Below are 72,089 nucleotides of genomic sequence, written 5' to 3' on the forward strand. Positions count from 1 at the left end.
GTCCACGTTGCAGTAACCCCCCGGCTTGGGGTTCTTTTGGATGACTGCGACTGTTCAGCCAAACTGACGATCCCAAGCTGTGTGTGGAAACATGGGCTCCCAGCTGTGACTCAGGAGGCACAGCTGAGAGCAAATGTTGCCTGTGAGGGAGGCTGTGGTGTTAGCAGGGTCACAGGGACGCCTCTTACTCAACCCTCCGTCCTTCCTCAGAGGTGTCAAGGCGGCTGTCCCTGTGGCCAGGCAAGGAGAGTCTAAGACTTCTTTTGGGGGGGTCCCAGTGTCTTGCAGTGTGGAGTGGCTGTCCAGACTCTCCATGCTGGGGTCCACAAAACTTTCCAGGCTGGGAGTTTTCTGCGTGCCTCCCTCACCAGCCTGTCTCACTACACCTAGGCCCGGCAGGCCTGTCAGCCTAGGAGGAAGTGTTTGTCAGAGGGACCAGTAAGGCTGAGGCCCTTGGCACTGGTGCCCAGTAAAAAGCCACAGACACAGGTCAGTGCGAGGGCTTCCTCTCTGGAGCCTTAATCTGACCAAGTATCTCAGCACAGAATGTTCTGGTTGGTGTTTCTTTAACATAAATCTTTATTCCAATTGAAGTAGCTTTGATAGGAAAAACAGGCCACATTTCATCATGCTTTCACCCTAATCAAATGTCTCTCGTGCCAAAGCTCTCTGTGTTTCTAATTTGCCCTATTTGGATTGGGTTGGGGGTGGGGTGGGCTGAGTTACAGAGGAATAAGTACTGTGTTTCCCTGAAAATAAAACATAGCCGGACCATCAGCTCTAATGCGTCTTTTGGAGCAAAAATTAATATAAGACCCGGTATTATATTATATTATATTATATTATATTATATTATATTATATTATATTATATTATATTATATTATATTATATTATACCTGGTCTTATATTAAAATAAGATCAGATCTTATATTAATTTTTGCTCCAAAAGACGCATTAGAGCTGATGGTCTAGCTAGGTCTTATTTTGGGGGAAACATGGTATGACCATTTGCTTTTTTTATCAAAGGGACAATTTGGGCATGCTCTCAGAAAAACTAGGGTAGGCCTTTCACCCTGGTGAGAAAGCAAAATTTCCATTTCCATGTAAGTGCTCTGTCTGGAGGCTAGGGGGAAATTGTGCCCTTCAGGGAAAATACAAAACAAACAACAAAAGGTGCAGGGGAAGGTGATAGCTTGAGTGGAACCCTGCTCCTGACTGTATCCTCTCTGTGTCACCTCCATTTCTCTCTAAGACAAGATGCTCTTTGTATAGTCATTGTTGGTGAGCATATCCTCCCCCCTCTTTCTCCCCCCAAAAAAAAAGAAGACTGCCCAGGGTGCTGGATATCTTGGAGGCAGGGGGAGGATGGTAAGGGTGAGATGACACACCTTCCTCTTTCTCCTCCTCCCCTGCCTCTCTCTCTCTCTCTCTCTCTCTGTCTCTCTCTGTCTCTCTCTGTCTCTCTCTGTCTCTCTCCCTCTCTCTCTCTCTCCCTCCCTCCCTCCCTCCCTCCCTCTCCTTCTCCTGTTTGGTTCCCCTGTCAGGGAGGATCCAAAAGCCATTGTTCCCTTCTGGCTTGACCCACCTTGCCTGATTTATTTGTGTTGGTTTTCACTCCATTTATCTTTGCCTTTCTCCCCCCACCATCTTCCCTGAGGGGCCCACGACCTGTCCACCTGTCCACCTTTGGTCACCTGTTGGAAATCCCCCAATTAGAATAAGCAGTGTTTCAAAAGTCCTTTCCAGGCAGGTCTCTGGCTGCCCTGAGTATAGGCCGATGCTGGGCCATTGGAAGTTGCTGTGGGGCTGTGAGTGGTAGCAGGTGTATTGGAGGCCCTAATATTTCCTCAGGTAATCAAGTCTTTCTGCAGGAAGCCACTGGAGGACCAGCCATTAGTGCCCAGGCAATCTTACCATGAAATCAGATAGACCGTGACAGGCCTCAGACATTCTTTTGTTACGGTTCTGCCAGACAGCTTTTCAACCACAAACAGGTCTCCCCCTAGAAGACAGTCAGGCTCACAGGTCCTTGCTCCTTGGTTTCCTCCCTGCAGAGTGAGTGGGTCCCTCCAGGATGGAGTCTTCTGATGAGACCCCACAAACTTACAGAGTGGAACAATCAAGGCTCACAGATCCAGGCTGTGGGTGGGGGGCTGGGGGTGGGGGGCAGGGAACCCAAGGCTTGGGTAGGTTGGGCTGTAGAATGCAGAGCAAAGTTGCCACCCAGCAGGCGTCCCCTCCTAATCAGCCCGCTTAGGCTAATACCTGAAACCAGTTAGCCTTCCCGGAAGTGGCAGTGCTGGCTGGGTGGGCAGGGGGTTACAGGCCCCACAGAGAGGGAGCCAGGTGGGTACTGTAGACAATTCACCCCGTGTTGTCCCCAGATGGTCACCCTGGGGAAAATGACCCGAGTGCCGGTACACAGGATGCTTCCAAAAATTTAATAAATAATGATTTTTTAAAACTGTATAAACTATAAATTACCATGCAGTCCTTATAATTTAAAATAATTTACAGGTTGAGGTAGGGAGGGGCCCAGGAGCGTGTGGAGGGGCGCTGGGGATGGGGGGGCGGGCGTGCGGTCAGACTCTCCTCCCCGTCTTCCTGCTGAGCACACACACACAGGCCGTGTCTATCCGGATAAACCGCCAGGCAGCCTGCTTGTCGTCCATGGTCAGCGCCTTGACGAAGGTGTGAGTCGTGGTACAATACGAGTTCCAGTGCTTCGCGTCGATGCCCCGGCACCCGCTGTCCACGGGATTGGGGTCCCGGCACTTGGTCTCAAAAAAGTACTGTTTGAACACGCTATTGTTGATGTTCACCTCGCCCAAGACCATCACCTCCTTGCCTTTGATGTCCGTGGCCGTGGTCTTGTCCCCCACCCACACGCTGATGCTGTCACACACGGAGAACTCCCCCTTGTGGAAGACGGGGTGCGACGTAGACCGCTTGTTCCTGTGAGTCCTGTTGAAGGAGGCGGTGCCACTGGCCTCCAAATCCAGGGGCTGTGCGTCTGCCGTGACCGGAGGGGGCTGAGTGCTGAACAGCACGCGGGGGGAACGCAGGCGCCGCTTTTTAAAAAGTTTGGGGTCCACAGTGATATTGCGGGTCTGCCCTGCCACCCTGGCAGCTATCGCCCCGGCTGGGACGCTGTGGGCTCGGCGGAGGGCTGTGTCAAGGGAATGCTGGAGGCTAGTCCAGTGGGCTTGGGGGATGGCGCGTCCTGCTGGGACATGGCTCTCTGCGCGCGGTTCTGCCTGGGTGCCGATGCCGATCAGAAGAGCTGTAATCAGAGTGTAGAACAACATGGACATTACGCTATGCACCTGAAATGAAACAGAAACGAGGGTTATTCACGGAGGGCTGTGTGGTACGGAGGGCAGGTTCTGGGGACTCAGCATCGACCTTCCAAGAGGACCACAAGGAGGCCGCACCTGGTCGTCTCCAGCCAAGGCGACCCTGGAATTTACCATTCGAACCCGGACACTTTGGGGAGTGGAAAGGGGTGCTAGCAACAATGACATGGGGACTGGGGACGAAAGGCGTCAACAGGGCCATCCCATCTAAGGGGTGGGCTTTTCCAGGAAGGGGACAGAGCCCCCGAAAGTCTGCCCTGTGGCCTGGTATGAACTTGGGACATCACTTCCAGAATCCTTGGAGTTCTCTGCCTGCCAGCTTGAGCAGCAGTGAGCATGTGTGTGCATCGGAGAGGCAGGTGGGGTGTGTCGGCCACTTCTCCCCACCACTGCGTCCTGCCCAATGGCTGGAGTCCCCGGGAAAGCAGTGGGAAGAGCTGCCTGGGACTTGTCTGGAAGCCTTAGCATGGACATGCCCTCTTCAGACAGCAGGCCTGCCTCAGCTCTGACATCCGGTGACTGAACCCTTGTTACGAATCCATGAAGCATCTTGTTTGGCCCAAAAGTGTCCAGTTCCAGGACCATCTTGATTAGTCAGCCGCCCTCACATATAAACATAACAGTGATAACCTGTCCTCTTTGTGTGACATTTTAAAACATTCCAAACGTGTTCATTTCTAGCTTCTCATTGGTCTGTGAGTTAGGTTAGGGTTTATCATCTCTCATATACAAGGAAAGTGATCCACAGAAAATTGACTAATAGGCTTAACATCTCTAGCAAACACTAGAGCAGAGAAAGAATCCAAACCTGACCCTTTACTGGGGGGTCCACCCTTCCATCCTTTCCTCCCTCCCTCACTCTGTCTTTCATTCCTGAACATGTCTTTTCTTTTTATTATTTATTTTTATGTGAGTATAAACCAAATGGCATAGATCTATAATACCTGTCCCCCAAGAGGCAGTACAAGCCCCTCTTGAGCATGTGACAGGGTTCCACACTGCATATAGCTGCCCACCAGTGGCCAGCCGCTGGCTCAACTCACTGTGGAACTAGCTCTGTCCTTGAGCTCACTTCTGGTGAGCTCCTATTCACACTCATAGATGGATATCAAATGTCACCTCCTCTGTGGAGCTTTCCCGGATCTTCTTGTAGGGTTAGGGGCATCCCCTATAGACGGTGTTCAAACTTCCAGTTCTGTCCCTTCTGCCATCTCTCCCCACCCCCACTCCCACAGGTCATTCTGCTCCCTGCCCACTTGTCCAGCCTGGCACAGATACCAACTTCTTTTTGAGGCCTTCTCAGACAACCCCAATCAAAAATGATCTCTTTCCATTCTCAACTTCAGAAGTAAGCGTGTGTGTGTGTGTGTGTGTGTGTGTGTGTGTCCCCGCCTACTAAATCAATGTAATGAAAAGAACTCGGCATTAGATTTGGGGTTAGAAAACTTTGCTTGGATTCCTAGATCGGCTACTTGTTAGCAAAGGGAAGTCACTTAAGTCTTTCTTTCCTCCTTGATCAAAACGGGGCAATAAACATCATTTCACCAGGTTGCTGATGGGATTAAATAGGCGCCCACAAAATCTGTTAATCCTGAGTCATTGCTGTCATCAAAGGCTTTGGTCTTCTTCAGTTATTATGGCTTATTCACTCCCCAAGCACACTCCAGCCACGTCTTTTCACAGCACCTTGTTTTGCCTCTGTCAGGCTTCTTTCAAAGCATAACGATTTGAGCCTGTCTTTCCACTGACTGTGAAGTCTTGGAGGGCAGAGCTGTGTCACAGCAGCTAGTCACTCCATCCCTGGGCATGCACCTCCCTTGTCTCAGGTATGTAACCCTGTCACCCTCCTAGTGTCATGGATAATTGTTTCCATGCCTGTCTCCCTGAGAGCTTTGCAAGCTGTGCCGTTTGCATTTAAATATTTCCGGGGCCAGGTGCAGTGCCTGGCATGTGGTAGTAGGTCCTCAACAACTCCGAGGAGAGTGGATGGCAGGGTGAACGGGGATGGCCAGGGAGGCTCTCCATCTGCCCTCTTGCCACCACAGTGCATGGCTTCTTGTGGATGTCGTGCCTAGGGCCAAACACTGCATTCCGAATATTTTAAAGTGACACATTCTTCTCAGTACTGTGCTTTTCTGCAGCTGGAAATAGACAGCTCTTTGGTGAGATACCAAGAATAAAACCGCCACATTCTTTTTTCTCTCTGGTTACTTTGAAAATGTTTGTGTTTGTTCCAATTCTTCAGGCCACACAGAGCAGGCGGTGGCACATCTGGGCTTTTGACCACCACTGGATCTGTCGGCTGATGGCCTTGCAAACAAATGTCCAGCCAACTGTCACTTGTAAGAGAGAGTGACACACACAACTGTCACAACTGTAACAGAGAACTTGTTATAAAGTGGGCCGTGAATTCAAGCCCTTTGCTTTTGCTCCTTGTTTCATTTCTTGCTGCTTCTCGGTGTCTCTTATCAGGTAGATGAAGGGAGAAGAAATGAAACTGATACTCATCCCTTTGTATCCAAATTAGCAACACTTAGAATTCGGATAGAGAAATACATTTTAAAAAGACTAAAATGCAGGGTTTTGGGGGGAATACGGGCCAGATTGCTCCCTGTTCCCCATTTCCACAGGTCCCCACCTCATTCTAAAGTCTCCCCTTTGGTGAGTGCGTCCTCTTCTACGGACACTGACATTTCTGGGCAGTTGAGGCCAGTACCAGGATCTCCAGCCCAACTGCTCTTTTGAAAGCCAGTTCTGAAAGTCCAACTGCCTGATGGGCAACTCTCCATGGATTCTGACATTTTAAAAGCAAGACATGGGAAACAAAAATCTTCATACTCACAATCCTCATCAGTATCACCATATCCCTTTTCCTCTTCCTCGCTCAAAAGCAGCAGCCCATTTGGGGGCCACTTACTGATTTACGAGGCAGTTCCACAGCTCCTCTCTCTGTGCACATTTCTCCCCATCTCCCTAGATGCGTTTCTCCATATTTTCCTTTTTCCTGTTACTGGGACCACGACTGCTTCATTCACCAGCTCCAGACCTCAGCTCAGCACTGGACCCCGCTCTTTCATCCATACCCCCCGCCCGCCATCTAGCCCTTTAGGCTGTGGCTCAACAGCGTCTCTTGAAACTGTAACTTCCATTCTCACCTCCATGCCGGCAGTTCAAATCATGCAACAGTTTCCCACGTGATGTCCTGGACCATCATCTCTCTGCTTCCAGTGCCTTCCATCCCAGGCTGCCCACTGGACTTCTTAGAGCACAGCTATGATCACATCACCCCACTTATAGGACCCAGTGATGAGCTGGCTGTCCAGTGAGTCAACAGGCCCTGCCCACCGTCTGCTCTCCTTGTATATTTTGCTTTTTAGAATTCACAGGCTCACTCTATCCTTCCCAGCCCACCTCTGGCTCTGGTTCAGACTCTTCTGTGCTAGGGGCATCGTCCCCCTGGCCCTCCATGGGCCTTTTCTGCTCTCCACCTCTGCAGGTTGGAGCCCTTCCTGTTCTCTTTCAACACACAACGGAAATGCCAGTTCCACGGGGGAGCTTTTCCTATTTCCAAAGAGACAAACTCTCTCCCCTCCCCATCTCTAAAAGCATTTCCCTCAGGCTCTCTTAGTATAGTTGTGTCCTCCTCTGATCCTCCCTTCTTGAGGGCAAGCTCCCTGAAGGCAGAAAAGCCTCCTTCGTCTTTGTTGGGTCCAGGTGACCTAGCACTCGCAGGTAACCCCACCTCTAAGAATCAGTGAATGTGTGGACAAGTCTCCTTCCTTCTGTGCTCCTTAATTTCTCCAGCCGAGCGGTAACATTTAAGGTATCTTCCAACGCTGACCTTCTATGAGTTTAAGAAATTACAGGCATACCTCGGAGATATTGTGGCTTTGGTTACAGACCATCGCAAAAAAATGAGTCACATGAATTTTTTTGGTTTCCCAGTGCATGTAAGTTTTGTTTACACTATGCTGTAGTCTATTAAATGTGCAATAGCATTATATAAAAAAATGTATATTCCTTAATTAAAAATGCTTTATTGCTAAAAATGTTAACCATCATCTGAGCCTTTAGCGAGTCGTAATATTTTGCTGGTGGAGGGTCCTGCCTCAATGCTGATGAAAATGCAATAATTGCGAAGCAAAATAGAACAAAGAGTGATAAAACGAGGTAAATCTGCATAACGTTTTCTACTCTGCCCAGCAGTCTGATGGTTTTACTGACTGTCTTCACACAGCTCTTAAAGTCTAATGCTACTTCTCAGTTCACTGTCAGGACAGAACACATGGCGCCCGGCGGCATTTAATCACTAAGTGGAGATTTGCGTCATGGACGATTGTTTTCATGAAGATTTGAAAACGTTGCAAGTACAGCTCTCATTTGGGTTTCAGATGAAAAGGTGTTATTTAAAAAAATATTTTACTTATAATACGGTGTCCCTATCATCTTTTTAAATTAAAAAAAAAAATCTTTCTTTTTAAAATCCACCAGTACATAGAAAAAGAAAACAACGAGTGTGTTTTCTCTTCTAGTGATATAACGCACAACACACAGTTTACAAATGAACAGTCTTTCCTTGGCCAAAGTGAACCCGGGGAGGACTTTCATTTAGTTATTTTTAAAAACAACCTTTGAAGCCTTATCTCCTGAAGAGGTGACTGTCCTTGTGGAGGCTTCACTAAGCAAAGCCCTGTGAACTGAACAATTAGCTGGGGAGGACGCAACTAGCGTTTCTTCTTTCACAGGAAGAAACACGGTCGTGTAACGTGTGAGTGGTCCGTCATTGTCCTGCTCCTACCAGCGTGGATGACAAATGACTAAGACTGGGGTAACCCGTCAGGTGCCTTTTATCCAGCCGCTAACAGTCTCCCCAGGTCTCTCACCGTCTCCCAGGCCGGTGGTACACACTGTGAATCTCCAGTCGTAATTCCACACACGCCAGTAATAAGAGAAATTTCCTGCACCAGGTGAATGATCGTTACACAGATTCTGGTCTCCTCTGAATAGGTGATGACGCTGCTGGACAGAGCTAAGCAACTGGCCCACATTGTCCCGGGAGGGCTGATGGCACAGGGAGGCTGGGCAACCTGCCTTTGGAGGTGTGTCGTAGAGGGGAGTAAGATCTTTCCTCCCTTCGAGGGAGTGGTACCAAGGGCTCTCAGTGACTGTCCGGCTAGAGATGGGATCAGTGAACCAGGGTCACTCAGGGTTAGCGAGAGAGGAAATTCTTGTGGTTGAGGAAATCCAGCCTTTCCTCCTCTTCCATCGCACTCGCCACATTAGGAGAGCGGTCAAGGGTCATCTCTTGTTTTACACTTGGCCTCCGCTCTAAACGTAAACTGGCTGCTGTCTTCCGTTGTAAAGACGCCTCCACTCTCAGTTGTGGAGTGTGAGAGGGAGGCTGTGGCTTCTCAGCTCCCCGGGGAAGGAGCCCTGAGGCTGCAGCGGAGAAAGGCAGAGACGGCATCGAAACCAGCGCCTCTGCGAGCATTTCCCAGGGGTCAGCACGGACTGGAAGAGATGTCAGAGGTGCAGCGCATCGTGCGCACCTGGAGAGCCTGTTAAACCAGATTGCCCTCCCTGAGCATCTGATTCAGTAAGTCTGGGGTCGGGCCTGAGAATCTGCATTTCTCTTAAGTTCCCACGTGACACCGATGCTGCTGGTCTGGGGACCCCATTTTGGGAACCGCTAGCCTAGTCCTCCAATCCTTGAACTTTACAGAGGAGAGAAATGGGCCTTGAGAGGCTAAGGGACCCGGGGTGATGCAGCTAATGAGTGGTGGGCTGAGCACCTTCGCGGGGACAGAGGCCAGAGACCCCCCTCCCCACAGACATACACATTGTAACTGGTGGGTCCTGGGCTGTGTTTACTCAAAATGAAAATTCCATGCAACAGACTGTACGTCTTACCATCCTTAGGCCACAAATACAGACACCGGGGACCATTTGGCTATTTAATTATTTTTAAATCTAGTTTGTCAGGTTTCTGGGCCTCACGTAGACTTGATCCGAAAAGAACTTAAAATGCCCACGATGGCAATAGGCAGCCAGAAAGCACGAGCAGGGGCGGGCACCTGAGGATTCATTGGTTTACTCCCTGGCAGAATGGAACAAACTCCACGGGTCCTCATTTTTTGAGACCCGTCTTAAAAATGAATGAGGGGAGGTCATAATTCTCATCTATTGGGCATAACGGTCTCGTTAACACATCACAACAAGTCTGGGAGGTAGGCCTTATGGTTCCCATTGTACAGAGGAGGAAACAGAGCTGCAGTAAGGTAAATGCCTCGAGGCGGGCGTATGCCTGGAGGAAGGGGAGCTCAGAGCCGGGCCCTGTCTCCAGATCGGGAGCTCTCCCCACCCTCCATTCCACGGCCACAAGCATAGACGTGATCAGGGACGTCCCGTCTCACAAGGCTGCCCACTCAGCAGACCCGGAGTTGTGTGGAAGCTCTGACTGACTGTCTGTTCAAGGCCCTGTGTTCCGTGACTTTCGAGGTGGGCGACTCAGTCTCCTAGTAGCTGTGGGGCCAGCCTGAGAGCAGAAGGACTTCCTCTCGCTGACGAGCTAGGAGAATCACCTGTGCTGGATCACTAGGAGCCACCCCGGCCCCCATGGATGCCCCGTCCTCAGCCTGGGGCTCATGTCCACCTGTCCTGGCAGCTCCGGAGCCAGGAACCTTGAGGAGACACATGCTCTCAGGTGCTCACCTCGGTGTGGCCAGGACGGAAAGCTGCTTCCTTGGAAAAGCCGTTATTGGGCCCGGACGCTGAGCTGAGCTTGGGTCCAGCATGCCATCCAGCCGCCTGGACTGCACCACCACGGGCCAGGACTCTGTGAGAGGAGAGAGCTGGCATTAGGTGGGCACTTCACCACATTCTCTAGCAGACAGGAGAGGCGGGATGTGCCGACAGGACAAACCCCATTTTCCTGAGTTCTGGGATTTTACCAGCATCAGGGCCCAGCCACCGAAACTGCCCAGGCCCTGAGCTTACACAGACCTTCCGGTGGCATCTGCCTTTCACTGTTACGACAAAGCTCTTGGTTTCTGCCTGGACACAGTCTGTGGCTAATCACATGCCACAGTCTCACACCAGAGTCCTGCTCCAACAGACCCCTAATCTAGCAACAAAACGGAAATCATTGTGTACATTACACACACGCAGATGTAGCAGACTCAACTCTGGACCACCCTAAGATAACATTATACAGAAGAACAAGTCCTGACAATTGGGAGTAAGCTGGTGTTTTGATGAGAATCCAGATGAGTAATGATGGCAAATAAGACAACCTGACCTCTTGACAGACGACAGAGAGCTCTTACAGAGCTAGCACGGGAATCTTGAGAACCATATTAAAGGTCAATTTTCAGGAATCAGAAGCTATGGGGATCAGACAAAGAGAAAAAAATTCTACTCAGTTTTAGGTTGTAGTTCCTAGAAGCAGTGGAAGATTTTTGTTCTCTCACTTGTATAAACCTCGTGTGTGTGTGTGTGTGTGTATGTTATTCACTTATTTAGCAATATTTCCTGAGCACCCACTATGTGCCAAGTACTGTTTTCAGTGTTGAGACCATAGCAGTGACTAAGACAGACAGGTCTCAGTTCTCATGGAGCTTATAGTCTTGTAGAAATAAAAAAAATATTGTCAGACTCTTCATATGCCGTGAAGGAAATAAGTGGGGGATGATGACAGAGGGTGACTGCAGGGTGTAGTGAGGCCCTACGGTGTACAGAATGCTCTGTGAAGAAGAGTTCTCTGAGGAAGGGGCCTGCAAGTTGAGATCTGAAGGATGAGCAGGAACGAGAGAGAGAGAGAGCATTCCAGGAATGGTAAGTGCAAAGGCCCTGAGGCAGAAACGAGTCAAAATTACTGAGCATGTAGGGAAGAGTCCTAGGAAATAAGTTGGAGAGGTCGAAGGAGCCCGGTCTGCAGGGACATAGCTGGGAGCTGTGGTTTCCTCCTAAAGGCAAAGTGTTTTAAACAGGAGAGTGATGTGACATTTTTAAGGAATGAATGAATGAATGAATGAATGAATGAATGAACTATTATGTCTTTTGTAGAACTTGTAGTAGAGTGGGGTAGCACCACCCTTGCCCCCAAAACAAGTTATGGAATGACATCGTTATCCTTCCTTCTATATTCTCTTTCTAGCCCTATAAACGCTTTTCCCCATCATGTCTGTTTCCAGTGTGGACCCTCACCAATTATCTTCCTTCCACCCCCTCTTATTTTGTGCCACAGAAACAAATGTCAATGAAGCTACCGTGGCCCCATGTCCCTCACATAGAGGAGCTGGAGGCAGAAAGGGCCCCCAGAGCTGTCCTACTGCTGGAAATCATAAAATTAAGAACTGAGGTGTTTCCATCCTTCTTCCTTACCCACTCTGCTCGAAATATCCTTTCTGCTTCAGAAGTACCAGCAAAACCTTCCAATACGCTATTGGGGTTCAGGCCAGCGATGAAAACTTACTCAAACACCCTAAAATAGATTAGATTCTATGGCAAAGCACATTTTCATTCCCTCTCAGGGTTGGGTTTAGTACAGAAGAGGAAGGCCTGTCCCCCAGGGTAAGAAGTGGGCATCCTGGGGTCTGGTTCCATCACGCGTGGGGAAGAGGATCTGATCTCGTCCACAAACTCTTCATCTAGGTGTTTGACCAAACCTGACTGATCGCTAGGCTGGAACCCACAGCGCTGAATCCTGGTCCAGTTCACTCTCAGTCTTGGGTAAATCACTCCATATCTTTAAGCATTTCTGAGCTTCCTTCTTCACAAGATGAGGAACTGGCCCCGGCAATAGCTAAGGTCCCCCTCCAGCTCCGATCGTCTGTGACTACGAGCATTTAATGTTTTCCAGCCCACATCCCTGCTGGGTCCGTAAGAAATACTTTCCCCCATCCAAACACTGGAATTCATTTATTTCATTAATAGAGCACTAAACTTGCAGGCGCTGCGCCAGCCACTGTGTTAGGTGCCAGGGACATGAAGAATAAGACATAATAACACAACTGCCAGGAGCAAATAACCTAGAGGTGAGGAAAGACAAGCCCAGGAACAAGCACTGAAAGCACCACATGATAAGTATAATGCGTATTGAACATGATATGGAAACTTAGCGGAATGAGGAATTAGTTTCATCTGGCCAGTCTGGCCAGAGACCTACGTTCACAGAGGAAGTGACAGCTAAGCAGGGTTCTGAAGGATGAATAGGAGTTCATCAGGGAAGAAGGGAAGGAAAGGCATTCCGGAGCCCCGGAGTTCACGAACTGGCAAGAGATCCCACATGGCTTAGTGGGTCTGGAGAGGTGAGAGGAGTATGTGATGGGCCTTGTATAGCAGCAGGTGCCTAGGAGTTTGCACCTGCTCACTGCTGGGACCCCGCCGGCTGACATACCTTCTTAGATGACACCAAAAGCCTCCAATTTTAATCTACGGAACAACCAGAGAAGTAAGAGTGACTCTCTCTGGAAATATTCTGGATATTCCACAGTAAGCCAGGATGGCCTCCAATGTAGATGATTAGAAGGAGAAGTTCAATCTAAATAAAAAAAACTCCACAACCTGTAGGCAGACCTGCCTTCTTGGGGATCGACTCTAGACCAACCACTAAAGGTTCTCTGCCCCGTACCTGCAACCTCTGGCTCAAGCCACCTTGGTGCAAGCCCGGGTCCCCTGCCAACCACATCTAGATGCCTGATTGCTATATTGAAGACCCTGTCTAGTATCTCCTGTGCCTTTGGCCTTCTCTTGTTCAGTGTAGCTACAGGTAGCTTGCTGCTGGAGAGAGCAATTCATGGTCTAGAATACTGATACACTAAACGCGTTTCACAGATATTGCTGTCATTGTTTTTAGACTCACGCTAGTAAAGGTTGGGGCTCTAAAATTAAATCTGACCTAAATGTTACCAATTTCTAATGCAAAAATATTAGGAACAAAGAACCAAAATGCATACCTATTTTTATAATCCTGTTTGTTCTCATGGGGTAATCACTTCATCAGAAGCCTCTCGCAATTTTATACATGGAAATAAATCACAGCCCATCTCAGGACCACATTCTAGTCCTTGTAGGGCACGAAAAAATGCTATTGAAGTGTGGTGTGCCTCTTCTGCACCCAGACAGCCCTGGCCTGTCCTGGGTCTCGTATTTTAAAGCAGCGATTCTCAAAATATGAGCCTTAATGGTCTCTATCAGCAATTGCTTAGAACTTGTTAGAAATGCAAATCCTTAGGCTTTACCACAGACCTAGCAATAGGTGCTGAGTGACACCCAACATCGTGTGTTTTAATATTCCCTGCAGGTGACTCTGATGCATCCCTAAGCCTGAGAACCACTGCTTTAGAGGGTTTCACTCTGACCCTCCTCAACTGCACCCGCCCCATGGGATCTTGGGCCAAGGGGGAGCGCCAACCCGGAGCCAATCTACTGCTGTGGAGTGTCTGCTAGAGCGTGAGTTTCCACGTGACAGTCAACATTATGTCGAGACCATGCTCTCAGAACCCATGACCAACCAGCCTTGAGTCAGCTGGAGCGAGAGGTTCTTCTGCAGACAGCCTGAAGGTAAGACTGGTTGTATGGCCCGTTCGATAAACACTTGCCTTCGTGTCCCCTTGACTTTCTTAAGGTCTCAATGAGATTTTGGTCAATTGCAGCCAAGAAGCTTTGATTAATGGCAAATCGTTCAAATTCGAATCAATATGTAGTTTAAGAAACAGCCTGTGTTGAAAGTTCCTCATGAGTGAAGGCATCTCGCTAACTTCGGTCAGCATCCTTCAAAGCCCTCCCTGCTGCATCCCACCTCCTACCTCCTGGCTCCCACTTTCTGCTGCCCTCCCCCACCCCAAATCCTGTACTGTGGACACACCCTAGAATTACCTGGGGAGCTTTACTAGCTCCTGATACCTGTCCCACCTCCAGAGATTCTGATTTAGCTGGTCTGAAGTGCCGCCTGAGTCTCAGTATTTTATAAAGCTCCCACGGAAAAGCCTGGGCTGAGAACCACGGCTGTACAGGATGAAGGGGACACTTGACATTGGCTTTGATGAGCTAGGAACTAAGAAAAATTGTCAAGAAATTAATGTATCTCAGAAAATGTAAGGTGCAGGTGTGGCCACATTAGAGGTAAGAAGAGGGTATAGCTTGCAGACTCTCTGGGGGACATTGTTCCTATGTCCCCTACCCCCCCACCCCCCCCATTGTCTAGATATAAATGACATGTGTGAATTGGAAGGTTTTCTCTTTACCCCTGGCACGCCACTTAAGATGTTCTTTGGCGTTGGAGCTATGGTAAGCTTATGATTAAGCCCAAGGGTAACTGGCTGACGTGTTTCACACCAAAGATTTGGTGATGCTTGACCAAAAAGATGTCTTTGACAACTCCTCACATGAGCTTGGAAGCAATGGCTAATCCCAAGGGCAGCTTACACCCCATCAAAGATGTTAGAGCAGTCGGCGTGAACCGCTGCCTCCCTTCTCCTAGCTTCCACCCGCTAGCGTTCTGCGAGTTGGGAAAACTCACTCAATATGGTTGCTGAGGGCCTAATCTAATGGTTGGTGCTGCTGCTGTGGTTTTCACTGCTGTAACCGGTCCCCTTAATTCTCTCTTCCCTCCATTGGTTCTTACTCTGGGCCTGTACACAAAGAGAAAATTTGGAGTCTTTTGCGTGGCAAGTTTGTTTTCCTAATTTTTAGCCTAATCAGAAGTTTTCTATTATGAATTATGACTGTGAGGTTTGCTGACTAGGAGCTCTTTTTTTGGGGAAAAGAAATTCAATTTTGGCCATTTCAAGATGATTTGATGTGTTTTAACTGTTTCGTGGTTTTGGCACATCCAATAGGAAAATAGTGCATCTGGCATGAAGGACGTAGGAAGACGCTAAGGTTCAGCTAAACCGCTCTTCTTTTTGACGGAAAGTTTCAATGCTGACAATTCGAAAGTGCCTTGCCATGTTTCCTATGAGAAATGTTTCCTAAAGAGAAATGGTCCTGTGTCTCCTTTGGAGATTCTGGGGTAAATCACAAAACGCTTCGTAGCGTTTCCTGGGAGGGTGAGGCAGCTCAAGGAAGAGACCATTGTGGTTGATTGACCTTGAGCTTCAGAAGCAAAGAGCATTTGCTATGAACGTCCGTGACTTTCTGGTATGTGTGGTGGGCCACAGTCTGTGTGGTATTTACCTGACTGGATTCATGAGTTGTGTGATGCCAACACCACAGAGGGGTCTTCAGAGCGTGGGTAATTCCGACAACACAGCAGCCTTCTGTTACAGAACGGAGGGCAGTATATTTTTGCAAGGATATACGGCTAAATAGCTGTCCCTGTAGTATATCCCACCAGCTTGGGAAATACTAGGGATATATCTATAATCTGCATTTGAGTGCCAAAAACAATCTACTAGTTTTTGAAACTTTTCTGCGACCCTAAGAAAACATCTCCTTGGTTCCAACTGGCAGCTCCTTAAACCACAAGAAAAAGAACCATTTCAGCTCTGCTTTAGGCTTCTGCCTGCCTGTTCTTCCCATATTTGGGACTAAGAGCAGACAGAAGTATTGTGGGGAAAAGGGGAACTCTCAGGTTGGTTGGAGGCAAAGTTTATATCCAATAATGCCATCGCGGCCTCCGGCCCACTGCAGACCTTGGGTGACCACCTGGGATGGGATAAGTACGTGAATGAAAACAAAACGCTGCCAGTGAATGCAAACTAAGATCCAACCTCTTTATTCTATTTGCTTTATGGGATTAAATGTCCTCAGCTCTTCTCGAGCTAACCTTTTCCTCTCAGTGTGTGGTATGTTTTCCAAGTAACGGGTCAAGCAATGTTACGACATATAAGTCTATAATGCAATTCAGATGTAACTTCAGAAATTCAGACAAGCTAAAGATCCATAGCCCTGAAAAAGACCAGGAAAAATCGTGGCTTAACAGACGTACAGTGTTCTGGGGCTTTTTAAAATGGCAGGCAGTTCATCCTTCAATGAAAGAGGAAGAAGGGACAAGTTATGGGACTCGAATGTAAGGATCCCAGTAAAAGGCCACCCTTACTTGTTAAAATGTCAATGAGACAAAGCCATTTCTGTAGGAGCAGCTGGACTTCAGTTTCACGGCAAAAAAACCGCTGCATCTCAACCAGCCTGCATCCAAGAAAACATAGATCACCAGTACCGTGTTTCCCCGAAAATAAGACCTAACCAGAAAATAAGCCCTAGCATGATTTTTCAGGAGGACATCCCCTGAACATAAGCCCTAATGTGTCTTTTGGAGCAAAACTTGATATAAGACCCGGTTTTATTTTCAGGGAAACACAGTAGCTAGCACCAGCCACCCAGGGGAAACTGAGTCCCAAGGACACATCAGATGCCTTCTCATTCCACACCACTCTGGAGTGACAGCTGCCACGATATCTCCAGCTCCCTTGTTCTTCTGGGCTGACATTTCCTGGCTTGTCTGCTGCCTTCACACCCACAAAATCTGACTCAAAGCATGAAAGAGATAACTCAGCCCAGCTTTGCTCAGGCATGTAGCACAGGCAAATTCTAGGTAACCCGAGGCTAAGATACGAGTTGGAAAAAAAAGACTTTACTTCTGTGTGTGTTTGTCAGGGGGCTTTGTGCTGTTTTAGCTACTTCCTGTGTATGGCTTTAACTATCCCAGCCCCAAATGGGCTCCTACCGCACAGTAACACATATGCCTGATGGGGAATGTCGGAATGTCATCGAGATGGTTAAATATAATGGAGGGTTATGTGATGGGAATTTTTAAGCTTATTTTAAGAAGTTTCATCTAGCTCTTTCATTATCTCAGGAGGAAAGGTCAGGGGAGATGAAAACCTGCAATCCCTCCTAAAGTCACTTGAGTCTCATATGATATTTCAGTACATTCCCCATCTTCTAGTGTTTCTCCTTTTAGGTTTTACTTGACCATGACATCATGAACAAAAGAAAAACTCTGCACTGGGGAAATGCACTCCAGAGCTAACAAGAGGCCCACAGAGTACATCTGTCCCCAGGGACCCAGAACACTGTGGGTAATTAGACATTCAGAGCTGAGGGCAGACAGTTTTCCCCCCCTTAATCACCACACACACACACACACACACACACACACACACACACACACACACACACGGGGAAGGGGGTAGGACGGGGAGATACCAGTCACTCATCTTGCTTCTTCTAAAGATGTAAGTGTGGATGTTCTAAGTTAGAGAAATAGAAACTAATTAATTTTAGAATCTCAGATTTTATTTTACATAATTATAGACAATTGGAGCCGTAAAGAAAGGGCCACTGATGACTGTGCAGTCCCGCTGCTTCCCTTGACAGGGGGGCCAACTGAGGCCATGAGGCCTGGGGCCGGTGGCATGTCAGCCTCAGCAGTTATCAGCTGGGCAACCTTATCAGCGAGTGACGTAACCCTTCCGTGCCTCAGTGTCTCCCCTCAAAAATCGGAATAATTACAATATACCTTCCACATTGGTTTGTTGAGAGGATGAAAAAGAATAAGCATTTAGCCCAGTGCCTGGCAACTAGTAGGTGCTGCATAAATATTGGCAATTCTTATTAATATCATTAAAGACATCCAGCTATCATCAGGCCGCGAGGTATTGGCAGGCTGGGTGCAGAACAGAAAGCAATGCATCGTGGCCATCCCACGTTCCCGTCTGGCTGTCTCTGCAGGAAGGAATCCTGCTTTGCGTCCCAGTCATGGTTGGAATGGCTGGCTCTGCACATGCTCAGCGGCCCCCTCTGAGCAAGTGTAGGACAGTCAGTCTGCAGCTGCGGGATGATTATCTACAATCATTCGCCAGCCGTGATGCTGAGTAAGGAACTGAAACATTTGTTTTTGAAATGATCCACTTCCTTCAGGCATGTCGCAGTCAGAGGGAGGGAGCTGCTCCCGCTGAGACTCTAGTTTGGGGAGCCCAGTGCCCTTTGGGTATCACAAAAACTTGCCAGACCCTGTGGAGTTAATAGAAACTTGGCTTAGGTTCATCGCTACCTTACAAGGACTATACAACAGGAAGGTATCCTTGTGGTCAAATTTAGGCTTGGGGATCCAGGGATTTGGGACACATTTAAGCATCTGCAGGATGGTTACTTTCTCGAGGTCTCAGGTGTTTTTCTATCCATGGGACTGTCCCACGTTGGTCACTTCATGAATAGTTACTGAAGAACATTGAAAATTTTCCACACAGCCACGCCAGTGTATTCAAAGCAAATCATTACTCCATATTATATTGGGAAATGACAAGTGGTCCCGATGTATGTTCCTGGATAACTGGGTGAGTCCCCCTGTCACTTTGGCAAAGTGGCGTTTTAAGGACGAGAATACCTCCCCGTTGGTGAGCTGACAGGTACACTGCGGGGGAACACAGTGTCTCTGCTCTCAGGCGAGGCGCTTTCATCACAAGCGCCTTCATCACAAGCGCTACAAAGCACACACAGGTGTGCAAGACCAGCTCCTCATTTCCAGCTTGCTTATTTTTCTTGTCTAAAATTTCTGTGGAGAAAGCTGTGCTCCAACCCAGCCGCTGGTAACGTTGTGCAATCCACTGGGATGGCAATCACCTCATTGTTTAGCTACAACCCATGAAAAGATGAAAAAAGGAAAGAAAAAAGCAGAGCACACACATACAGGACGAGGGTGGAGGCGGCGTGATGATAATGAGAACCATTTGTTAGTATTTCACTCCTTTCTTTGTGAATTAGCCGAGTTGCTGGCACCAGGCCTCTGTCTGTGAAGGGAGCTGCACCCCCCAGGCTTTCCAGGGACTCATTCTGCCATGTCACCCTTTGTCCCCAGGAAGGAGGGTGCTTGAGTGACTGCCCCAGCTCCCTCTGGGCCACAGGCACCAGGCCTGTCTCCAATGCTCACCTTCTGTCCCACCCAGGACATGTACCCATCCAGTATGATTATGCATTGACCTTGGTTCTTTTTAAAGTCTGCCTAACCAGACTTTGGTTTACTTTGTGTAAGAAGGGCTCTCCTTTTTCCCTGCAGTGTGTCCATGCCTTGCAGCCCCAGCTTTCTTTTTAACTGTTTCTACTTTTCTTTCTTTGCACAGACCTGATTTCCATATTCCCAAAATATAGATTCAAACATTGTTTAGGATAAAAAATTTAAAAGAGAAACGAAAAAAGTTCAACAAACAAACCCCCCCAAATTCACAACCAGTAGCACAGTATATGTTTGCCTAAGCACGTTTGTTTTGCTTGCATTGTCCCTGAGAGAAGAGTCACCTCAAAGTGACAGGCAAGAGCAGCAGTACCACATGCTCTGTGCATAGTACCTAATCGCCCCTCCTCTCTCTGCCCGCTTCTCAAATCTATCGCAGCATTTACACAAGTCAGGTCTCCTATTCAGATCTCTGCAGCATGGCAGCACTACCCCTGCTCAGCACCTCCATCCCATCATGGCCTCCACCATTACTATCATGGCCTCCACCATGACCATCACGGCCTCCGCCATCACCATCATGGCCTACACCATCACCATCACGGCCTCCACCACCACCATCATCACCACTACCTGGTCCATCACCATCATCACCACCATCATCTCCTCCAACACTTCCCACCACCATCCTATCACCACCCATTACCACTCCCACCATCAATACCACCATCACCACCACCGCCACCACCAAAGTATTGAAGAACTTCCTGGAGTCAGGGAAGACTGACCACTGTCCCCCAAAGCCTCCTCTTAGGCTGTCAATGGAATCAGCAAAACCATAAGAGAGCCAAGCCTGGGGGTCATTTAATGTCTTCCAGAATAGTTAAATGAATTATTTAGGTCCACGTAACTCCCAACTGAGCGGGGTCTATTCACCACTATATAAAGGAATGTGATAGTCTTGCTTTCCTGTATATCCCATTGTACTATTTTCCAGCACCCATTCTGGAAGCTATTTTGGTTTGTTTTTTTAATTTTCTTTCTCCTGAGATTTCTGTTGTTGTTGTTGTTAACTTTGTATTTCCAATAATGTACATGACATAATTCAGTTCAGACTTTGATAAAATTATCTCAGAAGGGGAATATCTATGACTATCACGAAGATATTATGTGTAGACACACACACACACACACACACACACACACTCTCACTCACTCACACACTCCAAACGGTAAACAAGGAATTGTATACCTTGGTCCTCCAAAACGAGGCAGGTTCTTACATTTGCCTGATGTGATGTATTAAGAAGTGCACAGTTTTTGCTGACCATTTTTGAGGTTTTCTATGTTTCAGCCCTGAAAATAAGTGGACTTTGTGCTTAGGCCCCTGCAGAGAGGGGAAGCTCTCCCTGACCCCTCCCCTCAGCTTCCAGAAGGAGGCACTCCTCTGACTAGACTGACTCCAGGGCAGTGATTGGCTCCCGCCTGTAGGAGGGGAGTTCCCTGGGAGTTAAAGGTCAGGCTCCCCAGTAGGCTCTCTCCCTGGTCCTTCTGTCCAATGAGGAGTAAGGTCCTAGCAGCTGTCCCAGGAGGAGATCTGGCCAGATCTTTTGCCTACTTCTTTCTCAGTCACTTGTTCAGACTGAGTAAGAAGCATCTTCTTTCTGAGCCATGAGGGTGAGTGTGCCCACATTGGAGGTTTGAGTTTGGGCTTGGGGGGAAAAAATGGGGGTAGGATAGAAATCCCCCAAAGAAGGGTCTCCCTAAAGCTATCTGAGAGGTGGTGCTAAGGATAGAATTATCTATATTTTAGGTGTAACGTTAAATGTAATGTAATATGATGTATTAAAATATATAAGGTACTTCACTAGCACCAACTGTAGATTAGAAGTAAATACAACTACTACCACTAAGAATACCATTTATTGTGTATTATGTGCCAGACACTATACTAAGGGATTTCTATATATTCTCTTTTAAAATACTTATTAAAAAATCTTCTGAGGTCAGTATTATCCCCATTTTCCAGATAAGGAAACTTCAACTCAGCATGAAGTGGGGAAGTACAAGGTCACACTGCTTAGGGGATGGGATGATGGACAAGCAAAGAAGAGCCCCGGTCTCTCGCTCTGCGGCCCACTCCTCTTCACCTCACTCTAGATTGCTCCCAAATCTGACCGTGCAAAGGAGCAATCGCTCTGTCTTCTGTGTTTTGCATTGAGGTCCGTTTCTGCTTCTATGAATAATGTATCGGTTAGGATTCTGCCTATTTTCTATTCTTGAATTTACCTAATTTCTTTTTAAAGCCCAGTGCTGATTTTCTACTTATAAACCACCTTGACTTCTCCACTTGTCTGTCATGAGACTCTCCTTGTTTACACCCTTGAGGGAACCCACAGACCATGCTTCCCCTCACTGAAATACTCTAACCACCAAGAAACAGATTCTGGAAGGACCCACTCTCCTCTAAGAAGTGTAGGCACAGCAGACAGCTGCTTAGAATGTGCAGTTGTTTCTTACTGAGCAATTTGTAGACATTGGAATGTGGCTATTCCATGTACTCTCATACATTTTCTGGGTAAGATTTAATTCTTAATTGTGAGACCATGAAGAAAAATAAAAAAAACCCCACAGGCAAGACAAGAACTACTCCCTCTGGGTTGGGATGTGATTCTCTTTTGGTTGGCTTTTTGGGTGTAAAGACCAAGCCAGGGGCTGGTGAAGCCAAGTGGCATCTGTTAATATTTCCATTCATGGACATGCAATAGAAAACCATTTCATACATTTACAGGAAAACATCAAATATAATATCTTTGTTGAGCTTAATCAGAACCAGAGTAAAATTCCAGTCACCAAGAATAGAAACGTACCCTAATGATTTCATTTTTAGTCCAAAATATACAGTGTTTTCTCTGCTTGCTCTGTTTGTCACTTTCTAAAACAAGAAATTACCAAGCTATGACTTTGGTTTGAGGGGTGGGAGGAAAGCAATAAACACTGAACAGAAATGCAAAGAGATCGAATGTCAAGGGTCCTTGGTGGATGAATATTCAGAAGTGAATTCAATTTGTCAATTGTGGACTGTATCTCCCAGAACTGTGTGAATTACTCAATCAGGGTTCCATTGTCCAGGCTTTATGCTCTCAGCAGTGAGTACTTCCTATAAACAGAAGTGAACCAAAGGTAAAGAAGAGGAGGTTGAGTTACCATCAGTGTATTTTTGAGGCAGACAGAGATGTTTTCATTGTTAGCAGGTGAAATGAGAATCTCATGCTATGAAAAACAGACAGCATACCTAGCCAGGAGAGAAGCATCTCCTTCTGATTTGCCATGTTGAATTGAGGAATTATGCTGCTATGTGTGAAGTATTGGTGGTTTTCATTTTAAGCTTTGGGGTGAAAATCTGGCAGTCTCTTTAGCCTACCTACCTAATGCCACTAGAAACTCTCTTTAAAAGAGACAGAGTCACTGTCTTCTTTTAATGTCTCAAGAATAGTGTGAGCAGGAAGGGGCAAGTCATAAGAAGCTCTTCACCAGTGAGCAATGACAATCACCTACAGGATCACAGTGACATTTTAGCAGACACGTCAGAAGGGCACACACTGGGCTGTGAGTTATGTGGCTTGGCCCCGTCCCCACCGGGCACCATGGGGATCTGAGTAATGCTGGCACTGAGGACAGCCCTGGCTCTGGTGCTGGATCTACTGCTTTTAATTAGGGGCCAGCCTGGGGCTGAGTCCAGGTCAGGGCTAGAGCGAGAAATACCCGTCTCATTTGCTATCAGCTTGGAGCTGGACGAGTGTTTGCGGCATGAATGGATGAGTCCTGAACAGGTGGAATCAGACCAGCCCAACACTTACCTGCAGGCATGGGGACAAGCTAAGTGAGCTGGGATTTACCCCCCTCCCCCCCGTGAGGGAGCCTGATGTCATTGTCGAGAGAAAGTGAAGAAGCCGAATGAGAAAGATGCAACTAGAGTAAGAAGCAATTGAGTGAGGAGGGGAGTGGGAGAAACAGCAAGGACAGTAAGTGAGAGCAGAGAGAGAAGGCAAGAACATGACAAAGGGGAGTAGACAAAGAAAGGGGGGTGAAGAGGGATACCCAAAGGGCAAAGGAGGAATAGCAGGGGGAGGGAGAGAAACCAGAGAGAGAAGGAAATAGAAGAAAAAGGCAGAAGTTGGGAGAAGACTTTGACGATGGCCTCTCCTCAGCTTTAGGGAAGTCGAATAAACCCTTGCACATATCACAGACTCACACCTCTCAGCTTGTGCCGGTGAGATGCGATTCCTGGATTTCCCTAGAGTAAAACCCCAACTAATAGGTAAACAGAGCCATTAGCAACTTCCCCACAAAAAAACCCAGATTTTGTTGAACTGGCTTCTGGTAACCTTACCAGATAATCCTGATCATGTTTCAATTAACTGTCTATTAGAGCATGACTTTTGCTGGAAAAATCCCATTGGAGCCCAAACCCAGTGATAACAGGGCCTTGGCAGAGTGACACCGTGATTTCATTCCATAGGTTAGGACAAGGCCACATCCCAAGGTCCACAACAACTTGAACACAAAAGCCCTCCATCACAGAGCCGCTGTGCTGGGTGTGGCAGACTGACACTTATAATAAACGAGATTGCATGACCTCACCATTATCAGCATCAGACAAAATGCCTTGGAAAAGCAACTGAGAGTGGACAGCGTCGGGGGAATTGGGGCTTCCCATTGATGCTTCGATGCAGCTGGAGTTTGTTATAATGTAAACTTTGTTTAATCAAATCCTCTGTCATTAATGAAACCCCAAACCAAATCCAAACACAGATAAATGATGATGTACTTGGATTTCACATTGGGCTTGCATCATTGCTTCACCAGGTGCCATCCATAAATCTGGGATGCAGGCCGCTGGAGCCTCAGAGAGGCTGTCTTGGGGATGTACTTCTGCTATTCCGCCTGTGCCCCTGCCGCTTCCGTTACTGCTGCTCGGTCAGTCAGTGACCGGGCTGAGGGGAGCCATGTGCTCTGCCCCAGACCCACAATCCTTCTCGTTTCAGTGGGGCGAGCATTAAAGGCAAACCAGGACGGTGAGACATCTGGAAACCTCCCCATCACAGAAATGTCTGAATGGAACAGGGAGGTTACAAAAGCCAGGAAGCTTGCAAAGGGAGCAGGAGAAGAGCTGCTCTCCATGGCTTCCAGGAGACACAATTGGGATGAATGGGTGGACCTGGAAGAGAAGCAGGTCCGACTTCAACAAGAGGTCGCTAAGGGTATCCAGCAAAAGGAATGGGCTGCCTACTGAAGTAGAATTCCCTGTCGTGAGCCGTGTTCAATTCAGGCTGAACAACCACGAGTATAATGGCCTCTCCTTACAAGAATCTTAACCTTGTGTAGCTTCAACTCTAAGCAATAAAGAAAAGGAGGGAGGGCGGGAGGGAAGAAGGGAGGAAGGGAGGAAAGGAGAGAAAGAGAGAGAATGAATAATCATTTAAGGCGTGAGGTGTTGCCACCAAGTGAACATGTGATGTGGAGACTTCCATGTACCACTCTCCATCAGTGTCAGGTCCCACTGTCCTCTCGTGCTGTGATTTTAGTGTCAAAAATTTGTATGTTTGAAATAGTGTGGCCCCTTTGCAAGCCAACTCCTTTATCTGGCCCTCAACCGAAGAAAGCGCTATCTGTTCTCACACTGGAGGAAAGACTAGGTGGTTGGACTTAACTGAGAGGCGTTATGGTATTCTCCAAGATGGGCCCTTCCTAAGGGGTGTTTGAGGGTAAACTTGGCTACCCTTCCCAGAACTCTCATACATTGACATTAAGAGCACAGCCCCTGCATGAGCTCAGCCAGACTCCATCTGCAAGGAGAGAGTCCAACTGGCAGGGAGGTCAGACAGGCGGCCTCTCAGAGGTGAATAGTGTGGACGAGGCTGCACGTGCACCGAAGCAATCATGGCAGCCCCGAGCCACCCTTGACACTCTAACAAGATCCCTATAGAATGCTACTCACGTAACTGTCTTCACTGAGGCTAGTCCCACATCTAACTGCTCATTTAGGAAGCCCAGCCTTGATAATATTATAATAAAACTAATTTTACATAGATGCATATATTAAAGGTAGACACAGGGGGGAAATGACTGGAAGGAAATACAGCAAAGGGTAGCAGTAGTTGAGTTAAAGGATTATGGGTGATTTCTGCTTTATTCTTTATACCTTTCTGTATTTTCTATTGTTGCAAGGAGCCATGAATAGCTTTTATAATCCGAACAATGTATTTCAAAATCACTTGACATTATTATATTTAAAAGGTTAAAAATGTCCATAGATTTAACCTATTAATCCCACTGTTGGGACTTTATCCTAAGAAAATCATGCTAAAAGGGAAAAGGCTCTACTTACGACTTTTCTGTTTGCTAAATGATTTGTGACAGCACAATCAGAAGTCAAGTATTCTTTGATAGTGGAATAATTAGTTACTTTGTGGAAACCTTTTTCAAGAAAATTCTTTGTAGTCGTTAGATAAGGAAAACTGTGAAGATGATAAAAACAAGGAGAAATGCTTGTGATCTAGCATGAAAGGAGGGGAAACAGGATAGAGAAGAGTATGCATGAAATCATGGCAGCCAAAGGAAATCCTGTGCGTAGGAACCAGGCCCGGAAGTAAATACATAAAATGAAAACAGTTGTATTGAGTGTTAGAACTTTGGGTGATCTCCTCCTTTCCCCATTTTCCAAATGGTTCGTATTGTTGTTATAATGTCTTTATAATAAAAATAAAGTCCATAAACCTTTCCAGCTGTTCTTTCTGTAAGCCCTTCCGGTTTCGGGCAACACCAGACACCCTCCCTAGCATATTGGTGTCCCTCCATGTTGTCTAGTCCAAGCTTCTTGAATGAAGAAGCTGCAGCAACGCAGCTAGTGTGGCTACGCCACCAGGCTTACTCTCTGGCTTTGCGTGGGTGAGGCTGGGGACACACTCAACCTGCGAGCAGCCTCTTTGTTTCGTCAAGTGACAGTTTTATCACCTTGAACAGAGGATAAACTGATGAATGGCTCGGCTGTGTGTGGACACACTCCCTGTCTCGGGCAGTTCTCGGGCATGAATGCAAAAGGTTCAGGACTCAGATTCTCCTTTATCTATTGTTGACATAGGTGGTGGGATCCTCCAAAGCTCACATACGGTTTGAATATACTGTCAGCTTCTGATTATCTGTTCTATGGAAGGAAAAAATTGGAAACAAACCACCAAGCTATGTGCAGTGCCTATGGTTCGGTTGTGTTCATCCTAGGCTTTGGGGGAAGAGCAGTGGGAAGAGGAGGAGGGGAACTACTAACATTTAATCGCCAGGCATTATCCTAGGGGCTTGTCAGTGTGTAGCTCACTGACACGCATCAGATAGACAAGGGAATTGAGACTCCGAGAGGTTAAATAACGTACCCCAGGCACACAGGCTAGAAAAAGGAATGATCTAGTCCCAAAGCACAGTAAGCATGTGCTAACAGGTAATCCACAAAAAGGAAATCCAAAAACAATCCCTTACCATTAATCTAGAACTGAGTTTCATCACTGGAGTTTCTTTTATCATCAGTAGTTCTCAATCAGGGGTGATTTTGAGCCCCAACACCACCCCAGGGGACCTTTGGCAACATCTGGAGACATTTTGGGTGTCATAAGGGCGTGGGGGTTACTACTGGCATCTCATAGGTAGAGGCCATGGATGCTGCTAAACATCCAACAGTGCACAGGCCCACCTACCACAATACAGAATCATCTGGACCAAAATGTTAATAGCGTTGAGGTTGAGAAACCCGGTCATATCATAATGGAACCCAATGTAACTTACCCCACTCAGTTCAGTTCCTGTTCACTTATCACATTAAGGTTCTATCATTCTGAACAATTCTCAAATAATATGAAGCATCCGAGGTGCTGTTTACTGATCATGCAATTAGGAACCACTCAGCATGTGTAAATTGAATAAATGTGCATAAAATTTGGATGACAAGGCCAAGTTTAAATGTGACATTTATGGAAGGCGTTTATAGTGAAATTGCCAGCAAGAAATTAACAACTTTCCGAGTGTTACCAATTGTGGCTAACCCTAATCTGTGTTAAATGCTACAATGATTATAGCTAAACATTCACTTGAGTCTCAGGATTCCCATATGTAAAATCAGAAACTTGGCCGTTCTCCGATGACAAGGTCAAAGCACTAAGTTTTAACACTTAAGCTGTCTGTAAGCAGAGGGTATGTTGCTTTGGTTTGCTGTGGCTTGCCTATTTGGAGGGGCAGCACAGATTAATTTTGTTATTTCTGTGGCATTAAGACGGCCTCTGAAAAACTAGAGCTAATGAATTATTCAATCCTTTTGTGGTTCACCATAATTTTGTAGGCACAGTATTGTACTAGTATTTGAGAAAGACTCTGAGAAACTCTGCAAAACTGAAAAGGATTTGGGGATCATCTAATGTAGTCTTTAATCAATCAACTAGTAGTTAGTGGATGACCTACTATGTGTCCAATTCCATGCTCAGTGGCATAGAGAATACTAGACAAGTATAAAGCATGAGCTTTGTCTTCGAATAATAAACAATGTGGAGAGGAGTTAAGACAAGTGCACAGGAAAAATATTTCGTGAATAACCGGATTCTAAATGGTGTCGTACAGGCTACCAGTAATGACCGGGTTCAGAGAAGGCTGTATCACATGAAATTGTTCATAGTTGTCCACGTGTTTACCTCTCCCACTACACTGAAAGCTACCAGAGTGCAGGGACCTAGACACTTTCTACTTTGTATCTACTTTGTGTCTGTCTTGGTGATTAGGCAAAACCTGGCCTGCGGACACCATCTTAATAAGTGAATGGATGATCTCAACAGGAAGTAGACCTTGACCTTGGCCTTGAAGTCATAGGAATGTCTCAACCAGTTCCTCTCCCCACCCCACCCCTTGGGATGTCAAAGGAAGTTTGGTAAAACAAAGGTTCCATGGCCAAATGGAATCATTGGGTTGGAAACAGCTTTCTTTCATCAGAGCTTTCCATAGTCCCGTACACGCTGGGAATTTATAGAAGGATTCACGGATTTGAGGTCAAACTCATTTGATCATGGAAACATTTTTTTACCAAAGATTTGGCAACATAAACTTGACTCAAGATACCAAGAAATTCACACTGAGAATAATTCATCCAAACTATCCAAAGAAAATGCCTTCCTGAATTGACCAATGCTTTGAAAACCAGTATCATGGAGCTCATACCATTATGATTTGGGGATTTTTCTGGAGAGAGTTAAAGGGAAGTCCTATCCTTTCAAGCCAGGCCTGTGTGAAGGAAAGACCAGGATACTTTTTATTCTGCCCTGAAGTAGCTTTCATAACTGGGCTCTTTGCAGCTCTGGTTTAGAGAACCCTGCTTTGGCCTGATGTAATGGCTTAAGCATTGGATGCACATTGCAAAAAAAAAAAAAAAAAAAAAAAATTGGATGAGTCTTTTCTAAATAGTCCCAGTGGGCTTGTACTTTTGTTTTTTAAATGTCTTTTGCCCTGCACTGCTCGATTGGGTTTGATAACTTCTCAGCAAACTGTTGACCGCAAAGCAGATGACCTGGAACGGTGGCTGTAAATCTGCATTTGCTTTGATTTGGATGGGTTTCCTTGCCTAGTTTCCAATGATGAGGCTTCCTGTGGGCACACACCCACTAAAAAGGTACAAGTAACTGGTACAGCCATTATGGAAGGCAGTGTGGAGGTTTCTCAAAGAATTACGAATAGAATTGCCATATGACCCAGCAATCCCTCTTCTGGGTATCTACCCAAAAAATCTGAAAACATTTAGAGATAAAGACACGTGTGCTCCAATGTTCATTGCAGCTTTGTTTACAGTGGCCAAGACATGGAAACAACCAAAATGTCCTTCGATAGATGAATGGATAAAGAAGTTGTGGTATATATACACAATGGAATACTATTAAGAAAAGATGATATAGGAACATTTGTGACAACATGGATGGATCTTGAGAGAGTAATGCTGAGCGAAACAAGTCAGACAGAAAAGCAGAGAACCATGTGATTTCACTGATATGTGGTATATAAACCAAAAACAACAAAAGAGCAAGACAAACAAATGAGAAACAGAAACTCATAGACACAGACAATAGTTTAGTGGTTGTCAGAGGGTAACGGGGGCGGGGGGTGGGGGGTGGGGGGTGGGAGATGAGGGTAAGGGGGATCGAATATATGGTGATGGAAGGAGAACTGACTCTGGGTGATGAACACACAATGGGATTTATAGATGATGTAATACAGAATTGTACACCTGAAATCTATGTAATTTTACTAACAATTGTCACCCCAATAAATTTAATTTAAAAAAAAAAAAAAAAGGTACAAGTAAAAATACCTAGTCTATTAAGTTTCTTTATTAGAAACTTTTTCTTTTTGTACTTTAATGTATCTTTCAAATGTACAGTTGTTTTTCCTTTTCTGATCAACTTTTGAAACAAGTCTTCCAGATCCTAAAGGGTTTTTATTAAAAGGCAAAGCAGTTGAAAAATTATTGATGGCTAACTGGGGAGTTGAGTAATACGAGGTGTAACAATTAAGTTCACAAGCTCATCCTAGAAAAAGTGCTACATACCTCATTGCTGAATATCACTACAGTCACCTTCGAAGTACTCCCCTTGGGAAGCTATGCACCGACGCCAGCACCTAGTCCACCCTTCAAAGCAATTTTGGAACTCTTTTTCTGGAATGGCCATCAGAGCTGTCATCGTATTACCCTTGATGTCCTGAATGTCATCAAAATGTCTTCCTTTCAATATTTCCTTTCTCTTCTGGTAAAGAAAGAAGTCATTGGAGGCCAGATCAGGTGAGCAGGGAGGGTGTTCCAATGCAGTGATTTGTTTACTGGCTAAAAACTCCCTCATAGACAGTGCTGTGTGAGCTGGTGCATTGTCGTGATGCAAGAGCTATGAATTATTGGTGAAAAGTTCAGGTGGTCTAACTTTTTCACGCAGCCTTTTCAGCACTTCCAAATCGTAAACTTGGTGAACTGTTTGTCCAGTTGACACAAATTCATAATGAATAATCCTTCTGATATCAAAAAAGGTTAGCAACATGGTTGCAACCAGTTCACGAACTAAATTGTCAGACCTCATATTCTATTACCATCAGGAATAAATACAAGCAGACGGTGACACATTTTGTGAATTATTTCTATTTAAACATTGGAGCCTGAAGATACAGTTGAAGGCAGAGCTAAATCCAGTTTTGCAAGTAGTTTTGATTTTAAGATAAATTTGTGAAATGATTCCTAGCACACTGTGTCATGTTCTGTCCCAACTTACAATCATGACTTTTGTACCTGGATCCCTTCCCAAAGAGCTGGTTTTAGCATAGCCTCACCTGTACTAGGCCTGGGGGCCTGGGTCCTGAGGATGGCATTGCAGGAAGGCCCAGCCAGTCCAGTACTGCAAATAAATTGGATGTAATTCCAAAGTGAAGGGACAGAGTTGTCAGGTTCTGCAGAGTATGGCACAATGAGACAGGAGCAAAAATCTTGGTGTGTCTGACTCACCATGGTCTGTCTGCACAGTGCTGTGGTGGATTGAGGTACACCCTCCCCTCCAAGACAGACCCCGTGCCCCTAAGGGCTCAGGTCTGCTCAGCCCTCCTGCTGTCCCTGGAGCTGGGCTCTGACTGCCTAGTTCTGGCAGAAAGTCACTGCACACAGCTCTGCTGTTCTCTCTGCCACACCAAGCTCCATTTGTGCTGCCCTTTCTCCTCAGCGTTGTTGCCTAAGTTCTAATAAATCACTGGTACCATCTCTCAGAACAATTAACAAACCCTTTGGGCACATTGCCTCTTGGAGATGCTATGAACTTGGTTTAAGTCCCATAACTTGTGGCTCGTGCTTGACAATTGTTCAATTGAATTCAACAAACATGGAACGAGCCCCTGTCCCGCGTACGTACACCAGGCAGGAATTACGAGGGGAATAAGGGCAGTACCTAGACAACTAAACTGAAGCACGGAATGAAAGTACACTGTCACCTCACTTGTTTAGCAAATATAGACAGAACACCTACTATGTGCCAAGTACCATTCTAGATATGGAGATACAGTAGTGAACAGAGCGGAAAAGTCCTCTGCTCTCAGGGAATTTACATTCTAGTGGGGGCGGACAGCAAACAAAGAACAAATAAACAAACAAGTCAGTTGGTGAACAGCACTGGAAAAAACTAAGCATGGTGAAGGTTTGGGAGGTACAAGTGGGGAAGTGATAATTTGGTCAGGGACAGTCTTTCCAATGAGGTGCTGCTTCCAAAGAGACCTGAATGAAGTATGCGAGACAGCCATGTAGAAATGGGGCAGAGAAGATGGCTGGTGTAAAGGTCCTGAGGCAGAAGTCATGCTTGGCAGAGAGCAGCACCCACGTCACTATGGCTTGGGCTGAGTGATCGCTGGAGAGCGTGGCAGATGCGATCTGAGAGGCAACGAGGGCCAGCTCTTGCAGAACTTTCTGGACCCCGGTGAGGGCTTTGTACTTCATTCTGACAGAGAAAGGAAGCCATGAAACGGTGTTGAGCAGGAAAGTGACATGACTTGATATGTCTTTACAGGAGCACTCTGGCAGAGCCACAACAATGGGAAGCAAGAGCAGAAGCAAAAAGATGGGTTAGGCGGCTCCTGCAATACTCTGGGGGAGAGATGGTGGTGATCGGAGCTCGGATGGCATTGCAGGGGAGGTGAGAGGACAGTGTCGGTGGGATATATGGAAGGGATAGTGTGCTGATGAGGATTCCCTGATTGATTGTGACGTGGAAGAGTGAGGAAGAGGAGAACCAAGGATGATGCCAAGTTTTTAGCATCCAGCCAGATGGAGGTGTAATTTACTGAGATGGAGAACACTGGGAAAGGACCCAGTGTCAAGGGCAGAATACAGTTTAGGTTTGGACCTGTGAAATTTGAGATCCTTATTGGACATACAAGTGGTGTGTTTGAATAGGCAGTTAATACAGAAATTTCTCATTAAGAGGAGAGAGGTCAAGGGCTGTAAATATAAATTTTGGAAACACCTAGCTTTGGATCTTGTCTGGGGAAAGGAGCCTGGAGAATTATCTCACTGAGGTTTATTATATGATTCCATGTCTGACCTTCCTTCTTCTGTAGATGAAATGAAACAAGTCTCCCCTCTTTGAGACCCTCCCTCACCCCCATGCTGTGACTTCCCTGGTAAGTCTTTGGAAGCTTCCTGAAAGCAGAGACTGTCTTATTTAGCTTCCTGTCTCTTCTGCTGCCGAGCACGCACCTGGCACATCAGAGGCCACAAACCATTGTAGAGTTGGAATGCCACCTCCTCTACTCCCAGGGTTGTGCAGCATGCTGTGTGATGTTGCAAGTAGTATAGGGCACCAGTGGGGGTCAGTGTCATCATACATGAACCAGCAGAGAAACCGAGAGACCGTCTGTCAGAGTGAAAAGAGACCCGCGAATGGCCAGGGCTCTAGGGCCTAGTTTCATTTCTGTTCCTCTGTGGTGCTGGGTAAGTCACCTCACCTCTGGGCTCAACCCCCTCGTTTGTACAATGGTCTGGACTGATGGTCTCTAAGGCTCCTTCCAGTCCTAATTCCTGCATCACCAACAGAAGCGTTGCTTGTAGGGGTAACTGGGAAAAGAACTAAGACCTGATGGAGGCCGGAGGACTTGAGTTGGGCCCTGGATATTTGCATCACACTTATTTGTCTCAGGTAAATTCAGAGAAGAAGACCATTGATAGCTGCTCATTTGCCCACTTTTTTTTTTTTTTTTTTGGCCAATCTTGGTGCCATCTTTGAAAGAAAATGAAAAAAAAAAATAAAATAAAATATATATATATATATATACACACACACACACATATATGTGTATATATATATTCATTTCATTCAATTGAATATATATATTTCATTTATATATATATGGCTAATGATAGCTAAAATTTGTCAAATATCTTATATGTGCCCAGTATTGTGGTGAGCACTTTAAATGAATTATTTCACTTAATGTTCATAATAGCTCTATGAATACAGTTGTTTGCTTTTTGTACAGAATAGGAAACTGAGGTCACACACACACACACACATATTTGCTTAGGTAAATCTCAAAAATCAACCAACCAACAAATAAATTCAATCTAACTGAATGTTTTACCCAGGTTTCATAATTTTAACCTAGACAATCTCAAAGAAGGTCAATATAACTGAGATTAAACTTTTAAATCTTAGAGCAGTTGAAATCATTTATTAACTAGCTAGCATTTTAAGATAAATTTTTCTCAAAGGAATAGAGATAGATAGATAGATAGATAGATAGATAGATAGATAGATAGATAGATAGATAGATAGAAAATTTCCCTATAACCTCAGGATTTGTTTATGACCAGTGGAACACTATTTGGGAATTGAGTGTAATTTTCCCAAACACGTATGCACGATTCCAGATACACCATCCTGTTTTTTTTCATTATTATTATTCCAGTCCCACTTACTCAGAGATAACTGTTCACAATGAGGGCACATTTGTCTAGATGTGTTTACGGTATTCAAACTTTTACACCACTTGTGCTATCTAGGAGTACTTTATTTTGACATGAGCCTGGCCCCCTCAGAGCGTGTGATGGAGGAGGGAAGGGCTTCCTTCTTGTGCCCATTTGGTAAAAATGGAGTTGTGCCTCCAGCGAGGAGACAGATAGTCACGGCTCTTATAATTTTCCAATGTGATGGTGATTGGATGGAGGCCCCATTTGTTTGCAGGGCAGCGCTGAGGGCAGGGCAGCACCTGATTTCAATAAGGCCCGAGAGCGGTTCCATCCCATAACACATTAGCAGGCAGGCACATCTGCTCTGCGTCCACATTCCAGAAGCCAACGGAAAGTGGGTCTCGTGAAGCCGTGGTCCAGCTGGACAACAGAAGACAGCAGTTGCTGTTGGATCCTGCCCAACACCTCCCTATAGAGGTCAGGTTTTGACCCAAAAGGCTTCTGGCGCTTAGAGGCCAGGCGGGTATTGTTCTGTATCATTAGTGGTGTTGTCTCAATTAGAAAAAAATGAATCTCTGAAGTCTGGATGCAGAATTCTCAAGTCTGGAATTCCGCCTCCATATGGAAAGCAAGACTCACTCAAGGAAACAATGTCACTGTGTTTGTCACCCACGTCCTTGGGGATCTGGCCACGGAGAAGAATTTGCGCTTTATCCGAGTGCGCTTGACCTGGGACTGATAAAGAGCTACCGCCCAGCAGAGGCGCGGTCAGAAGACCCCTGTCAAGTGACTGTGTGGCAGCCAAAGAAACACTCGGTGCTCACTGTCTAACTGGAAACACACCCCTGCCGCTGGCAGGCGTCCCGTGTTCACTGCGATGTTTGGATAATGATCAGCAGTAAGATGTTTTATTTAACAATATTTAGACAATGAACACAAAAACATAAACAAGTTAATTATTTCAATGTTAATAAGGAAAGCATCTCTTCATCTTCAGACCACATGCATTTCAGTGGAGTCAACGGATAACCCTGTGCTGACTCGAGACCTTGTGAGGTGGGCAACGTGGGTCTTCACTTTGGCCTCCCCCAAAGCTGCCCCTCCCTTCCCATCCCCTCTGGAACCTTCCTCCTAGGGCCCATGGGGGCTTCCCAGCGTTGGGATGCAGCTGGGCCAAACAGATCCTTTGTGCTAATTAGCAGAAGGTGGCAGATGCAGCCCGGTGCCAGGGGATGGGATGGTGAGCACAGCCCTGACTCATCCCCTCGGCTAGATGCGCTAGACAGGGATACAACCTGCACAAACGCCATGGGACCGCCCAGAGTCCCTCTACCTGTGGCTGCCCTCCGGCCTTCCTCACTGACTCACGGTACCCAGGTCCCAGCCCCAAATCACTGCGCGTTGCCAGAAGGGTCAGTAGCTACGCTTGGGCTCCAAGGCAGTGTCAGGAAAGGAACAGGGAGGGGATGCAGCTTCTCTGCAGAGCAGCTGGGGGCCATCTTCACGTCCACCTGCCTTTTTTCTGCGTTACTGTGAGTGGCTCACCCTGTGCCAACCCTTTCCCCCCACACCTGTCGTCTCCAGCCACCCTCTCTCTTTTGTTGTGTCCTCCGCATGCTAAATACACAGCACCTGCAAGCAATAAGGGCTCCAGCATCCCCAGCTCCACCACCCTGGCAGCTCTCCTGCTGGCCCCTGCCCTCCCAACCACACCCCCGTTGGGGAGCTTTCCTCCCTGAGCTCATCCTGCCACTCTGAATTTGCAGCTCGATGACCTGAGACGTGAATTCCAGACTAGGCGTTAGAAGTGGATAATGTCACTCTGATCACTCTTGCTTTTGCTTTTAAAAGAAGCCTCCTGGAAACTCACTGTCACCCAAGTGGTGGTGCCTAGAGGGGGGTTATCGGCAGATAATGTTGGGGAGTTGCACAGGACCCCCCTAAATCAGTCCCTGCATATGCATGTCTGGCTGTCCCTGAGAATCCTGACAGGGAGACTTACTGGTGGCACCCAGATTTCAAAGCTGATTAGAGGTCAAGCTAATAAGTGGTTGACCTGCCGTAGCCAGGGGGCACCTTCCCCGGCCAGGACACCTAGTTTCGGTCAGTGATAGACACTGGACCCCGTCCAGGAGCTGGGAGATGATGAGAGGGAAAGGAATAATTCTGTTGATCTGGACACCCCACTTCTTTTCCCATCCAGACCCCACGTTGCTGTTCCTTCATGCTTTTCCATCTCACCATCTTGCCCGACTGCCTTTTGGCACCTTGCACTACTGTCCACAGCCACTGTTTGTTCCCCCCATATTCTTTGTGCACAGCAGACACTACACACACACATACACACCTCATGCACACACACGTGCACACACACACTCACACATGCATGCAAACACACTACATACACACATGTGCACACACACCACACACACATGCACACACCACACACACTACATGCATGCAAACACACTACATATACACACATGCATGCACACACCACACACACACTACACACATGCATGCAAACACTACATCTACATATACACACACGTGTGCACACACACCACACACACCACACACACCACACACACACAACACACACACACACACACGTGCACGCGCGTGCGCCCTGGAAACAAAGGTGCTTCCATTGAGAAACTTTACCTCTGGGCTGTCCACCCATCCTTGCTGCATGCCAGTCTTTGTAAGAACTCAAAAGTTACATTTTTGTTTGACAAATCTCTTCAGAGAACCAGGGTGCAATGGGAGTGCAAGGGCAGTAGAATCTGTTGTTTTTAAACTTGATCAAATCGTACATATTGTAAGCTCCGACCTCTGCTCACCTGGTACTTCCTGAGCCCAGAAACAGACTGGGAAAAATAGCAGCGGTGCCATCTCCTAATCTCACGCCCTCGGCTGGGCTTTCAGCCCTGCTTCTTGTGCCCCGAGCAGCCCGAGTTATATTAAGGAAGAACAATGTCAGCCTGGCAGCCTCAGCCAGGCCCTGAATTCCTGAGGGGTCAAAGCTTGACTTGAGATCTGCCTGGCTGCGTGTCTCATACAGCGCTGGGCAGGCGTGGGCGGTTGATAAATATCATTAGATGGCAAGGGGTGAGGAAGACTGCAAGAAAGGGCCCTTTCTTAGTTGCTTGCTACTCACTTGCTGGGATGTCCTGGGTCCCCGGAGAAGCCAGATGGCCCAGGGTCTGAAATAAACAGCCCCAAGGCCCAAGTCACTTGTTGACAATGCCTTTCTGGGAATAGGCTCTTGGTAGAGTTTCTGCAGGAAGGGGATTAGGCATTTGGCTTACAAGGAAGGGTCTGTGCTGCCCAGAGCTAGAAAGCAGGTGGAATACATGCGGGCTGTGTTGTGTGGTAAAACTGACTCTCCAAAGAGGGGCGGGGTGCCCTGATTTGTAGCATCTACTGCTTTCCGAAGTTTAAGTACTCCCACCATGGCCAATTTCAAGCTCAGTGTGACCTCACTGAGTGTGGAATTGGGAAGAAAAGTTGATGATGGAGCCCGTATGAGCCGGCTCTCCGGCACCCCACTGTCTGAAGCATTTTCCAGGAGGAAGAAGAAGGAGGACCTCCGTTTATCTTTGGAGCATCTCTCCTCCTCCTGTCTGCCTTTTAGATCTCAAATGAATCACACCTTCCTCCAGGAAGCCTTCCGTGCCTTCCTAATATACCCTCTCGAGCAACATGTGGGTCTCTCACGGCACTGACCAGAGTGGAGACGTCTCCTTCCTTTGTATGGTTGTGGATCACTCTCTTCCTGACTATTCTGTAAGCCCCATGCAGGACGGAACTGTATATGGTTTTTGTCCACCCTTGTATCACCGGGGCCTAGCACAACCCCTGGCACCAGGATGGTGCTTCACAAATAGCTGACGAAAGAAGAAAGAAAGGAACTGAGACCTGAGCGGGGCTTTGCTACGAACTCTGTGATTTTAGACAAGGCATTTCATCCACTAGCGTTTCCGTTTTCTTTCCTTCTTTCCCCCCACTCCTGTCATATATTTTTTAAAAAGGACTGTGATTTCTCCTAATTCTTTCAATGCTAAGATTCTATGGATCTTTGAATCAGAAAAAGTAGCGAGGTTTTGAATATTTGTAGCTGCCTGGGCGATGTATCCACTTTTGTGTATATGTGTGTATGAGTGTGTGTGTGTGTGTGTGTGTGTGTTAGAGGGTAGACAGGGGCAGATGGCAGATGCATGCAGAAGGGGAGAAGAAAATCTTTTAAGAAAAGGTTTTCATTTCCTTTCCGTGTCCAAGGCGACCAAGTTATAGAAGAATCCATCTGACAGCCAGTCCTGTGGGATTACATTCATCCCCGTGATTCTTTTCCCAAAAAGGCTAAAGGCTCCCTTGGTATTAAAATACAAGTAAAAAGTGCCAGTCAGCTCATAGGTCCCTTGTGGGCAGGTCGAAGTCTTAAACATCCTTATGCAACGAAAGCCCAGGACAGTGCAGGGCAGGGAGAAGCCAGGAATGCCTGCTGAATAGTTAGCTTTAAGACACAGCTCACTTTGGCAGCAAGAACACTAACAATTTGGGTGGAAAGAAACGTTCCTCCATTTTTATGTGTTTGCTTGGGGACACATGAGCAGAAACAGCCTTTAGAACATTTTATAAGTGTTGGGAGCTTTGATCATACATGAGACAACACCACAATTTACTTCTCCCTGAGTACGAGGGAGCTAGAGGTCTCCGGGATTTCTTTTCTGTCCCAGTAGAGAACTTTCTGGCAGGGCCAATGGCAAAAGCTAAGTTCTGGGTTCCTTTCCCTTTTGCTGGTTGCTGAATAAATTCATTTCAAGGACCCTGGCTTTCTTGCTTTTGTGACCATCCCAGGAATGAGAGGTGAGAGCCAAGTGGGACGACCTCCAGGCCCCTCCAGAAAGGAAAGGAGCTGTTCCCTATGTATGCACAGCATGTCCTTGCCTTTACATGTGACAAAGCCACATGGAGGCAGCAAGGAGTGGATCCCAGAAATCTGTGGGAGTGATTCATAGCTGCCTGTAAATGCCCTGTGACAGGAATGGACCCCTGGGGGTGGGGGAGAGCTGTCCTAGTCTATATTGTGGAATCGTGCTCAGGAACCCAGTTTGGACCTGTCTGTGAAGAAACTTGAGTAAAGAGTTGATGGCAGAACTAGCACGGGGAAGCTAGGTTGTAACAAAACAGTAACAACAGTGACACTAAACTTTTTGAGGCTTATGCATCTGGTGCTATGTTAGCCATTTTATAAGCATTATTCTATTTAATCATACAGCAAATGTATTATTACCCGCAATTTACAGATGGCTTAACTGAAGCTTACCCCACAAATGAGCAGTAAATCACAGTGGCACCATGACACTGAACTTCTGCCTTCCTTGTCTAGGGATTTCCTCCCAGTGTTTTAAACTCCATTCCTTTTTTTAAAACAAAATAAATTTTATTGGGGAATATTGGGGAACAGTGTGTTTCTCCAAGGCCCATCCATTCCCTTTTAAAGGGATCAAATATATGGTGATGGAAGGAGAGCTGACTCTGAATGGTGAACACACAATGTCATCTATAGACGTAACCACAGAATTGTACACCTGAAACCTATGTAACTTTACTAACCATTGTCACCCCGATAAACTTGAATTAAAAAACAAAACAAAACAACAAAAAACTCCATTCCCTTTCCTTCTCACTTTACAAAGACCTCAAATTCCAAAATTTTTCCATGAGTCCTAACTGACACCTGAAATTTTACTTGCCAAGATTTTAATAATATAATGAAAATAGCTGCTATTTGTCGAACAGCTTTTATATGCTGTTCCATATATTCTCTCATTCAACCACTACTTTATAGAGAGGCGGTGTTATTAGTCCAATTTTGCAGTTCAGGAGCCAGAAGGAGTTTATATAATGTATTTAAAGTCGCACAATCAGTGGGAAGAAAGGAACTTGTACGGGCTTGGTTATCTGGCAGAGTACTCCACGGCCTTCTGACCGAACGTGATGGCTGCTGGAAGCATTTGCTCCCAGAAAAGCAGCACTCTGAGTCTTTATCAGCCATGTATTTCTTAGCGTGCATGAAAGGGCCAAGATCACCTTTTGATGGAGTAGAAGTTTGAAAGGACCAAACCTTTGTATACCAAGAAGGAGGCCCCAATGACAAGTGGGCAGACAGGTGTCGTGAACATAAAAGTCAAAGGGGTGTGTCAGTGGCTCTCTGAGGGAGCAGAAGAGGGATGGTCAGCTCTGCATGTTTTATGGCTTCCGAGGCTGTGTGACAGACAAACTCATCACCGTAGGCCCACGAGGCACACGGCGCCCAGGCAGCTAGAAGATGATGTGTGAGGGAAAAATCCCTATTTCTGTCAACGGAGTCAGGGCGAAATTAGACAGAAAGGTAATCCAGCACATCCGAATTTTATCACCATTATATCATTCTTCAGGCCTTGTAAATGTTCATAATGATATTTTTGGTAGGTTGGGGTAAGCTGTCTACATCTGAGGTGTATTATTTTAAACCTACATTTATAGACTAATAAAGTGAGGTATTACCCAGCTAATCTCGTGTAGTCATATACTCAGAAGTATCCAGGCAGCAAAATGAACCAGTTATGAGTAAGTGTCCTGAGGTGGCCCTGAGGGCACAGACGCTGACCATACCGTGTCACTTGGACGAGATGTGGGGATGATCAGAGTTATGTACCTGGGACCAGGCATCCCCTCCCAGGGCAGACTCCATGATCGACACACCTTGGAAATCTGAGACCTTGGAAAGAGGATGCATGACATGTACCCCACCCCCCCATCTCCCTCAAGAACTGGACACCACCATCCTTATAGTGAGGTGGTACCAGTGACCGACCTGGGGTGGTGGGAGCACCCACTCTTCACCTGGCATGTGCTAAACACAGACTATACATCGTCATGTGTGGCACTACAAGAATTACTTTTTTTATCCAAAGCACAGGACCAGTGTTTGAAAATGGGTCCCTGTTTGCAATCAAGATCCTCCTGGAACCACGATTCTCATAATTATCTCACAGAGTACCAACTAGATACAGGTCAGTCTGTCTACTGCCTGGCTGCATGGGAGGTTTGGTTTTGCCACTCACTGGTCTTTCCAGTGCCCCAGCTCCAGCGCCAGCCCCCTCACTCGACTCCTGGAAAACTGACGGTGGAAGACCCTCCAGTTCCTTCTCTAGAAACTACCATCAGCCCTTCAAGATGAGCTGATTCAGAGGTTCTCCCCTGGAGATGTCTGCTCTTCCCTCCCAGGCTGCTCCCTCCCTCTATACTGTGTTCTGCTCCTGAGCTGAACCAACTAAAGCTTCAATTTCTCCTTTCTGCTCCCGCTTTTCCCCCACTCACCTCTCTGTCCTGGCTCCTTTCTTCAATCACACATCTCAGGCCCTCCAGCTTTGCTCTCTATCCTATTGAATATTAAACTTCACAACTAGCTGTAATCTACACGAGGGCCGCTAGGTACATTCACGCTTGAGAGGAGGCTAGGCCTCCAAAGCCCTGTTCTACCTTGTGGCCCAGCTTAGCTGCAGGAGTGGAGACTCCAGAAACTTGCACTGTAGCCTGTGTCACACCTCCTCCAGGAAGCCTTCCCCAAAGTGCTGCCTCCCACTGATCTCCTTTCCTAACCTTCTGTAGTATACATGTCTGTGCCACACTTATGAACTATCCATCCATTCAACCAACACTCCTTGAGCTCCTATTATGTGATAAAGCACTTGATGGGCACAAAAGTTCCTGCCCTCATTCTTACATGCCTATGGAAGCGAGAGATAATTAACAAGAAAACAAATAATAGAATGAAATATTATGAAATACCTTTGGCTAGGGAATAGAGCCTACTGGTGGCAGGGTTTGGTGGGGGTCAGGATAGATATTTTAAATGAAGGTATCACCTGAACGGACCTAAGTGATGAACAAAGGCTAACTATGTGAAGAAGATCTGTGGGTCAGAGTGTCCCAAACAGAGGAAACAGCAAGTGCAAAGGCCCTGAGATCAATGTGTTGAAGACATAGCAAGAAATTCAGTGTGGCTGCCACATAGCAGACAAGGAATGACAGCATGTTGGAAAGAGAGTCAGCGTCAGATCCTATGAAGTCAGGGCTTCTCCACCTCAATCCTGTTGCCATTTTGGGCCAGATAATTCTGTTGTGGGGGGCTGTTCTGTGCATTGTGGAACGCTTAGCTTCACCCTTAGCACCTACTCACTAGCTGCCAGTATCACCCCACACACACAACACACACACACACTTGTGACAATTAACAATGTCTCCAGGCATCGCCAAATGTCCCCTGGGAGAAAAATCACTCCCAGTTAAGAACCACTGAAACCAGGCCATGGAAAGAGTATGGATTTTATTCTACATGTAACGGAGGGTTGGGAACTGGGAAGTAACGTGGCATGATTTACATTTTTTAAAGGGCACTCTGACTGTTGGGTTAAAAGGCTGTAAGAAAACAAGAGTGGAGGCAGGGAGGCCCGTGAGGAAGTTCCTGTAGTTGTCTGGGTGAGAGGGGATAGTGGTTTGGACGAAGACGTGTAGTGAGATGGTGAGACGTGGTTAGATTCAGAATTCAGTTTCAAGCTAGTAGGCCTTGCTGGTGAATTAAATATGAAAGGTGAAGAGGGAGGCAGAATCAGGATGCTTTCTAGATTTGGGGTCTGACCAACGTGCGAAGAATGGTGTCGTTCACTAAAATGGGAAGGGGTGACTACAGTGAGACTCAAAGAAGAGCACGAAGTTTGGGGGTCAAAAATTCTAAATTTGACGTGTCCCTTAGCTATCCAAGTGGACGTGGCAGTACAATATAAGAGCCTGGAGCCCAGGCGAGAGGTCCACATCGGAAGTAGACATTCAGAAGTCATAGATCATATTTAATGCCTGGGGAGCGTGAGATCACCTACAAAGACAGTGACACAGAAAAGCAAGGAAGTTGGACTGAGCCCCAGGGCGCTCCCATATTTAGAGGTCAGGAGAAGAGGCTGGCAAAAGAGGCAGAGGAAGAGGCCCAAGACAAAGAAAGGACATCAGGAAAGCTGGTCCTGTAACTCCATCCGCTTTAGACCAGCCTCAGCCAGTCCCCAGTTAGTCGGGGAGCGCCTGAGGCATTCATTTGTGTTCTATGTCAATGACCATTCCAAACCCCAGTTCTGAACAACCCAATGACGTAGCAGAAGTCACCTCGTTTAATCCTGACACTAAGAAATAAGTGCTGCTCGTCCTATTCACGTGTTGTCAGCCCCATTCCTGGGCCTTGGAGAGTCTGATTCCACTTTCATGCTTTTAGCCTTTGGCTTCTGCCTCACAGGGGCCCCTTGAATGCCTGGCCCAGGCTTCCGTTCCCACCATGGCGGGAGCTGCTCATTTCTGCCCAGGCTTAGGTGAAGTGCTTTCACATCTGCTCCTGCGTGGGATGGACAGGTGGGAGCGAGGATAGCTCATGTAGGGAAGCGGCTGTCGCGGTCCCTCACCCACCAAAAGCACAGCTGGCACTGGTACCTGCAGTCTGACACTCCGTGTCTGGGGCTCTCACATCTTACCTCTCACACCTACAGCCAAACTGTTTCCCCAGCTGGCAACCATATTCAATGCAATAGCCCTTTCCAGTACATAGGGGCGATATTATTCTCATTTTACAGATTAAGTAACAGAGGCTCAGAGACGTTCTGTGATTTGGCCATGTTACACAGCTAGGAGAAGGCTGAGCCAGGAATAAATCCCCGGTGTCCTGAACTGCAGCATTACTGAGTTGAAATAAATAATCTCTACCTGACTTAACCATGATTTTTTTTCTTACATAACCACTTTCCCAATCCATAAAATAAATAAACTTCATAAATAAGGTTCGTGGAATTTCCCCAAGTACAAGTATTGCCAGTCTGAAGTCTGTCCATAATCATTTAAGAAGTTGAAATGACTAGAAGGTGGATATTTAAACATTTTTAAATTACTTCTTTTCTTAATCATAGGGTACTTGAAAAAGAAAAAGGTGCTTTGAAACACATTTGTTGCTTTATGAAGCCCTCCGGTGTCTGATATGTCCCAATCTTTTTTTTTTTAGAAAAATGCAAAAGAACAAAGCTTAATGAAAAGCCCCACCCCCAAAATATTGTCTTTCATTTCCAAGATACAGAGATGCTGACACATGGCCATGAAATCTGGAGTCAGGTTTTGGTGTCTGACTTCGTCAAAAAGGAAAAGGAAAACATTTCTAAGTGTTCACACTTTCTCCATCAAAGAACAAACACAACCCTCTTGAACCCAGATGAAAAGAAAGGTAATCATTTCATGCCTAGGAAACATTCTTGGTGGTGTGTCATGTCCTGGGACAATTGATTCCATTTGTCACTGCACGTCTCATACAGGGTAGAAAAATGCCTTTTTAGTTTTCCTTCTGGGCCCAGAAAAAGTAAGTCAGCATTTGCTTTGTCCTTAAAAACAAAACAAAACAAACAGACAAAAAAACCCCACAAAAAAAACCCAGGTGCATCAGCGATGAATTTAGACAGCCTCTTGGCTGCCCTGCTTTGCTCAACCTAGTCCACCTGCCTGGGTGAGAAGAGGCTGGGTATGATGTGACAAATGTCTCTCTTCTGTTATAAATGCTATTTAAAATGTGCAACTGGCCTGGTGACATTAATTTTACAGGGAATGATAGCATGAGTGGTGGGGAGGAGAGAAGGACACTTAGAGAGATGAAAATTATCCTGGAACCAAGTCCATGTTCTCCCCTTCTGCCCCTCTGCCTGGCAACCTCAAAATAGAGATGTCTTAACTGCCTAGAGAGGAGCGTTAAATCTTTGGTCTTGACAGGAACTCTGCATTTGAGGAGATGTCACTAATAATCCTTTTTGAGTCTCAGTGGTGAAAACGGAGCCCAGAGGGAGGGCAGAGAGTTGGAATGAGCCCCAGGGGAGCATGGGAAATACAGAAAAGGGGAAAAGGGGAAGCTTCCTCGTGAAAAGAGAGGCAGGCAGTTTGTCACTGTCGATCTGTCCTCAGGGGCCGCATTAGCTAGGCTCTCAAGAAAATTAGGACACGTCACCTTTGTGGCTCCAGAGTAGAATCTTGGTGTGGGTCACTCACATACCCTCCTCCGCTGGGAAGGGAAGAAAGGTCTGGAGTCATTGACAGATTGCGGGCTGGGTTGAGGGCTGGAGTCAGGATGAGGGTTTGGTTTCCCTGAAGGTGTCAGCTCCAGTTCCACATTGGGAGCCTTTAAGCTGTTTCTACCAGGGGAAAAACTTAAATCCTCTGCCTCGGGGCAGCCTGGCAGCCTCGCTCATGAGAAAATGTTAGGCTCCCTCCTCCAGGCAGGGCTTCTTAAGAATTTGACAATGTCAACATTTTAATGGTATCTTAGCCCTGTTGTCCTTATAAAAATATATGGAGGGGAAAGGATGTGATTTGTGGGAACAGAAGCTCGTTCCAGAGCAACCGCCCCCGACGAGGACCAAAGCATTTCCCCTGCTCACAACGCCAGAAGGGCAGCGATACCCCTGTGATGGTTCCCAGTGACAGGACAAGGATGTCTTGTGCCCCTTGGACACCTGCTGTCATGGTCGTGTCCGGAGGACAGAATCACAGAAAGCTGGTTCTGCAAGCATGAAGTGGGAGAAAGATGGGACAGAAGGTGGGAACAAAGACAAGATGGGATTGTTGTGTTTCTTTGCTGGGTTTTTGCCAGAGAAACAGCAAACCTCAGGGATGAAAACATTTAGGGAAGTCATAGTTCTGATGAGGTTGAGGAGTCTCAAAGAAGAAGATAGAAAAAGAGGAGAAGAAAGGAAAGGAGCGGGAGAGGAGGAAGAAGGGGAAGACAGATGATGATATTAGCTCTCACTTGCTGAGGGCCTCCTAGGTGGCAGGCTGAGTACCAGGCACTTTGTACGTCTTTGTCACAACAGTCCCTCGAGGGGGTGATCAATCTGACCTTATCGATGAGGACATTGAAACTAAGAGAGCTTAAGTCACCCAAGATCATACAACGAGGAATCACAGAGCTGGCATTTCACCCCAAGTTTGTCTGTCTTCAGAGCTATGTCCGTCTCTAAACCATGCTGTCATCTATACCAGTAGTTGTTAAGCTTTTTAAACCATGACTCACAGTGAAAAAATACATTTTCCATCATGATCCAGTTTGCACATGTATATGTGGAAACGTATATAACTAAATCAGAAGTTTCATGAATACTTTCTCTTGGTACATTGATTTAAAAGAAAAAAAAACACCTTTACTCTCTTTCCTTTTAAAAAGGAGGAAGGGAGGGAGGAAGAGAGAGAGAGAGAGACAGAGCGAGAGAGAGAGTTGTAGCAGTAAATTCAGCTCACATTTTCGTAATGGGTCTCAATCTGATCTGTACTTTGCAAAACATTTTCCTTTCCTTTAGTCTATGGCTGTCGATATGAGAAATGCTTGCAACGTCCTGCTTGATCTTGTTGGATGCTGGGCAGAAGCTTTGCTTCTGAGGCATGCTGCTAATTATGTACTCTGGACCATCCCTCTGGTGAGGGGCCACCGTTAATCAAATATTTCAGAAATTACAAATATCTGACAAAGCCGTTCGTTTGGAAAAGAGTCAGCCCAGGAAACCATCCAGAAAGCATAATCGCTGCTCTCAGGCACCGACCAGTAATATTTTAGGCAGTTGATTCATCCTTTCACGAAGGCAATGATTTTCTCTGTTTTCAGAACCTAAAGGTCTTGTCTGCTCTGACCGGGCAATGCACAGTCACCATCTAACAATAAATGCCACAGGAAGAGAAAAATACAAGGGGTTGTGGGCACTTAATCGCTCCACCATCAAAAGTAGGGTTGTCTTTTTCGATTTGGGATGTGTACACTCAGGATCTGAAATCAGATTGCTTTGCCGGGGCGTGTGTCTGTCTCCACCCTGGTTTGGGATTTGGGGTATGATTTCGTTTCAATAGCTAGGGGCAGTGACAGGGTTGGTTGAATCAGATTTAGGTCATGGAAAGTGAAGTCCAAATCAGGTGGCTCAGCGCGAGTCAGCCCTGGTGAGCCGCCGACGAGGTGACTTCATCGCAAGCCATGCGCTCACTAATTGAGAAAACATGTCCTAGTGATGGCCTCATGCAAAAATCCAGATTTACAATTTTTCTTTCTTTCTTTCTTTCTTTTTTTTTTTATTCCTAAGAATTCCTTAAATATTTGCCGTGCGTGTCTATACAGCCTCCCGGAGTACTTTTCCTTCTGACGGAGCAGAGCTGTTTTTCTGCTGTGGCCCACGTCAGATTTTTTAAAGGGTGGGATTCTGACAAGTGGGCACATGGACGCAGGCCTTGGAGAGAAGCAGGAAGAGGGCAGGAGAGGAGAAACATAACCTACATCTTCTGTCCTTTTCCTGGGGCAGGAAAAAAGCCATTGAGCGGGAGGGGAGTAATAGAAGAGGGAAAAGGGGGTCAAATATATGGTGATGGAAGGAGAACTGACTCTGGGTGGTGAACACACAATGCAATAGATCGATGATGTATTACAGAACTGTACATTTGAAACCTATATAATTTTACTAACCAATGTTACCCCAATACATTTAATAAAAAATAAAAGAGAACAAAAGCAATTGAGACCTAAGTTCTTGTAAAGCAACTTTCTTCGAAGCTCAGTGAGGGACCCTTCCTAGCCTCTGCCCCTTCATTCATAAAACCCACAGGGCCGCTAAACCCCACCCACTCCAGCATTGGGAGCAGAGCTCAGGCTTACCAGGCACTTGGCACACGCCAAGCAAAGTAAGGGTGTTCCAGCATCCTCCCTTATCCTCACAGCTGCCCTCTGGCATTATGATTCCCTTTTACAGATAAGGAAACTGAGACTTAGAGGGATTAAAGAATGTTGTCCTAGAACAGATAAGAGGCGGAGCTTCGATCTGAAGCTAGTCTGATTTTGTGACAGGGCTTCTTCTAGATAATCTACCAGCCCAAAGGACGTCCCTTCCTCCAGGAAGCCTCCCCGGAGAGTACCACATCATTCAGTCCTCTCCCTTCTTGTAGTTCTAGCACTTTGTCCCTTTCTAGCCCTTCTGATACTGCTCTCAATGGCTCCACGTGTGTTCATCGAGATGAGAAGGTAAAACAGCCTGCTGACAGAGTTTTGTTTGGTCTGCACGCATGTTTTGAAAGTGAAGAAATTATACATCCAAATGCAAAGTTTTGCCTTTTCTTGAAAAGTTGGACCTACAACCCTGCAAAGCAGCACATGGCCTGTCCCTTTCGATGGGGCCAGTCCACTGTAGTTCACCACAGACCCCCCCCAGCCCATGGCCTCATCTCATTCTCATTATCGGATGAGCCTCTAACGCCATTTTCATCTTGGCACTTGAGCAAACTCCTTGGGCAGGGTCATGATTTATATTTATAACGATTCTCCCATAGTACTCAGTCCCCTAGTTAGCATATTAATAAAGATGCTAATTGGGAGAAGGAAAATCAGTTCAGTGGCCTGGTAGCCAGTGGGGTAGGGACTGTCCCCACTTTAACCACAGGTTACATTCAATTCAGCCACAGCTGCTCAGCCCCTGATTCTCCGGGCGCCCTGCTACCACAGAAAAATTCACAGCCTCCTTCTCTCTTCTCTTGTAAACTTCATCAGATACAAGAAACCCTAAAGACACCAATTATTGGAGGAGGAGGAGTCCTTACGTGGGGCAAGGGACCAAAACACTCTGAAAGCTGCCGGTACAAATGGCCATTCTCAAGAAATGCCTTATTTAGAGAGCATTGCATAACATTTCTAAAATAAAAGTCTGAGGAGAAGTTTGCCTCTGAAAGAAAATTATAGGCGGATCTCCACGACTCTCTTTTTACCAGGATGTGATGAGGCAAAGAAAATTCAGACGAGAAGAGATTGGTTAAAAGTCTGTCAACATGAGAATGTTAATTACAGAAGGTCAAAATATAGACATAAAAAAAAATACAGAGATGATATTGTCTGATCTGAAGTGGGAAAGCATGAAGAGAGGACCCTCTCAGATCAGCCCCACTGGGCGAGAACATGAGGGAAAGGAACTCATCATGTCTGTGAAGTGCCTACTGTGTGCTGTGTTCGTCCTACATCATACCACTTACTGTGCACCACAGCCCAGCAGAGGAGATACTACTGTTCTCTCTTTTTTACGGAAGAACGGGTACAGGAGATGCCCTCCTGCATCTCCTTCCTCTCTGCTTACCTAGTCCAGCATCCTTCAGGCAGCTGGAGCCCAGCATGACTGTCCCTCCCTTCAAAATCACAGTGCCAAGGGGGTCTGCCTCTCTTGGCATCTCCCCCACACCGTGGGGGTTCGTCACAAGGTTGTTGACGGAGATGAGACGGTGCCCCAGTGTGTTCACCTCCGAGCCAGGTCTCCTCGGGTCCAAACATGGGATGGCGTCTCACCAGGCTGAGCAAGTGAGGCTTGCAAGTTGCTGTAACTACATCTCAGATCCACAGCAATGAGGGGCTGAGACAAGACCTCCCTGCACCCCCAACCTGAGCTGAGCTCTCATCATGGCTTCCACTGGGTGGTCCTTCCTGGGCTCACTCTGGAACAGCACGCAGCAAGCCGATAGATGATATATATAACGAACCCTGGCTACTGACGGAAGAGTCAAAGAAAATGGGAAAATCAGCCCGTCTGTTGCAAATAGCAAATGCTCTGTGGTTCCTGGGAAAGTGTTCAGCAGTAGTGGATTGTAACGGCCCTCTACGTGGAACGGCTTTGGTGGGAAGCTTGGGCTGCTCATTCCCACCAACTTCAGACGAGATCCCTCCATCTGCAGGGCTCTCCCCCTGCAAAAGCCACCACAGGCGGTGCCAAAACATCTCCATCTGCTGAGCCTGGTGGTGAATTTTCAGGGAAACTCCTCTGGTCTTGCAAACTGGCTCTGACTAATACTGCTAATAAAAAGGTTTTCCACAAGTGGAAGAGGTTGGCCAAACTCTTGGGCCATTCAAAAAGCGTTTGCTCATCCCACCTGACAGATTGTGTTATCAGACTCGTCTCAACCTCAGAGAGATCTCCTTAGGTCTCCTGGTCTTTTTTTTTTTCCTGCCTCATCAGAAATCAACTCCAAACTCTACCAGCCCTCCTGCTTCGGTAATTTTCTCTCTACTTGGGGGTAAGTAGCAAGTAGGTGTTCCTATAATAGCCCCCCCCCCCAAAGATACTCATTTTAGCCCTTTGCACTATGAATACCCAAACGGTTCTCTTTTTCGTCCTGCAGTGAGACCTTGGGGCAAAGGTAAAGATGACATGAGCTGTTCTCCTTGAGAATAAACCCACTGCTACTACAAGTACCAACCCTTCAGGGTAGCATTGCTAGCCTATTTTGTTTTCAATCAAGTGTCACATTATTCTCACAGCTTGGCACAGTTGTATTAATTTGATACCAACATGTACCCATGTTGTATTAAGTGCTGTCAGTGCTGGGAAGGGTTCTACTTCCTTGTTCTCTCATTCAGGGAAGGGACCTCCTGGTGTCAGAGTGTGATCCATTTAGTATAGGAGGGAGGGATCTCCCCCCAGTGCTGTGGACACCTAGGGCAAGCAACCTGCCTGTGTTTTTAATAACATATGGCCCAGAAGGAAGCTGCCATGCTCTAATACCACCTGTCCCTTTCCCCCACTCATTCTGGTTTCCTTTTCATGTGTGTCATTGGTAGTCACACTCCATTGAGAAAAGACAAAGCATGACACCTGCTGGGACCACAGCACTGAAGGTCCCATCAATGGCTTCCTAGAGTCTGAAACGCTGGTTCTTAAAGGTCAAGCCCAGGGCTGGCCTTCTGAAGCCCAACTCAGTGATTAAATAGAGGCCCCCCCCCCCCATTAGGGCCTGGAAGAAAGGGCCTTACTGGTGATTTCCAAGGGAGTTCTCACCGGGAAACAGTATTATCCTTTTAATAAACAGTTAGCCAAAAATGGTGTTGGGGGGATTTTTGGTTGTCACCATGACGTCTGGCATTTAGTAGGCAAGGAGGAGATACTAAACATCCTGCATTACGTAAATAGGTCATACTTCACCAAGAATTGTCCCCAACTGCCAGTAGCCCCATTAAGAAACATTATTAATTCAATGCACTTGTCCTGTAGATTAGGAAAATGAAACCCGAGTTTAATGACTTGCTTAAGGTCACAAAGCCACTTTCCCTCCTGTCTCAGAACTCAGGAAACTACCATCGGAAGTTTACCCAAAATACTGGAGAAAAATATCAAGAGATCATCGTAACTTTTCAATCTGATTCTGACTGTGTCATAGTCTGAGGCCAACAGTCCATGGAGATGCCTCAAAAACATATCAAGTAGCCCACGGAGGAATCATGAAAACATCACAAAGCCTGAGAAACTCTTCTTTATTGTAAGATTTCATGATTCTGGTCTTGGCCAAACTCTGTGGCTGAAGGCTATTCCTCCTTGGCTCAAACAGTGACAATCCTGTGTACACCCAACAGAAAGGCCATTCACCCCCAACCCTCAGTTTCTCCAGCTGCATTTCTGCCTTAGGGCCATCCCGGTTTTACTGCTATTTAGAGTTAGGGTGCTTAACTGTTTCCCACTGTCAGGAAGCAGGTCGCGGGGCATGGGTTGGGGAGGGTCATCCATCTCCATGTATTTGCCTGATGCCCTATATGCTGTTCTGTGAAACTGGTCCATCACAGAGTTGATTTCTCAGGACCGGCTAAGCCTGAAGGCTGATGGTTTAGCCGATGGTTTGCAAGATCAGAGGGGCCAAAGAAAGAGAAACCCTCTGGGGATATGAGTTGTTTGCTCAGAGATTTTAAGTGAATCTTCAGCAAGCCTTCCTCGGCCTCCTGAGTGCAGAAAGAGTATTTGCTGCCAGCAAAGGTCTCCAAGACCTACCTGCTCTGAACCCCGAAGTCCGTATGAGGCCTTATAGGGAGAAGACAAATGGCTGGGCCTCTAGTCCCTGGTGTGACAGTGATGTGTGCCTGGGGGCCCGGGCCTGGCCCCTGCTCCATGCAGAGCAGGGAAGAACAGTAGCCATGTGTTCTTTGCAGTTTCTCTGTGGTCCCAAAGCTGCTGCCACTACAACTGGACGCTCCTCGAATGTGCAGCAGTCTGGCTCAGCACCGATTTAAAAGTGAAGCTGTGCGATTTTCTCAGTCGTTTAATCTCAGTAACGATGAGAAACTTCCCTCGGGCAGCAGCCCTGCCCTGCCCTACCCTCCCTGCTGATGTCGGCAGCTGGGGCCCCCTTCCTGGCCAAGGCACAGGTTTCTCCACACAAGAGAAGGGGAGTGTGAAGCTTTAGCATCTCCTCCCTCTGGTACTCTGGGTGGCCAGTGGGAGAAGGGGAGACCCTCACTCCTTGAGAAAGGCTAAGGATACAGAAAGTCACCAATACTAGGAGGGCTTCCCCGAGTGGACCCAGTTTCCAAATGCTCTTAGTGGGCCTGGGCTCAGGGAAGGTGTGGCACCAGAGCTGGTTCCAAAATCCTCCGAGGTACTATTTCCAAAGTTCTTTCAAAACACGCGTCCCCGTGCCCCCAGAGACCTTAGTTTCCCATTTGTGGTGCCTCCTAACAGTTTTCCCTTCAAGGCTGCCGGTTTTTTCACCTACATAAAAATGTTGGGGAGAGATAGGGGGAGAGGTTTAGCAGCACATGAAGTTAGCCCCAGGGCCCTCCAATGACCCAAGTATGAAGAACAGTGATTTCTTCTGTGAGTCAGTGCCAGCAGGGCAGCTTTCAGCCCCCCAGACCACTCACTCGCCAGTCCTGGGTGCCCTCTGAACCTCTGGAACACTGCCCATCATGGATTGACATTTGGGTTGCCCAAGCTGACATATGACTTATTCCACAGAAGAGACCCATGCAGGTCTAATGCAGACTTTCTAGACTTTCCTCTGCAGCTCTGCAAAGGGAGAAAGTTTCAGACATTCGGTAGGAAGCTGTAAACACGACGCAAGAAATATTCCCTTCTGGCAGACTTAACTGACAGCTTCAAGAGTCTGAAGACCCTGGAGAAAAGTTATTGGTAGGCCCTCCACCACCATTTCTGAGTTTGCAGAATGCAACTGGCTGTGCATGTGGGGGAGGAGGGGCCCGGAATTGGCAGTGGGTACGCCCAGCGGATGGAGCCAGGATAATTAATCAAATGCCTTTACTCCAGGATTTCCACTGGCCTCAGATGATTGACAGGGCAGAGACACCCAGGAGAGCACTATTTTGGTTTCCAGCTGGGAACGTGCACGAAGTTTTCCTTAATACCCACAGCACCCAAAGGGCTTTGCTGTAATGCACTTTAATGCATGAAACACCCATAAATTATCCTTCAAACGGTTACAACTTCCAACCTGGAACAACTTGGAAAAACCAGCCTAGCAAGCAGGCTCTTTTTCAATCGCTCAAGTCACAAGAGAAGAGAAAGTTCAAGCAGAAAACACCTTCCATGAGAATCTCAGGGATTTCTTTTCTTTTTTCTTTTTCTTTTTGAAGAGTAAGAAGAGTTGTAATCAAACAGAGCGAAGCCTCTGTGGTTTCTGCGGGCTCAAAGGTGCCGCCCCCTCACCCCTGAGTCCTTTCTACCCTGGGTCTTTGCCTCCCGGACCTAAGGCGCTGCCCACCTCCGCCCTCCACGCCAGCTTCTCCCACAACTGGCAGCAGACAGCTGGAGGTGAGGCGTGTGACCTAAGTAGCCCAGCTTGGCGACTTCGGTCCACCCGGATCCGTGGAGGTCTCTTGGTGTGCAAGCTTCCTCCATTAAGCCCCGGGGGCCTTCACTTCGAACTCTCAGCCCTCCAGCGAGGAGGAGAAGACCCCGAAGACCCTTCCTCCATTCCTGGCATCACGTTCAGCGTGCCCTGCCCCGCTGGTCCCCTTACCTGGGGGCAGCGTAGCACTTTCCGGACTAGGCGCACAGCCCAGCCCCCGCGCGTGGTGCACTCCCCCCCGGCGGTGCAGCCCACCCGCTGGCCCGCGCATCCCTCTCTCCACGCTCATCTGCTCTCCCTCACTTGCGCGCTGTCCCTTTCTAGCACTCGAGCTAGTAGTGTCTGGCACCGCGCGGGACTACTGTAGGCGCCAGGGTGGCCTCCGGGACTTCGGGCCATGGGGAGACAGGGAACTTCAAGACCAGAGAGCGCGCTGCTTCCCCCTACTCGCCGGCTTGCCTGCCAAGGCTCCCGCACTCCTGCGCCCACTCGGGACACTCCTCGCACCACTGCACCTCAGCCCGTGGGATCCTCGGGGATGCCCGAGATCTTACCAGGCTGGGAGCCATGCACTGTCTCCCCGGGAGCTCATCCCCGCCCGCCAGCACCCCCGCCCATGCTGCGCCCCCTCTCGGGGCTCCGCTCCAGGCTGCAGGACTCACCCAGCGCTGCGCTCCTCTCCGGCTCCCGGCGCACTCTGCGGTGCAGGAGCTCCGAACGGCTTTAACGCTGGCTTCTGGAATTCTTAGCCCCTCCTCCCGGACTCCTTCACGTCAGAGCCTTCCCCAAGCCCAGCACCGCCCCAGGGGTCCAGGTCCACACCTGCTAGAGCTGGACTGAGGTGCCCGGCTGTAGGGGGTCCTGGGGATTAGCGATCAGTTGCTCCCAGCAGGGCTGAGTCGCCCCAGCCAGGGAAGGGTTCAAACCCCCAGAGGTCAAAGGGAACCACACAGGTCGGAGGGACTGTGCGAGCCCAGCACAGGCAGGGATTTTCTGGGGCACCGCTGCCTGTGTCCCCCTCCCCTACGCCCGCCACCTCCCCCACCCCGACCTCCCAGCGCTCCTCTCCCGTGCTTTAGGCATGGCTGCCCCTCACAGCCTAGAGAGAAAGGCCAAGGGAACTTTTCGCGGGGGATGCTTCCTGTCACCCCTGAAGAAGCAGGCACCCAGGGGAGCCCTGGAAAACTCAGGTGCTGGCGCTCCTCTGATAGGAGGCAGAGCTGCGGCTCTGAGAGCCAGAACCGTCTAGAAGGCCCCTGGGCCGGGGCAAGTCCGGCGTGGGGCCAGGGACAGAGGCGTTAGGCGTCAGGACCTGGACTCAGGGCCTTAACTTAAGTTCTGCAAGTTTCCTGGGGTCCCTGAAATTGTAGGTAAATCTGTACATCTGTGTGCATTGCGTGCATTTTTCTGGGTAGAGGGTCAGCAGCTTTTATCAGCTTTGCAAGGGATCTGTGACTCTAAACTGACCCAGACAGCAAGCCTCCTTGGCCACCCCAGGACCTGCCCAAATTCCTCTTTATCCGCATGCTGCAGACTTTAAGGGAGGTGTGACCTCCAGGCTGGCCGGTCCCTCCAACATTTCTTGTGTTCCGTGGATTCAGAGCGTGACAGGGAAGCTTGCCTGCCCTTTCCCACCTCAGCCCCACAGTAGCAGAAATACCCCTTAAGCCAGATTTTTCAGCAAATGTACGTCATTAATTATAATAATGTTCTGGGGGTTCACACGTCTTTCAAAATTCACACCCACTTTCTCTGGTGTTAAACTCAGTCTACACTTCTTCCCTGAGTGCCACATGGGAGGAAGGGATGGGGCAGGGGGAGGGGAGGGCACTGAATCCCTTTGTTGGTGAAGATGAGGCAGCACAATTCAGGCGCCCTGATTTAATGAGGTACAGGGAGGGGTTCCTGTTTTAAGTCCAAGGATGGCCCTTTGCCCCACCCCCGCCCCCCAGTGGAGGCACTTGGGTGAGGTGAAGCCCTTCTTAGGCATTTCCAGCTCCCATAACACAGATTGGCCTGAGGTGTCCACTTCGTTGTCTTTTCACCTTTGCCCCATAGCTAAGCTCATGCCATTTCTGTCTGCTGTGAGAAGGATGAGGTAGGAAGAAATCCCCAGAATTGGAAGTCAGCTTTAGTTTTGGTATGGCCGCTTCATCTCCCAGGGAGGGCTTGTCCACTTCTGAGTTGTTCTGAGTTGTACAGACTGGTTGGGTGAACACACTTTGGAGGAGAGTGCTAGCTACTGGGCCCACCATAGATGGCCCTTTCTGCAGACATAGCACCCAAGTCAGGGTTATCCATTAGGACATTTATCATTGTCAATTAAACAAAGGAATTTCCATACAATAGAGCAACTTCATTCATCAATCATGTCGTGTATAAACTTGTTTGAAAGCACCAGCCCTAAGCCTTACAAAATAGCTGCCTGAGAATTTAAGGATAAAGTTGAAACTTTTAGAATAAAATTTGGTTGTTGAATGCAGAACCTTTGCATGTGTTCTTGTGGCGTCACCCAGAAGGACAAAAGGATTTGGCGGACTTGTGGTTTTGTTTTGTTTGTTTGTTTGTTTGTTTTATGTGGTGTGTAAGAGGGAAATGTAAAAATGATGTAAGCAGAATGTAAGGCTAGATGCCCCCCCCCCCCAATTCTTGATCATATTCTGATGGCACATGTTGGTTTAATAAGAGCTCCTTTCCATCTTTGTATAGCTCTGTTTCTGTCCCTGAACTTAAAGGATCTTGAGTAAATAAGAACATGTAAGCAACAAACAAATACTCCAAAGATTAATTATGAGAGCCTACTATGTCCCTGCCAGGCGCTGTGAGATGGCTGAGATACCTACCTGTTCTCAGAGAGTTCGCATTCTGATGGGAACTGGATTTTTAGGCCCCGGCCATGTGTATCACAGTCTCCCCAGGTCCTAGCTCAGAGTTTGGCACACAGTAGGTGCTCAGTAAATGCTTGTTGAATCCACCTACAGTCAGAGACATTTGCAGCTGTCAGACAACCCATCCACACTGGATTGGTTTCCAGTAGGTTCCAGGTCAGACTGGCCTTGATACAGAGACCATAGTCAGCGTTTCTTCTCTTGCCTCTTCCACTTCCTTCTCCTGGGTCACTGAGAGAAGGGCTTTAAGGCCTGGACCAGTTACATTTATAGGAATGGAAAGCAGCTGAGAGGGCAGCGGGCAGAAGGAATGGTGCAGACAAGTAGAGGAGAAGAATGTTTTTTTGTACTAGATTTTCTCGAAAGAGCTTTTTCGCCGCCAGGGTATCAAAATAACCAGCAGCTGATGTATTTGCTGCCTTGGAGGAGAGTGTCATGTGTGCACAGTAATTGTTGTTATTTCTGAGGATTCAGAAGTTTGCAGCCGCCGAGTGCCTCGTCCACAGCAACACTCAGCCGGGCACAAAGCTCCTGCCTCTCTCTTGCTTCATCCCAGAAGGGCAAGGCAAAGTACATGTGCTATTTAAAACACCAGGAGGCTCGGCCGAGATCTGCCAGTACGGATGGCGTTTCTGGATCTGCTAGCAATATGTGCCAGAGAGAAATATTGTCCCAACTGAGGGAGGAAGTGACAGCTTCAGCTCAAAGACTTGCTTCTCCCTTCTTTCTCATCAGAGTGGAGAACACCTTCAGAAGAGGAAATGTTTTATAATGCTTAGTGTGATGGCATGGTTACAGAATCACCGAGAAGATCACTGCAGCCACCTCAGTTATGGAGGAGGACGCAGGGCTCAGGAAGGACGGGGTCTCAGCTGAGTATAAATGGCCAGGGTCAGGCCAGAACTCAGGCCTCTTGATTTCTAGGCGAGTCTGCTTTCTCTCACACTCTCTGGAAGAGGCTGAGGGAAAAACCTCTGGGCCCTGGCCTACGTGGGGAGACTGGTAAAGGAGCAAAGACAGACCAGGGTGCAGAGAACACTGGGGATGGCAATGGCTGGGCTCCCCTTCTCCTCTTGGGGGCCATCTCTGCCTCCTCCCGGGAGCTGCTCCTGGCTTCCACCCGCTATCTGATAACTTCAGTTTCTCCATGTCCCTTTGGCTTGTTTGCGTTCACTTGCCTTGTCTCTCCTAAGGAAACTGCTAGCCCTCCTGACACCCAGTCTCTGGACTCGCAACTTCTTGCACCTCTAAATGTCTCAGCAAAGTGACCTATACCCACTGGTTCTTTGGCGCCTCTCAACTTCCTGCGGTCTGGTTCCCATCTTCTTCCCCTCCCCTTCCCTTCTCCCCACTGGCCTGATATTTTCTCCTTAAAGGTCACCAGTTGCAATAACAACACTGCCACCAACATAACAATCGTAGCATTTATTGGCTGCTTTCCTTGTTTTGGGGTTCTGAGCAAGGCATTTTTATGGGCCCTATAAGTAGGTATCATCCACTTATTAATCAGGAAGCTGAAGCCCTAAGAGGTAAATCTCTTGCTCAGTGCAAGTCACTCATAGCCCATGAAATGGCCGGGTAGAGATTTGAACCACGCCAGTGGAGCACCGGCTGTCAAACACCGTACCTTCTCCTTCTTTCCGCCAAGTTCATCAGACTTTGCCGGTCCTCAGCCTCCTCCCCAAGGACCTCCTGCATGGAACACTTTCCTTGCAAGTTTCTGTGACTGTGCTCTCCCTGGTTTACCATCTACCTCTCTGATTTCTCCGTCGGCCCTCGAATGCATGTGCCTCCCATGGCTCAGTCCTGGGGCGCGACATTCTTCTCCACTCTCAGCCTCCCAGGCCATCCCATCCCTCCCACAGTTCTGATCCCCTCGCTTCAACTCTGACCCCACACCCGCTCCTTCAGTCACTGACAGTTGGCGAGTTCATATATGCAAAGTGCTACCTGGGTTCTTGTTTCGGACCGCAGCCTGCGTGGGTGCTAGCAAGGACGGTGCTGCCATCTCCCCTCCGACCCTCAGGGCCTCCATCCAAAGCCCTTGGTCTTGACTCAGCCTGCAGCAGCCCTCAGATCTCAGCCCTGGGACAGTTCAGGCATCTCCTTGGGCTCAGGGCAGTTCAGCTCTTCTCCAGCGGGGGCACCGCAGCCCAGGAAAGCCAACTGCTTGGAAGTAGGAAGATGTAGCTCACGGACTCCATCTATCCACTAAGGTGGTGTGACCTTGGGAGAAAGATCTGTCCTCTTGCAGCCATAATAACGGTAATTCCTTACAATGATATCATGAATGGTATTAAATACACGATTCCTGAGCACCTGCAATGTGCCAGTCCTCTTGGAGGTATTAGGTGTTCCTTGGGGAGCGAGACGGCCTCTGGTCATGTGCAACCTAAATTCTAGGAAGTGACTTCACCCATTTAATAAATATTTATTTAGTGCATATTATAGGCCAGGCCCATAAAAAAAAATTGTGATTTCAGTGAGCGTGGTTTGGAAAGGAGGATGAGATGGATTCAGAAACCGGCACTGGCTGCAGGCGCCGAGCTCCTGGGTGAAAGGGGAGTGGAGCCAGCCTCCTGGCGTTTTGGTGTAGCCTCTGCTCTCCTGACCCAAACAGCGGCGAGCCTCCAACTTCCAGACTGGTCTAACTCTGTCCCCACAAAGGCCTCCGATGGCCCCCGGCCACCAGGCGGACAGCCCAGGTCAGGTCTTTGTGGGTGTTGTCTTTAGGCACCTCTGTGTTTCTCCCCTCCTCCAGCACTAGAACAAATCCTCCGTGCTCCTCATGAGGCTCCACAGCCCTGCTGCCATTCTAGAATCTTCCTCCAGGTCCTCCCTCCACGGCTCGCACTGCCCCTGGCATGGGGCTTTCTTCTTGGGGCCATCCCAGAGATACCGCTGGTTCAGGGTTCACAATGATCAAATTCTGCCCGTAGAGCATCACAGCGGCTCTTTCCTGGCACTGGGTACCGTGTGGAACAACTAGGGTTCTGTGGTGCTGAGGTGGGCAGGAGCCTCACGCCTTCCTTGGCAAGGCTTCTCTGGAGGAGTCTGGGCTCGGTGGGCTCTGCCACGTCCTGGGTGGCTTTCTGTCCAACTCCAGGCACCTGTTACACAGTCCTGGGCAGGATCTGTGTTAGGTACAAGGAAACAGGAGCAAGAAGACATGTTTCCTGCCACACAGGAATTTGCTATCCAAGGGGAAGCAGACAAATCAACTGATGAGACGTGTCCCAAACAGTAAGCTCGGGATGGAGCACGAGCCCAGCGTGCAGCTGTTGGGTCTCTTCACTGCTGTCCCCTGGCACCAGCACAAGTTCCATATCCCTTAAGGTGACTTATGCAGCCCCGTGTCATCTGGCCCCTCACACCCCTTCGTCTTCTCCTCTGGCTACTCTGTTTTCTTTGCTCTAGCTCCAGCCTTGGTCATTTTTTCCCCCATTGAACAAGCTGGGTTGGCACCTCTGGGCCCTCTGGGCCATTTCTAGTGCATCAAAAAGTACCACCCTCCTCCCTCCCTCCCTCTCAATCTGGCCCATCCCTCTTCCTTTGAGACTCTTCCTTTTGACTCTTAGATGACACTTCTGACGGGGTGCTTTCTCTGATCCCCCAAGTCAAGACTGGGTGCCCTTTCTAGGTGCTTCTGTCCAACTCTGTGTTGCACAGAGCAAATGCTTGATAAATATTTGTAAATGAGGTATTTATTGCCATAGTTAAGCTTTGAAGCATGAGTAAGACCCAGGAAAGAATGTTGGGAAGGGCATCATTTCAGACAGAGGGAACAGCTTGAACCAAGCGTGCAAGAGAGAAACAGCGTGGTGCGTGCTAGAAGGCAGTTCAGAATTAATGGGCCAGGAAGTGGCAGGAGATCTCGCTGGAGCCGTCATGGGCGAGGTCAAAGAGGGCCTGGATTACGGAGGGTAGGACCTAGTGCAGGGAAACTACCTGGGTTTGAGTGTCATTCAGCCCATCCAGGCGGATGGTCACTCCTCAATGTCTCTCTCATGGGGAGTGAGGGAGCTGGGGGGGTTTGTCCACAAACTCCCTTTCAAAATTGGCTGAAGGCTCTTTGGGGGGAGGGGAGAATAATCCCCCACCACTAGTAGTCTGCCTCCTATACCTGTTGAACACACTCCTGCCACCAGAGAAAGCCACCAGGTGCTGGCAGAAAAAAGCCATCAGCATGCAGTAATATGGGGTCTGAGGGGATCTGGGCGGTGGCCCCAACACCTTATGTTACGCAGTCTTAGCCTGATGCCCCCGAGTCTGCCCCTCTCTCCTCCCAGTTTGCTTTACTTGGATTGAAACATAAAGTTTGCATCCAAATGAACAACGATCATGACAGCCTGAGAGGGGCACTGGGAGCTCAGCGTAGGGAGGAGACACGGTCAAAATAAATTCAGGGGGTAAATGTGTCAAGATGGGTCAATAGCTGGATGGGGGGATGATGGGGAGGAAGGGGACTCCTGGACGTCCCCTGGACTCCCGATGTGCCTGACCAGGTAAATGGTGGCACCAACGATGGAGATGGGGTGTCTGAAAGTAGAGCCTGAGTGCTGGGCTGGGAAGCAGAGATCTGCAGTTTGGGCTTTTGTGGGGCCTCTGGGCATGTGTGCACCACAAAAGTCTGGAGGTCAGGAAAGATGTTAGGGCCAGCGAGCTCTACACGCTGCATGTGGGCTGAAGGGATCCGGAGGCGTGGTCTCCAAGTCTCTACACAGGACGCCCCTTCTCAGTGTCATACTCTCTTTCTTGGGCCATCTCCCAGAGGCCTGGGCCCAGGAAACAGGTCGCCCCTCCAGCATTCTCTGGTTCTCTCCTCCTACTTGTTTAAATAATGCCCCTCGCCCCACCTTTCGGTGCAGGCCCAAGAGGGACGGATATCAAGGACCACTGCTAGTTGTCACCTGCTTATGCTACCTTTCCGAATCCTGTTCTCCTGTCGGGGACAGAAGGGGAATGCTTTTTCCTCTTCCTTTCCTCTCTGGTATATCCCGAGCTCTGTCTACCCCATCTTTCTAACGAGACTCTCTAATCAGGTCCTCCAAGCCTGGCTCTTGCTATTTTAATGGGAGCTTAAAGAATTCAGGAAACCCCTTTTTTTTTTTCTCCTGAGAATGCCTGGCTTTCAAAGCCATTGTCTTGCTGTGGGCTCAAAACTACTCTTTGGGAAGTGGAAGGCTGAATATTGACTCTTGCTTTTCTCTTTGCATTCCAGCTGCAACAGTCCCAAAGGTCTCCTATGAAAACCACATGCCGCTGGCAGAATGGGGAGAGGGGCGGAAATGCAAAAGAGAATATAGATCTATATCCTATTTCATTCATACTACAGGCTGTAGTCTACTCTCCCCACTAAACTGAAATCCTGGGAACTTTAAGTTCCTAGTGCCTGTCAACACCTGGAGTATAGTAAGTCCTCAGTAAGTGTGTATTACATGAATCAATGAATTGAAGCTCAGAGAGTCTGAATAAGCAGGCTGAGGTCACACAGCTAGCAAGTCACTAACTGAGTCTGTTGGCCGACAAAGCCATGCCCTCATTACTGCACCTTACCAATGTTTGGGAAAACTGTTAAACAGCCCAGTCGTAGGTTTCTAAAATCATTTGGTGTTAGTCTGGTAGACGCCAAGAAGACAGTCTGTCACTCAGGTATGCTGGCTAGTTTAATTCCACTGAGACTGTGGTTCTGATCCATTGGCCTCACTCAGCCTGGGCTGCATTCCTGTTAGGGTAGCTGCAGTTTGGGACCAGCAGGGAGCTGCTGGGACCCCTTTCAGGTACCGGAGGTGTGTGTCCTCGGTGCAGAACTACAGGTGGTGAGGGTGCAGGTGTAGCAGATAGGAGATACTCATCCCCCCTGCAGACACCAATGTTTTGACAAGAGTCTTTGTTCAAGCATGTCTTACCTTCGGCCCAACTATGAGTCTGGCAAAAACTGCGTCCCTCTGGGGGAACTATGATCATCCTCGGGCCTCAAATCCTACTCTCAGGAAATGGTCTGGGAGATCTGCCGGCTCTGAGATGAAATGAACTGAGATCCATTGGTTCTCTCAGGGCTGTCTGCATTTCAGTGGGCAACAGGGCGGACTCAAACTATGGAGGAACTAACTGTTAAATTGAGTGAAGGAAGTATTTAGGGAAACACAGGGCCTGTGGGGGCCCCTGAAATCTTTTCTCATTTGTTCACAAATTGTATAGACTTCCAGGCATTATGCTGTGTCTTGTCTCAGGGCCTTTGCACATGCTCTGTCTTATTTCTGGGGTATTTTCCCTGCTCTGTGTCCCCTTCGTTAAGCTGACCCCATCTCATCTCTGAGGCCTCAGTGCAGATGTAACTTCCGGCGGCAGCTGCCCAACTGCCCAAGTCTGGGTCAGGGCCTCCTCTGTGGTCCCATCGTCCCCTCTGACAAAGGCCTCTCCGCTTGTTTGGCCTCCTCTCACCCCAACAAGCTTTCCTCTGAGGTGACAGGGGCTACGGCATCCCCAGCACCTAACACCATCCCTGCATACAGTAGGTGCCCCATTCTTAATTGTTGCTCAACTGCGTGTTTACACACATGCTCGTCAATTATTTATTCGTCTTTCTGTGGATGTAAGTAAAACATGCATAATCATACATTTTTTCTTAGCTTATACCTTTCCCAGAGGAAACAAACAAACCAAACAAAGAAAATTCCCAAGCTTTAGAACCCGAAAGTCCTGGGCTCCTAATTCCAGTTCCTTCGCTTATGAAGCCCAATACGTGTCAGTTAAAAGGATGCCAGTTGCAAGGCATTGGAGGGGCTCTGTTTAGGGGGCGCTCAATGCAGAACCGAGTGCATCCCTTCCCCCATGGCACCCCCCGCCCAGTGCCCTGTCATGGCCTGAGCAGTACATGGGTGGACCGAGAGAGGCTTGAGTGACCATCACAAGGTTAAAGAAAGAGGGGTCTCCAGACACTGGGGGACAGTGGGAGGCAAGGCTGAGGACCAGAGCTCTTCTCCAGGCCTCCAGCGCTTCTGGGCGCTGGGATGTCCTCAGGCTGTCTTTCCTCTCTCACCCTGCCAGCCTGCAGAGTTTTTTTCCAGGATGCAGATCCATTTATTGGCATGCTAATTTTAAAAGTTCCCCATGTGCGGAGATGAATTTGCTCTTCAGCAGGAGTTTATTTCTTCCTATTAGCATCACATTATACAATCGCTGACAGATTAATCACAGCTATTGTTGTACTGTTTATTCTACACAGTGTGTAATTTTACTTTCAAAATGTTATTTTCATTAAGAAGGAAGTACACTAGGGGGAGGCGGTTTCCTGACAGACAGGCTTCTCTGGCGGCCTGGCAGGTGTACGCCCTGCTGCCTCCGATGGCAATGTCCCCAGCAAAGAGCTTGAGTCGCAGCCCATGGAGGGAGGGCATCCTGGCCTCATACGATGTGATGGGAGGACTGAGAATTCCTCAGCTGAAGCCTAGTGATACATTTTTCCAAGGAACGTTCTTCTTTGCCTGTTTTAGAAGCCTTTGTATTTTGCGGCATAAAGAATGTGGCTGTATAGGCTTAGAGATTGGGCCTGTGGTCTTTAAAGTCCCTTTATCCTAAGTTTGAGTTCAACCTGCCTCAGCCATTTACTACCTGTGTGACCTTTGGCAACTTACTTAACCTCTCTGAGCGACAGATTTCTCAGAGGAGGAAGGGCCCCGTCAGCGATGCACATGGGACCTGGGGTAGAGGTTTAAACAAGACAACGTGAGTAATGGAACCTGGGGGAGAGGCTTAAACATGACGTAGGTAACGCACTTTGGGCTCCGTAGGGCTAATTGTTCGACTCCACAGATGCATTTCCTCCTGCTCAGGTAAAGTTAGGGGTGATGAGAGATAGGGAGAGGCTGACTTCGCCTGCTTGACAATTTTGCAGAGGGCCTCCCCTGGTTTGGAAAGAGTCACCACATTGAAACCGCAGAATCCAGAAACACATTTCAGTTTCAACCATCACCCTCAAGTTCTGGACCCAGAGCCAGATACCAAGCCCCGGTTGGAGCAACAAGTTCATTATTTTTTTAGAAAAGAAAAGCATTTTGTGGTGAGGGGGAGAAAAAAAAAAAAAAAAAGCCCACAGAAGAGGCCTGAGAAGAAAAGCTCCTGCATTTGCTATCGCTCCACTGGACTCAGATGAAACGAAGAGCCAGCCATTCTGCTACCCCGGTCTTCAGCTCTGCATCTGACGTGTGCCTTGGTGCACATAAGTCCCCACTCAGCCATGTGGTGTCAATGTCAGACCTGATTGCTGGGATTGGTGACGAGGAGGCCTCCTTTGTCCCCCATGGACATGACTCTGGGTTGTCACAGAGGCATAGCAGAGGGACTTCATTTCTGTGACAGAACCTAGGAGCCACCAGGCCCCCAACCAAAGAGCTCCAGAAACGAAGAAAATCATTACCTAAAATTCCCATTGGGTAAAATTACCATCCCCACTTGGAATTCTCGATGAGGTCCCATTAGACTCAAGTTCCAGAGAGAACCCCAATTCTCTCGTTGTCTTGGAACTTTGTCATTTCAAACATCGAGCCCTCCACCATCAGCTATGTAGCCTTTCTCATCTCTGCAGCCGCAGATCAGAATACCTACAGCACCTGGAAGACCTTGTCTGCAGTAATAGTCGTCAATGTGAATCAAGGAAAATTATTCCAAGAAATGGGCCATTGTTGGAGGTCATTTGTTACAGAGAAATCTTTGTTGTAATGAGACGTGAACACCGCTCTTCAGAACAGCTGGGATCTGTTAGGGTGGAATAACGTATAAATGGGGGTAAAACGAAGACAGCCCATATGGCACCATCATTAATGGAATTTAGAAGGCCGTGAATACGCGAAACAGGCCCTGTGTCCAAAACCAGTGCACAGTGTCACATTGTTCCAGGTATGGAGTTAACCATCTTTCCAAACTCCTCGCACATGTGTAGGGAAAGACAAAATTAGTTTGCTTTGGAAGAAAGGGCGGTTGACCCAGGACATCAAAGACAGTATTTGCAGATCTCTCAACAGTGGAATGAGGCATGGATTATGCCTTTTTATGGGGACACTTCTTTTCCCATGAAAGCAAAATCATTAGAAACACTCTGTCTTGGTTAACATTTTTATAGGCTTTGGTATACTTTTTGGCACTTTTATATAATGCAAAATATTCATTTAAAGTTCAGAAGGAAAAGCTAACATGATTTCAGTTTATTCTACACATTTTTCCAATAGTAGGGCCTGGTAAACATTACAAGCTGTCCCTTGGCTACCATTGGCTGTGAAAGTTGCTATTTGGCCTCTGAGACCGTGAATCTCTTTTGCAATGTTTTTCTCTTCCGGTTATTCTTCACCTTCTTCTTAGAAGAGGAGATGCAGGTCTAACCCTCCTGGTTGCCTCTTACCACTCTGCCACTCACGGGAAATTTCTGATCACTAACTACCTAAGACAAAAGTCACTAAAAATGGCCGTTGTTCAAGATTTGCAAAAGTCAGAGAGGGGTTTCAGTGTTAAATGTGTCAAATAGCTTTTTCAGAAGGTACAACTAATAATAAAAATCTAATAAAAATTACAGTCGGGCGCTTTGTAAATTGGAAGCATGACAGAAAAACGCATAATACAAACGATTCTGGTTGGTGTGCTAGGATATGCAGAGGCGTGTTGGTGCTGTTTTTAGCTGTGCCCGACCCATGGGGAGCAGCTCAAAGAATGCTTTACAAGAAGAATGGCACAAAGCTGGCAGGGCAGGGAAACACCAAATAAGACAGAAGGAAGAAGGGACTTGAATATTCTCCATGCTTGGTAGGTGTCAAACACACACACACACACACACACACACACACACACACACACACACACAGTTGAACTGCATTTTATTCACTTTTTAAAATAGTTTTTCTTCTTGGGTTTGGTGTTTGGCTCAGGAGAAGCAAAGTCAAGGTTAATGTGATGGAAGGATTTACAACCTGGGAAGAACACGCACTGGAGCCCTGCTCTTGACTGGCTCCTACAAAATAGTGAAGGAGGCAAAGCTCCTTTACATGTCTCCCCCTCTCCTCCCTGCATCTCCTCTAAAGCCCATCCACAGCCAGGAGCCTCCTGCCCAGACTGGACCAGAGGCAGAGGAGAGAGCAATGCCCTGGGAGGCAGGAGTCCTGTTTGGATCTCAGCTCGACTCTAATTTTCTGCATGACCTTGGGTAAGATCACTTACCTCTCTGGACCTCTGTTTCTTCAAATGAAACAAGAGGCTTGACTAGATGATTTCAAGGCTGTCTTTGAATTGCAAGTTGCTAAAATAAATCAATTCACCTTAAGCAATCACGCTAGTGGGCATTTCCATTGTGAAATTAGCTGCCTGAGAAGGGCAATGCTTCCTCTAAGAGGAATGACTCTGTAATGGTGAAATTTCAGGCATTCTGCCTGCTAAATAAAAAAGAGTTCTTTCTTTTTTTTGAAATGTGTGTGTGTGTGTGTGTGTGTGTGTGTGTGTGTGTGTGTGTTACATGGAGGTGTTGGTTTGGAGGGTTGAGAACTTTTTCATTCTTCTAGTTGCCCATGCCAAAACCTTGGAGTCACCTTTGACTCTTTTCTTTTCCATTCAATATCCAATTCATTAGAAAATCTTAGTGATTCAACTTCTTGTATCTAGAATCTGATCCCTTTTCATGATCTCCAGTATTACCCATAATCAATAGACCATCACCTTCATCTCTGACTTACATGATAGCAATGCTATTAACTGCTTTCTCTGCTTCCAGTTTTGCCTCTCTTTTGTCTGAACACCAGCGGCTGCCAGAATGATTGTGCCAAAAGCCCTCTTTCCCAAACCCTCTCTTGGAATCTGTGTCAGTGAGTTTGGGTGAGATTCTGCTGAGGTAACAAACACCACCAAAATCTCAGTGGTTTAACCCAACAAAGCTTATTTCTCATTTGAAGCTTCTGCTTAAAAGCGACCACATCACAGTGGGTTCCATTTTGTTGATTGAGAAATCACATGGCCACACGTAGTTTCAAAGGGACAGGGAATGGCAAGCCAGTGAAGTGGCCAAAGGGAATATTTGGCAGAAAGCATCATGGTGACCACAGCTCCCTGTCTCACTCAGAAGCTATCCCAGGTCCTCATCACCCCCCCCCCCCACAGCGTCCTGCTATGACTTCCCAACCCCATTAGCTTTTTGTCTCATCTCATTCTACTTTCCCCTTCCCTCCCCTCTAGCTGCTTCATACTCCAGGCTGGTCCCTTGTGATATTGTGATTTATAATAAATATATTTGGTCTTCAACCCATTTCTGGCACAGCGCTCCTAAAACCCTTGGAATTTCCTGTGATAAGAGCAGTAAATGTGTCTTTTGTTATATTAGTGAGGTGACTTTGGGCCCACACCTAAGGATGGGGTATCCTTGATGGGGGAGCCAACCTTGTGATCAGAGGGGTGGAACATTCAGTCCCCTAACCTCTGAGGAGGAGAGAGGGGCTGGAGTTTGAATCAATTGCCAGTGGCCAATGATTTCATCAACCATGTTTATATAATGAAGCCTCCATAAAATCCCAAAAGGCTAGGCCTCCAAGAGCTGCCTAGTTGGCAAACACTCGGAGATCTGGGCAGAGAGGTGCACTCCGAGAGCACGTATGCTCCACACACTTTTCCCATACCTTGCCCTGTGCCTCTCTTCCATCTGGTTATTCCTGAGTTACATGCTTTTACAATAAGCTGGTGACCCAGTAGGTAAAATATTCTGTGAATTCTGTGAGCCGCTCTAGCAAATGAATCAAACCCAAGGAAGGGGTCGTTGAAATCTTTAATCTATAGCTGGTCGGCCAGAAGCTCAGGTGACAACCTGGATTTGCTCTTAGCGTTTGAAGTGTGGCAGGGTTGTCTGTAGGACTGAACTCTTAATCTATGGAATCTGTTACTGCCTCTGGGTAGATGGTGTCAGAACAGAGTGGAATTGTAGTACGTACACCCTGACCACCGTAATCAAAAATACAAGCCACCCTCTCCCACACAGACACCCCAGCACTTTCTATCCTGCTTCCTAATTTTCGTTCCTACTGAACTTATCAACACCTAATATAATATGTGACTGACATTTGTTTTGAGGCAGAGTGTAATTGTTGGAAGCATGGGTTCTAACCCATGACTCCTCCAGGTGACCTCTCTGTGCCTCAGTTTCCTTGTCTGTAAATTGGGGTTATTAATGGTGCCTATGTCATAGGGTGGAGGTGAAGACAAAATAAGTAAAGCACTTAGAGTAGGGACTGGCACACAGCAGTGGCATTTGCTATTCTTTTTGTCTGGTTTGCTGCCGTAGGCTGTCAATTCCATAGGGCGGTGAGTTTTGTCCTTTTTCAGCTCTGGCCCCCACAGCAGTATCTGGTAACAATTGGCACAGTATAAATATGAGTGAGTGACATATTGTACAAGCTGGCAGGCACCCACTCTACTCTGTCCCCTACATTACCCTCTGCATCCCCAGGCCTTAGCATGGGGACGATTGCAGAGGGCCGGCTCCCTCTGCCAGGCCGGACTGCACAGGCTCAGGGTCCCTGAAACCCTTGCCACTTCCTTGATGATGGGTGATGGGTGGCATGGATTCACTTTATCAGGAGGCGTCCTGCTGCAGTTTGAACCTGAGTCTAAAAATGGAACCCAGTGTGCAGGTGAAACCCGAGTCTGCTCTCTAATGGCAAACACTCCGTCAGCCAATCTGCCTCAGGTGTGGCTTTGACGGCACTCTGCTCCCATGGTGATGCACATTCTGTTCCTCTTGCAAATTGGTCACTTGTCATTATCCTAATTTGTCTCCGGTGGGGAACTCCGAAGTTCCAGCAGCTCTCACTGGGGCAGGCACACAGTAGGTGCTCAGTAGAGGTTGGTTAAATGAATGAGTCGACAGATTCAGAAACCCACTGAGTAAAAGTCACACTGTTCACATCCTCTCCAGTATGTTGGAGAGAATTTTGATCCCCGAAGTGTAGGAAATTGCCAAGAGAGTTATCAGAGCCTAATTTTTTCTTGTAATTGGACAAACTTAATTTAACAGCACAAACTTGAAATATCTTAATAAGAAGCATGTGGAGTCTTGGACGTTGTAGCGCTTTCTAGTATCTCAGACCTTCCCAGGTGGGTCAGCTGCCTGAGGGAACTCAGAGCAAAATCAGCCATTTCCTGGTTTGTCCCATCCCAGGATACACTGGGGCTTTCTGCGGTAGAACCAGCTTAGGATTACAAAGCAAAGTGTAGATACTGACGGTGGTGCTTCTTTTTTTAATCTATTACATCTGGCAGTCTTTGAGGAATCTAGTGGTGAGGGAGATGCAGGGAAAGTATCAGGTACCATAGTTCTTGATTCTGGGCTTGACTCCTTTTGCCCATATCTGATTCTGTGAAAGGCCTGTGGGGAAGCTCTTTCCTGTTCACAGCTACGCTTAGCTCAGTCTTCAGGCCCCAAGTGTAAATCATCAGTGGGATGGGTCCATGTTCATGATTGACAGCAGATAAGAAGGGAGAATACCTCGGATCCTTTCTGGAAAATGATGATGGACGTGTTTGCTCAGATGGGTGCATTGCTTGTACCTTCCTTTTTGGGTTCTCCTGCCCTCACCCAACCCCGTGCCTGGTCTGGCCTCTGTTCTCTTACTGGGAAAACAGACAGAGCTGTGCTGTAACTTGTTTGGGGGCTTGGCCCTTGGAACAATTGTGAAGCAGATAAAGTTTACCTGTCCTCACACTTTTCTATCCACTCTCAACCCTTCGCTTCTGAAAATCCTAGGAGGCCCAGGCGAGTTCCTGATTTTTTTTAAATGTCCATTTTCTCATCTGTAAAATGGTATGAATGATAGTCTGTCTGTCCATAAAGTTACTTGGAGGATTCAATGAGGTAGCTCCCCAAATAAATGTCTGATATCCTGCCTCTCAGGAAAGGCTCTGACACCACTAAGGTATGTGTTAGTGGATTTAAACCAGCATTTCCCAGAACAGTTGCCTTTGAACTTGGGGAACCAACAGTGTGACTGCTATGGAAAGTGTTGGTGTCAGGAGAGCACCTGGGGGAGACGTTCCTTGGGGTGAGGCCCAAATGCCCCTGGAAACCACACTAGGTGGAGAGGTACCTGCTTCTTCCAGGACAGACGCTCTCTGCTGCCTGCCTGAGAAGGTGCAGGGGATGGTGAAACAGGATGAACAAGCCCTCTAAGTCCTTGGCAAGCTGCCCCTCCCCCCTTTTATGCTTGAAAAGAAGACTCTTATTACACAAAGGCTGAAAATACGTCCTCTTTTCCTTTGCTGTCCTACTTTTAGATGTTTATGTCAGGATCGTATTCATAAATCCTAGAGCTTTTTAGGTGGATGAGATGGTTCTTAAAAGACTGCCATGCATGCCCCTGGCTGGAGGAAGCCTCTGAGTTCCCAGCCTATGCAAGAGACAATTCCTAATAAGCACAACTTTAGTTCTAGTGCCGATTAAATATCAGCTCTTACCAACAGTTCAAATAACATTTCCAAATCCACGAATCAGAACAATTCACACAGAACATCTGACTGTGGCATCTGTCTCCCAGTGTGGGGTGGGTGCCGCCAGTGAGACTGGACCGTGTGCTAATTCGTGCCATCGAGCTGCGTGGGGGCCTGATCTTTGATTCAGTGGAAACACTACTGAACCAGAATTTTGATTGTTGGCTTGTGGAGCATTGGCTCCTGGCATCTTTCTGCTGTCAGATCACTGAAGGGCCATTTATTTATGGCATTTGTTGTCCATGGAGGAACACAGTCTGTTTGGGGAGGTGAATTTAAAGAGATTTAGTCCTACAAGGATGGATTCATATGGAAAAGATTGTTGGGAAAACATTTTAAGCTCTTTCTGTAGGTACTGCTATGTGGTGCATGGATTTTGAAGTATAGAGTGTGTGTGTGTGTGTGTGTGTGTGTGTGTGTGTGTGTGTTTTAAGGATACTACCAAGGCCTCACTTTACAAAGGGCCAATAGGCTACAACCCAAACTTATAGAGAAAATAAGGGAGATTTTTCACACCATAGATGCATTTTGCCATGCCCCTTAGTGCCCCAAATTTGAAAACACAATCCGTTGGTCTCCAACTCAGCTTATACACATTATTTCAGGAATGAATGCATAGTGGACAGTAAGGCACACCTGTGCTTATTTAAATGGGTTTGCTATATGACAAACCCATCTTTTTGCAGAATCCCGTGTAGTGACTTTTGCAGCTTAAGGTACATAAGGTGTGAGTTTTCACCTGAACAAACTCTACCTTTTCATTTATTATCTGGGTTAACACATTTTACAGCCTATTCATAAACTCAGTGTACAAGGTTACTGAGACAAGTCAGCCTTTTATTTGCTGGTTTTATCTTCTCACTTGCTGTGTCGCTTTCTTCTTATTCTAGGCACTTGTTTTTGAGATGTGGCCTGGCCCCCACCCAGGCTCCACTCACTTACTGTGGTCAGATGTGTTCTTTGTATCTTCAGCACCCATAGCCCCTTCCTCATTCAGGGTCCTTTAAGGGGGGCCACACCTGCAGAATCAGGGTGAAGCATGTGGCCTGGGCCAAAGGCAGTTAGCAGGTCACATTCTCTGACCAGAGAGATTGGTTCAGGAGTGGGCACAGAGCCGAAGAGATGTAATGGCGTTTACCTGGGAATTCGGGGACAAAAGGATATGCCTCCATCTAGGCTGCCCCCCCAACTTGAACCTGGGAGCCATTTTTATTTCACTGGCGCATGAGCTTTCCT

The 72,089-nt window shown here is 47.5% G+C and overlaps 1 protein-coding gene across 1 annotated transcript; it reads right to left on the minus strand.

The window, feature by feature from the left end:
• Nucleotides 1–2,429: 2,429 nt before the first annotated feature.
• Nucleotides 2,430–54,179, minus strand: NGF (nerve growth factor). Its single transcript, XM_019730556.2, has 3 exons — nucleotides 54,120–54,179; nucleotides 10,070–10,193; nucleotides 2,430–3,328 (listed from the first exon to the last, which is right to left on the minus strand). The coding sequence occupies exon 3, from the start codon at nucleotides 3,314–3,316 to the stop codon at nucleotides 2,585–2,587; it is 732 nt and encodes a 243-aa protein (XP_019586115.2). The 5' UTR covers nucleotides 3,317–3,328; nucleotides 10,070–10,193; nucleotides 54,120–54,179; the 3' UTR covers nucleotides 2,430–2,584.
• Nucleotides 54,180–72,089: the final 17,910 nt, after the last annotated feature.

This window comes from Rhinolophus sinicus, linkage group LG14, assembly GCF_036562045.2.
Source record: "Rhinolophus sinicus isolate RSC01 linkage group LG14, ASM3656204v1, whole genome shotgun sequence".
In the NCBI taxonomy this organism is placed as follows: Eukaryota; Metazoa; Chordata; class Mammalia; order Chiroptera; family Rhinolophidae; genus Rhinolophus; species Rhinolophus sinicus.

Coding starts and splice junctions, on each gene's coding strand:
- NGF (XM_019730556.2), bottom strand. CDS start 3,316: ATGTCCATGTTGTTCTACACTCTGATTACAGCTCTTCTGATCGGCATC.